Consider the following 68467-nt stretch of genomic DNA (forward strand, 5'->3'; position numbering starts at 1 on the left):
GGCAGCAACGCAATGCATTTAGGCATGTAGATGTGGCGTGATGATGTTCAAACTGAGAATCAGAATGGAGAAGAAAGGTGATTTAACTGACATTGAACGTGGCATGATTGTTGGTGTCCCTGGTGCTGGTCTGAGTAATTCAGAAACTGCTAATCTGCTGGGATTTTCCCACACAGCCATCTCTAGGGTTTACAGAAAATGGTCCAAAAAGAAGAAAGTATCAAGTGAGTTTCAGTTCTCTGGCTGAAATTACCTTGTTAATGCCAGAGGTCAGACGAAAACGGTTAGACACATCACCCTGTTAGCACCTTCTGTCACCTAAGAACAGGAAACAGAGATTACAGTCCACTCAATAGAAGAATGAAAACATAGCCTGGTCTGACAAGTCTTAATTTCTGCTGCAACATTCAGACTGTAGAGTCGAAATGAAAGCATGGATCCACCCTACCTTATATCAACAGTTCAGGATCCTGATGGTGTAATAATCATTGTTTTAGTACCAACTGAGCATTGTTTGACTGCCACAGCCTACCTGGGTAATGTTGCTGACCATGTCCATCCCTTTATGACCACAGTGCATCCATCTGGGCCGCTTTCAGCAGCATAACACACAGTTTTGCATTATCAACAAGTCTGCAGCTATCATGTCAGTACGGACCAAAATCTCTCATGAATGACCTTACTGCAGCAACCTTCCTGAATCTCTGTAAAGAATAATTAAAATAGTTCTGAAGGTCAAAGAGGGTTTAATTTGGTACAAGCAAGATGTAACTGGTAAAGAAATTGGCGAATGTAAGTGGTAATTTATAAATCATAAATCAAACAGCTGGAATCTATCACTTCAGTTAAACTCAGCTCTTTGTTGCAGACCCAAGTTACTCTTTTTGTTAGCCAACTGCATACTTCACATTATGTCACAGTTATTAAAAACATCTTATATCGACATTGGCACTACAGCAAGGAGTTGTTGCATCACACCTATTTTCATACTCAATATTCATTTTGATCCCAACTACACACCAGTAAAGTTCGGTGACTGCGTCTTGTACAAATGTGTCCAGCATTTGTACATTACAAAAAACATAATTGCATAAATTATCACACCCAGAACACTCTGATTATCATAATTTGCTGAGGCAACGGGTGGAAGTGCTGAGTGTTAGTTTTGCAAAGTGTATTCAGAGAGCTTGAGCATGACAGAATTACAAAAATATGTGGACATGGAGGAGCCTGCTCACAGAAAAGGAAGAGAAGAGTGTGGTGTGATGTAGCAAGAGAGGGTAACAGAATATAGGAAGTGCCAGGAGGATTGCCAGGGTTTATACATTGGGGAAACCAAATGACCTCTGGCGAAGTGGATGGCACAACACAGAAGAGCTAACTCGTCAGGGCAAAGACCTCGGAGTCTATTCAGACCTGCAGGCCAGTGGACACTCTTTCAATGATGAGGAGGAACGCTGGTTTGAGCGGGGAGTCGAGGAGGCCATTTACCTGAAAAGGAAAAGACCATCTCTGAATCGAGGAAGGGGCCTAAGGGTACATCTTTCGCCATCTTACAATGCTGTGATTTCAGCCATTCCCCAACTCTCTGTGAATGGTACTCATGGCCATTGATCAATGATCAATGATCATGACAATTTGTATATTAATGATCAAGACATTGACCTCACAGCCCACTGTTCACCGGTATGAAAATGTATTGTTTATAAGGTTGGGCAAACCTGCAGTCAGCTGACACTGAAGAAGTCAGTTGGATAAGTGAAGAAACATTTCTCCCACTGAAAACGTTTCGTCCAGATTAACAGAATCAACCTTTTGGGAACATAAAGTGTAGAAAAGCGCAGAGGGATGTTGCAACATTCACAAGAAAGTCTCTCCCTGTTGATTTACAAGGAAATTTGAGTTTGTGGACAAAGACACAGGATGTCCAGCGCCTCCCAGAACTACGTTTGTTACTATAGTAGTACACTTTGTTGGAGAAGTTTGGAATTTGCTGGATAAGGGTAACTCCTGCAGAGTCCATTGTCAATCTCACAATTTTGACCAGGTTGTCAAACGTACTTGTGATTTTGGTTGTGATGAATTGTTTACTTACTTAAAAACTGAAATTAAACATATGAATTACGGTTCTGGTTGAGTTACTGCCGTTGAGAGTTTGGTTATGGCGTCAAAACCCACTGATGAGAAAAAGAATGTCTCTGTGTGATTTCATGTTGGCAGTTGGGCCCAGTGGCCTAATGGCCAAGGCATCAGCCTCCGGAGCTGGAGATTGTGGGTTCAAGTCCCACCTGGGTCTTCTTACCTTTAAATTGTGGGTTTCAATCATGAATAGAGTGCCAACACCTAATTTGCATCTTTTATTAGCATCTTTACACTTCAGTCTGATAAATAATGAGTACATTACAATTATTATTAAATTATCAAAAATCATGTCTGTGGACGTTCTCACTTATCCAGGTCATCATAGTCTAAGGTGCTTCCAAGCTCCTTAGACTGCAAAATCATGTAACGCAATCCCTCCAGCATGCCTTTAGTTTTTCATTTGTTCAGCTAATGCAAACATTAGATTTTTGGGAAACGTGCCTCAGGATTCCTGTATTAATTGTGGCTGACATCGAAATGTCAGACTTGCATGTGTGTTTATATTTAATGTAAATATTGTTGCTAATGTTTCAAAAAGGCTCAGTACAGACAGGACACACAGTATGGTGGTTGGAATGAAACGAACCCCATCTGTCCTTCTCTAACTGTTTTTACAGGCAAAGCAAAACATAAGAGCAGCGAGATGGCTGATGTCCATAACTTAATCAACATCTCAGGCCAAGCGAGCTGGCCTGTTCTTTCAGGCTCTCTCATCTGATTTATGTCATTCTGCTTTTGAATGAATGTACTGGTTTCTTGTTCCTGTATACGGTATATGCTTAACTGTTTGATAATGATGAGCTAAGCCTCAGTTCACACCTGAAAGTACCTCAGCTTCTTTTTCTACAAATCCAGACTTTTGTTTTATGAGAATAAACATATTTTAAGAACATTAACAGACACAAGGATCTTATTTTGGGACCTCGGGGAGTTTGTGTTGTGTTATGTGGGAAAGTATGAAAGTTTACAGGCTTTTTTTTTATATCTCGTGTACACAGCTCACTAGATTTGGTATTTCCAAAGGCGTCAGCAGCTGAGGAAAAAAAAGATTTTAGTCTTTGTTTTCTCAGTAGTGTGTAAAATTTGCAAACATAAACAGGAGACGGTCTTGAATTTTGATTATCTTGTCTAACTGTCTTTCTGTTAGTCTCTTTCTACAACACATCACTGTGAGTCAGCATCTCAGCGGCCTCAGTGTCTGAAGTTTGTCTGTCATGTTAGTGACATGTGTCATCACAAACAGCTGATGAAAATGGGTATCAATTAGGAGTAATTTTTTTATTCTTCAATTAAATCTCTATTTGCCACTTGTGTGTAATGTCTCCCCCTAATGGTGGCCAGGACAGAATGATTGAAACTTCATGATCTAAAAATCATGCAAACTGGTGTAATTTTTAATGCTGTACGAAAGTGAAATTAAACCTGCGATATCTGTTTTATACATTCAAGACATCAGACATGATTGTCAGTCAAAATACCCTTTAAAGCATGGCCTACAAAAGAAATAAATAAAAATAAACAAAATCTGTGAAGGTCAATTATAAACATTATACATTATGGCAACACACCACTGATGGATTGTTCTTCGTGGCCCCCAAAGGCCTGTTTGAGCGCTGTAGTTATGCTTCATAGAGCAGAACTGCTATTATAGTTTACAACCTAATAAAAGAGCAATTACACTGAAAATGGAAACTTCAAAATATTGAAATATCCCCCGAGGATTAGGGCTCATTTCTCAGATGGGCAGGAGAAACACAAGAGGCAAGAGACACAGAGGACAAGACAGACAGACAGACAGACAGACAGACAGACAGACAGACAGACAGACAGGCAGACAGACAGACAGACAGACAGACAGACAGACAGATAGATAGACAGATAGATAGATAGATAGATAGATAGATAGATAGATAGATAGATAGATAGATAGATAGATAGATAGATAGATAGATAGATAGATAGATAGATAGAGCACTTCCAAAGAAATGATGGTAGTATAATTTTAATGGAGAAGGACAGAATATCTACCAACTGTCTAGAAAAAAAAATTATATAAAACTTTTAATTGGATTCTTATGGCATTCAGTGAAATTAGTATTTGATCCTTAGCTGCTTACTCACAAGTTGATGTTGACCATGAGAACTTTGGAAAACTAGTAGGATCTTGTTAATGATTTGAAGGCAGTTGGGTCACAGCCATCAAGAAAACGATTGGTAACACACTAAGGCACATGTACAGGCCTGTTTTAAGTTTGCCAGTAAACATCTAAATTATTCAGAGAAGGCGAAATGCTGAGTATGACCCAAAGAACAGCATCCACACAGTCAAGCACAGTGGTAGAACATTATGCTTTGACCTGTTTTTATGGGTAAATAAAAACATGCATGGGGCCATGTACCGTAAAGTCCTAAACTTCCATGGGTCTTCCAGCCTGACAATAACCCAAAACATGCCAGCAAGGCAACAAAAGAGAGGCTAAATAAGAAACACATTAATGTAGGGGCCTACCTAGACCTCAATCCTACTGAAAATCTGTGGAGGAAGCTGAAGCTTTGAGTTGCCAAGCAGGAGTCAAGAAACCTAAAGGATTTATCGAGTCTCTGTAAAGACGAGTGGTCCAAAATCCCTCCTGAGATGTGAGAAACCTGGTGACCAACTTAAGGACACTGCTGTGCTTACCAACAAAGGTCTTTCCACCAAGTACTAAGCTGTGCTTTGCTATGGAGTCAAAATACTTATTTGAAAATCAATTTATAACTTTTGTGTAATGTATTTTTTGGGAGAGATGGTTAATTTCTTTGGAGTGAGCACAATTACCAATAGACAGATAGATGTTAATATCTGTAATCAAATCTACCTTTTGAGAACATTGCCCTTCATCCGATTAAAAAGAAAAAATCACAGTGACTCATGAGCATCCAAGAACAGGGAGTTATGCCAAACACCTGCTCCCAGTCCCTTTGAGAATGTTGTTGTTATACATGATAAAATCAATTGAAAAGAAAAACCGTCTGTCATGTGAGAGCCCATTAAAGCTTGCACCTGGGTCACTCCAAATAAAATCAACCCAATCTGAAACAAGTTGCCACCTGAGCTCCTCAGAATCAGCAGATTTTTCCTTTTTTGTGAGTAGTTTTTTTCCTTTTTTGGAGTAGTTTCAGTACATCTAATGATGCCACACAAAATTTGAAAATGTGGTGCATTTTAGTTTACTTTGTTTTTTGAATATTTTTGAGCCCTCATCATGTCTTAAGCTGAGGAGTTAGCCACACGACATTGTCATGTCTGCATAATCCCATGTGTTATATTACCATGTGGGACAGTTGTCTGCTCAAAACAAGGTAAACGGAAATAAATCGCTTTCCTACTCTGTCTGAATACTCAAAGCGCTTCACACAACTAATTCATTTACCCAATTCTTCAAAGCTCTTAAGTGCTCTATCTACCATTCATACACATTGACACTCCAATGCATGCACCGGAGAGCAACATGGGGTTAGTATCCAATATAGTAGGATATTTGGCATACATGCTGGAGCAGACTGGGATCAAACCACCAACCTTCTGGTTAGGGGCTGACCTGCTCTACCACCGAGCTACAGTCACCCCAGCACAAATATCTCTTTGTACCTCATTTTAATACCTTATTAAAATACCTAACTATTCCATCTCTGTCAAAATAACTTTCTTATAAAGTCATATTTTTAACACTGTGTTGCTTATGACAGCTCATAAAATAGTCCTGGTGTAAACCAACATCCAAAATGTAACTTGTGATATTGTATCTTGTACCTCCAAAGCATGAAGTTTTACCTCAGCAGGAGCTGCATGGAGGTAAATGTTGCTCACAGACATGTGCACTGTGTGAAGTGTGCATTATGTATTTGTCCCAAATGGCTTGAAAAAAATATTAAAATTTTTTGTACATGCAACTCCTACATCATTGCTATGGCTTTTCCACTTTTTCTCCAGAATGATCCTATATCGTTTAACCAAAAACTCACTTTTCTGTGTCCTAATTAACAAGGCAACCCTAACCCACCTGCTTGTTATTGTAATTGTGTCTATTAAGATACTTTAGACACTATGAAGTTTAGATCAGGGGTGTCATACATAAGGCGTGGAGGACAGCTTTAGAAAATCTGAAAGAAGTCAAAGATTTTAACTGATTTTAACTTTTTTTTCCGACTGATATGCTCCCAAGGTCATTCACACCACACCAAAGTAATCTATCTACTATAGAAATTTCTGTTTCTTACCAGTTGATCCACAGTTAAAACATTAAGTAAAAAACACCCCCATGTCCTCCCAAAAATAGCAAAAACACTGGACTTCTGTTAATTAACCAAAAAAACTTTCAGTTTTATACTTACAGGGTGGTGTTTGCAATGATCTACCAAAACATTTCTGTAATTTTAAACATTTATTTCTCACAGTTTAAGCTGAAAGAGTTGTGCTGACATATTTTTCTGTAGTGTAGAATAATGGCAAACTGTAGGGCACTGAAACCAGCTTAACATCCCTTAATTAGATGATCTTTTCTTTCTCTGGTTCACGTTTTACTATGTTGCAATCAGATACGCAAAGGCCATATATGAACAAAAGCCATAACTTCCTGGTCCAAAAGGTGCAGCCTTAAAACAACGTTCTTTCTAATAACCAGCAGGGGGCGCCTCCTCCGCTGCAAAAACAAGTTGGAGTCTGCAGAAGTATAGGAGTCTCAGTCTCCTCCAAAGTACCCAGCTCGAGGCTAAAAGTACTAAAAGTATAAATAAACTCACGCAGCGAGTATCATGACCGTGGACTTGTCTTGTTACACATATTTCACATTCATTTTGAATCAGAGATGCAAACACAGAATATATGAGGCTATATGTGAAGTTTATTATCTTTCAAATGAGGAAGATTCAGCTTGTAAATGATTTAACAAGTTCGCGGGGTACAATTTCAAAGCGTTTTTTACTATCAGTTATTAGAGGCGTATCATTTCAGTATATCATTACTTTTGGTACTTTGGAAAAAAGCCTTTAACATTTCACAGTTGCATTGTTTGGATAAGAACCAGTCTCAGGTCATCTGTGAACACCTTAAGGCATTTTTTAACTCTCTCCCGGCTTGGTGTTCTGGTGCAAGCATGACATCAGTGACTCAGGAGCTGCTGATGACCTGCTTTATCCAGTTGGTGAGCCTGGTGATGCGAATGTAGACACCGTAGTAGTCTGGACGCCCGCAGCCTTTACCCCAGCTCACCACCCCAGCCAGGAACCAGCGACCTGAAGGCTCCTGACACACCAAGGGACCGCCCGAGTCTCCCTAACGGACACAGGTAACGTTAATGAGGCACAAATAAGACTGGGTCTTCACAGCACAGAGGCACCATAATAAATGACAGTACTTATAATTACTATAGTGACTCACTATGATGTCATCATCATCATCAGGGGTTCTTAGATACGTGGCTTTTAAAACTCATTTTATAACATGGATGTGTTTTTAAAAACTGGGCTAAAAAAGAGGGAATAACATTATAGATTTTAGATTTAGACTGAAGATTTAAAATCTTCATTTATGAGTTTTAATCAGTTTCTCCTTTTTGTGGCTTTGAGGACATCTTGACAGAGAGCAGGACTACACGATTCTAAGTGATACATAGCATTTTACTTTTATTGCATCATGTCAACTTTAAAACACTGCAGAAACTTATTGAATTTAGATTTTTTGTAATATTTGTTATATTAAAGAGAGAATCCATACAAAATCAGTTTAATTTAAATCTCTGCTTTGATTTTACCTACAGTTTCTTGGCAGTTCTACATACACACATGTGCGGTGTCTCCACCCAACAAACCAAAGCCTGGTCCTCTTTTGGCTTGTTTTGTTCGCTCTTCTTTTTTCAAATGCAGTTAAAGATATTTTAGATGGGAAAGGTGAGACTGACAAAACAGTAAAACTGCAGGCTGTAAAGAAAACAATGTGTAGAGCTGAGGGGATGAAGTGCTAAGTGTTGTGTTGGACATTCTGAGTTCCACTTGCTTTTCATTTTTAGTCATTTAAACCATTTTTGCTGCCAAAGTTCAAAGCACATGCAGCTTGTATTTCTTTGTACCTGACATGCATCTTTCCCTCCATCGCGGTAACCGGCACAAAGCATTCTGGGAGTAACCAGGTGTCCGTAGGAACGGATGCAGGATTCCTCACTAACCAGGCGTACATCAACTTTCTGAAGCACATTACTGGCTGTGCCTGGGAAAAGTAAGAGGACAAAGTGACAGAGGGCAAAAGAATATTCTCTCAGTCCTAATGCTGTTGAGTCTTTGTGCACTGCTTAAGGCCCCAGTAACACCAGCTTAGAGACCCTTTAGCAATTGTCTGGAAATGGCCAGTGATGAGGGAAAAACGAGTTTTCCCTGACTGCGAGTGCTTTTGGGAGGTTGTTGCAAAAAGGTATACATTTCTGCACTGACAACCTTCTTTTGATTGTTTTGGTTGTCATCGCCCATAGTACGCCTGGAAGATGAGAGTCAAAGCTGTGTCTTCTGAAACATGTTGGTTTCAACTGTAAGACACAACTTTCACTGTGAAGGCAAACATTCTCCGTTTTCACTTCCCATTGCCCTATTTCAACTTTCACTCTTGACTTGTTTGCAGACAAATCAGCATACTTTCATGCAAACTGCAGCAATCTGCTAGCGAGCAAAGCAATCACAGAGAAGATTTTGGTGCAGCACCATTTGCAACCGATATCACCCAACAACACTAACAACACTCTGCAACATCCAGTGTCCAGTAAACATTCCTAACGTGCCCTTTGTGGGCTGGTGTGAGGGAACCCATTATGTGCTTGCCCATAGAAAGCTCATATAGGGGTCCTAAAGGGGCAAAGGTGCTGTGGGTCCTGTGTGTGCACAGGTATTTCTACTCTGAGTATTTTAACCACTTTCCTAGAAGGCTCAAAGAAAAGAGAATTTAATTCAAGCACTTTTTCCTAGGACTAAGTGCTTTGTCTAACATTCCCCCCACACACTGTAGACCGAAGTGTCCAGAGAAATTGATCCATCAACCTTCCAGCTGGTATATTACCCATGCTATCTAATGAGGCACAGCCACCCGACTTTGGGCCTACATGGGTATGTCTAATAGCATATTATTTATATTAATGAAACACTATACAGGGTAATGAAACCACGGAACATGTTTTAGTACACTGCCAGAAATATGAGGAGGCTGAGAAGCTGAGAGAAGGTGATTGATTCAGAACCTCAGAAACGCTGTTCCATGCTGCATACAGCTGGTGGCTGTAATGTACCACGGGGCACAGTTAAGCAGCCCTCTGTGACCCCTTCTACTGGTGTGAAATGTGGGGTACATCTGGGCAGACCACACTTAGCGTGCTTTGTGTGGGCAGCTGCTGTTCCCCATAGTGTAGAAGCCAGATGCACCCATGTTTGCTGGAAAGCCTGGTTGACGTGTCGTCACTTACTAATAATGAACAACAAAAGTCTTCCCTTACGGTAACAAGAAAACACTTTATTCCAATTATGATCATGCAAATGCATTTTAATGTATTCAAATTTACCTTCGATTTTTCTCAAAGGTTGTATTGATTCTTATGAAGCGTTGCATGCCGGAATATGTTCTCCCACACCTTCTCTCTCTCTCGGCCTTCAGTTTATTAAGTTCATCGTGATAGCAGAAACCACTTCCACCCACACCACTCCATCTCCTCCTGCCTTTTTGATTTAAATGAGGGTTTTTTTTCCATGTGTGTTTGCTCAGATATCAAAATAGCACACCCACTTGCCTCCACATCACCATCTGCACAAAAACTCCCCATATCTCACACGCACTGACAAAAGGATGTTTTTAAAAACCACACAGTCGTTTGGTTGTGAAAATGATGCATCACACTGAATAATACATAAGTAGGTAATCATTCTGCAACAGGAGTCAAACTTGCTTAAAAGAAAAACTAAAAAGTGAGTGAGTGCTCTTCTTTTAGAGCAAACCTTCCATTTTTAAAGCAGTAAATGTAACATCACTCTAGGACTAGTAGTGTATATGAAACTGCTCAGTGGGATTTAAGTGTCTTTTAAGGTCTGTTGTTGTGTCTGTGCATAAAGCAGCCTGTAGCTCAATGTGATTTATGATCATGGAGAATGAAAAATGACTGTTTTGAGAGGCAGGTAGGATAGAGGTCCCCAACCTGAAAACGGCGATCCATTTAAAATGTCAGAAGATAAATTTTAAACCTGCAAGATGTTTGATCATAGAGGAAACTGATTAAACTTTGCTCTAATAAATATGGATGGCCACTTGAGGCTGGCTCTGAAAGCAAGTCAGTTGCCACGGTCTCCTATATTAAACTGCCCAACTTTACAGTAGAAATAAACATGGGAAAAAAACTGGTCTCTGTGGCTAATACTCATTTTTTAAAGGTTTAAAGTTTGGGTTTATTACTGGCACAGCTGCTCTGAACAGCAGATGGCTAGATCACAGACTGTTAAACCTTCTGTCAGCTCGTTCAAGTTACTGAAATGGACCTGTGTCTTTGCAGTTTTATTTCAATATTTTAATGTTATTTCCAGACAAAAAGTACTCTAGATGGCACGGTACACATGGACAGGTCTCTAGTCCATCATAAGGCCAAAACAGAGTGACAACCACACACTCTAAAATCTACAACAACCAATTCAAAATCACCAGTTAACCTAATACGCATGTTTTTGGACCGTGGGAGGAAACTGGAGTTTCTGAAAGAAGCCCGTGCAGGCAATGAGTGAACATAAAAAGCCCCAGCTCACCAGGGGAGTCTCACCAAGACCTGTCAGAGGTGCTTGCTTATAGAGGTTTGTCTGAGGGGGTTTTCTATACTATTGTAGAGTCTTTAAAGGTCAAACCAAAAACTTGGAAATCACTGCCATAGCAGGTTTACTGGTTATTAAAAGATACTGTAATTTGCTATTCCATACTCTATCTTCTCTGCACATCCTTCAAGCCCTGCCCTTCCCTGTTTTCCAAGCTCACCCCCCTCACGGAGTGCCCCCCAGCCAGTGACCCAGCAGAGCAGGCCTGGCTCCAGCTGGTGCGTTGGTGGGGGCAAGCAGGTGGGTCGAGCATGCCCAGCCAGCAGCGCAGCGGCGGGCCGGTCCAGCTTGAGCAGGGCCAGGTCGTAGTCGTGGGACTCATCGTCATAGTAATGATGAAGATGGATGCGTTGAACCCGCGCCACCTCCTCTGTAGGGCTGCTGCGGTTGAGCAGAAGTTTGCCAAGGTAGACTGTCCACACTGAGGGGGAGTAAAGACTGCAGCAGGAGCAGAACACAAAGAGGTCAAATGTGTTATAGGGCAAATAAGAAAGCGTTTTTTTCCTGAGCTATTTAAAAAGAAAACACCCACACAGTTAGGAGTATTAACTCATGCCAAGAAATATCTGTTTATACTTTTTCAGCTTTTTTATCTTCCTCATCCACAGACTCTGAAGGCTGCATAAGCTTTTAATCACCATGCAAGAAAATTAAGCAGAGAAGAATAGGTAATGCTCTAGAGGATGCTGCAGCTATAGTTTTGGGGATGGTCCAGATTGTGGGTTTGAAAAACACAAGTGTATACAAATACCTAAATACTCTGCCTCTGACTCAGACAGGCTGTCACAGTTAAACTCCGGTCAGCAAAGATGCAACCGAAGGGCAGAATGAGGAAGCAGCAGCCGAAATAAACTTGATTTATAAAAACATGACTAAAATGCTCCATCAAAGTCACAGCAGAGGATGATAATATTTTAATCTTTACGCAACAGAGAGCCTCTGGTTGTCTTCTTATTAACAGCACTTCCTAACATTTAAGTCATCACACCACTTCCTTCCTTCTTGTTTCCTGCCCTTACCGGTCGTCATAGAAACAGTGGGCAGCCGACACCACCCACTGACTGGCGATTAAAGCGCCACCACAGATGTGGTTACCCCGCACCTGCAGGCTGGCCTGCCATGGCCACTCCCCCTCTGAGGCGTCCGTTCCCCCAACGATGCGGCTGGAGAACTGCCTCAGGCCGCACTCTGGATACACACACACACAGGTATGTTTAAACACACTGATGTGCGCAGTGTGAGCTAATACATTTCAAATAAAATACTCGAGAGTTACTGAAACAAATTCTCTGACATAGAAGGACACAGAGGTCTCGAAATTTAAATGTGATACAATTAAAATAATGAGAATAAAGTTAGAAAGTTAGAAGGTGTTAGGTGATCGAGTCTTCTTACCACAATGTTTCTCATCGGAGGCGTCAGGGCAGTCAGTGACAAAGTCACACTCAGGATTTGGTTTCTTCAGACACGTTCCGTCGGCACACACATAGGTCATATCTGTACACTGCACGCCTGGGCATGGACACAAGTATAAATTTGTATTTAATGCAATTAAACAATAAAGTTTAGGAATCTCAGAGTTGGCTGATTTTCTAATAGAGCCTGTGTACAGTTTACATCGTGGCCTGTGTCTGCTTCCTTCATCAGTTCAGCTTGAAGCTAAAAGGAACCAATATGCACGTGGTGCCTGTTACTGTTGAGGTGTTCAGGACAAAGTCATTTGGGTCTTCCAAAAGGATGCAGGACAAGATAAAAACAGGCCACTACATCATTGAAAACAGATATTCCTGATATGTTTTTGGCTGTCCCTGTGGCAGCAGGCAGGCAGGGTTTGATTCTGCCATGGGCGCTTTGCTGCAGGCAACCCACGCCTTCCTATCCCCCACCTTCATGCATCTTTCTAACTGTCACCTTCTAATTAAAAAGTCAGACACCTCAGAGATGGATGTCAGAAAAGTATTTGAACGACTGAATGAATCAATGATTTAAAATGACGTCTGGGTAGTTACATCTTAAAGCACACTTTTTATAAGCTAAGCATTTTAAAAGGTGAATGGAGGCTTTGGTTAACATTTCATTATACAGCACACAGGAAATGTAGTGTTAGAGGCATCTGACTACATTGGTCCAAAAAGGGGGATTGTAGTGATTTTTCCAACTACCTTTTGCTGACGGCTGTGGAAGTATTCTATGTGTGAAAAAAAGGACACTTGCAGCCTGTTACCTTCAGTGCAGTTCATCTCATCGGTAGCTTCAGGGCAGTCTGGGTGTTGGTCACACACTTTGTAGTAGTCCACACACTGACTGTCCTCTGGACATTTGTATTGTGCCACACATACTGAGAGACACACATGTAAACACTACATTCAGAACCGTTCACTGAGAAAATATTGTAGAAAAACTCAGACGTGTAACATGAGTTAGGCCACTGTGCTTCTTATTTACAGATTAAATGTATTTTGAGTGTGTCGCAGTAGATAATGAATAGCTTGATTTAATGTATGTTGGATTATGTTTATCAGAAGAAAAGCAAAAGAGGAGTTTTATTAGAGAGTACATTTGAAAAAGTTATTAAATAAAGTGCTTTTGATGCTTTTGTATAACAGAAATATGCAGTAAATATGTCTGAATTTTGATGTGTTAACTTTACGTGGCTAACATATTTTACTTTCTGTAAATTAATATAGTATCAGCATTAGTCTCTGCCATGAAGAAGTATTTGTCGCTTCCAGATTTTTGGTATTATGTTCTTGCATGTTTGTCATAGTTAAATGTTAGATAACCTGAGTAAATTCAAAATGCAGTTTTTAAATGATGATGATTTTATTTATTAATGGAAAAAAGCCATCCAAACCTACCTGACCCTATGTGAAAAAGTAATTGCCCAATAAACCAAGCCTGAGTGGTTCAGTGGTTCACCTTCAGGATCTTCGTTTAGAGAGCAGAATCTATGGTTCCATCAGTTACAGCAAGTCATCGAGCAAAGCAGCCCAGACCATCACTCTACCACCAACCGCCATGTTTGACTGTTAGTATGATGATGTTTTCATGAAATGCTGTGCTAGTTTTACACCAGATGTAAACCTTGGCAAATGTCAGACGAGCCTTTGTGTTCTTTTTTTCTCCTTGATCTCTCCCATGGAGGCCATTTTTGCCCAGTTTCTTTCTCATTGTTGTTGAACTCTGACCTTAACTGAGGCAAATGAGTCCTGCAGTTCTTTAGATGTTGTTCTAGGTTCTCTTGTGGCCTCCTGGATGAGTCTTCAATGCACTTTTGGAGTAATTTTGGTAGGCCAGCCACTCCTCGAAAGGTTCACTGTTCCAAGGTTTCTCCTTTTGTGGATATGACTCTCACTGTAGTTTACTGTGAGTCCCAAAGCCTTAGAAATGGCATTCTAACCCTTTCCAGACTGATAGATGTCACTGAATTTTTATCTCACCTTTTTTTAGATGTCTTAGGGCCAGGAAGGTTTATGCTTTTTCCCTTAATAAATGAAACCATCATTTAAAACCTGCATTATGCATTTACATACTTTGGTTATCTTTGTCTAATATTAAAATTCTCTTGATGATCTGAAATATTTAGGTCTTAAAAAATGTGCAAAAACAAAAAAATCAGGATGGGGATGAAGATTTTTTCACAGCACTGAATCAATAGTGAACACTTGACCTTAGTCAAACCACTGATAGCATTGTAGCTTGACAGGCTGCCAACACTCACAGGTTTTAAAATTAGAAATTCTTTCTGCCTTCCAAGTGCTTTCATGGGATTTTTAAAGAGTAGGCCCATCAGATCAGATCAACATCACCCCTGGATTTAAAGCCAGCCAGCTTTCATTAGCAGCACTCTGATAAGCCTTACATATCTGATGTTTTTCTGGAACAGTTCTACTCTCATCCATGTCAAATAAATCTGGCAGTTTTGGCTCTCCAGTGTCACAAGTGGCCTCACCAAGAGGGTGGTGGCTGATAGACAATAAATTCAACATTATTTTAAGTAGAATGGGCACATTTATGTGTCACATTCAGTATTTGAGCACTTACTCTACCCTCTCAATGTGAAGGGAGAATTATTTATGTTTGGAGTTCTGTATATACCACAGTTTCTCTCATCGAGGCCATTGGGACAGTCCTTGATTCCATCACAGATGGGCACGCAGAGACCATTCACAGTGCACAGGAACTGTCCTGGGCAAGCTATAAAACACACAAATACACACAGAGCTCAAAATTATGCTGAGAAAAGGTCACAAAATGACATCCCAATATTTTCATCAGCATTTCATAGCTGTCAGTTCCAGCATCCACAACTCACGATCTGACAGGTTGAAGACGCTGTATTGCAGCTGAAGGCCCGGCCCTGTGAGTGACACCTCAGATGTCATGAAGATAGTGGTTGTGGTAGAGAGCAGGAAGAGACGTTCGCTGTAGGGCTGCAGAGCCCTGGTGCCACACAGTCTGAGAAAGGAGAGGGAGGGTGAAATTGAAGGGAAGTGTCCCTGATGGCATCACCTCTCCACTTGTACAAGAAACTATTGATTTGTTTCTTCCTGATTAAATAAAGAGAGTAAGGGATTTGTGAGTTTAAAAAACATTTTAAAAAATGTAAATTGCCTGTACTGGAATTAAAATGCTCTCAAACATAAAGGGGATTTGGTTGGCTTGTGTGGTACAACACTGCCCCCTGTTGTTCAGTAGGAAACAAAATCTTCTCAGGGTCTAAATACATTTTACTGAGGCTAAGAAGAAGCAGAAGTCAGCACCTGTGCATTACACAGAAAGACAAAATCCTTTACACAGGACTATTTGCTAAAAAGGGAACTATTTGAACGCACGACCCGTTATATCAGTTATGATGAGGATTTGTGTTATGTTGGGCTATCTCAAATGTTCTTTTTGTGTGTGTAAACATGTACAATAAGTTCCAGAATAGGCACTAACGTTGCTTCACTGGGCAGAAAAAGATCTTTGTGGCACAGCTTACCTGCGATTCTGCATGATCCACTGTCCCTGGGTACAGGCCTGGTTGTAGCTGGCTCGGCTTAGCTCATAGCCCTCAAATGTCAAACACAAGCCCATCCCTGCACTGGGCATCTGAAATCACACACAGGACAGTAAATGTATCCATCAAGTCATTTTCTTGACAGGTTCTTTATTATAATACGAGTTACCTTTAGTGATTCAAAGTTTGACGTGGATCATTTGATGATAAATAAAATAATCAATCAACGTGTGGATCAATAAAAGATGCACGGCTGAAGGAGAGGCTTACAGTAAAGCTCCAGGTACAGTTGGTGTCAGGAGGGTAGTAGCTGGGAAAGAAGGGTGTCTTTAGTGTCCCTTGGACCCCTGATACTGCCTCCAGCTGTATAGTGGAATTACAGTCTAAGAATGATGAAGACACAAAGCAAGAAAGATTGTTCAGTCCACAATATAATCATTTAATGTCAATATATACAGAAAAGAAGGGGGGAAATCATGAATATAGCAGGATCCACACAAGATTGATTTCTACCATGTCTTTCAGAACACAACTTGATTGATTCTTGGTTTTGTAAGACCAAGATCGATTGCCATAAAAATACATGAGGATATTGATATCTGCTGCCCAGAGACTAAATCCCACTCACTCTGGTCATTCCTGTAGCTCTTGCACAACTAACCGGTCAATAATTTCATTTATAGTGTGACATAGCTAAACATCTACTGGACAGAATACCAAAAAGTATTCCAGATGATGTAACATAATCACTTGGGTGATGACCTTAAATTTTCTAGTGCCACCAAAAAGTTGACATCGGTGGTTTCAGTTGACATTTGCATCCTTCAGGCTTAGTTTTAATGATTTTTTATTTTTATTTTACTTTAATTTATTAAACTGACATTAGCTGCATGTTAGGATGTTGACTTTTAGTCAAATTATTGTATGATACATTTTTTACCAGAGAGAAGTGCAAAACATTCAGGTAGGCTTACCCTGGTGTTCCCAAGCCTGCACAGACAAAGAAAAGGATTCCTTGTAATTGTATAGACCCTGTTTCCAAACCACTGTCATCCACTCTCCTGATGACAGGACACGGACCACGTGCTCATGTCTGCTGCAGCCATACACACTGGTAGGAAGGAAGGAAAGTTGCACAGAGCCCATAAATGATAGTGATAATAACGTGTTAGTATGAGTTTGTATTTTGGACATCTATAACAGGAACTATAGAGGCCTAGATATGTGTAGATCATCCTATTTTAAAGTTCAGGCCAAATATTGATTTCATTTTGTGGTTTTTAAAAATTCCTGGCACTTTACATTAATGCCTCACAGTGCTGTGTATCAGTCTAAATATACTTATATTGTTAGGAGAGACTCACGATGTGATGAGATGATTATCAGCAGGGGTGAGCGAGTTGTACGCCAGCAGTCTGTCACTGCACTCTGGAAGCAGCCACTCCATATGGAGCTCAAGCTGGGAGCCTGGGGTGGTCTGGAGGTGCCACAGACAGGAGGAACGCTGTGTGTTAGGGCCACGGAGCAGAACGGGGCTGCTGGACACCACCTTCTGATAGCGGTAGCAGTCTTGGGGCAAAAAAGCCAAGAATTAAAGTCAGAACTGAATCTGTACTTTTGTGCACAGATGATGGGATTTGTAAATGTTAAACTTTAATGGCTTTTGTTTCTATGGTTTAACTTAAGCTGATAGGGATTGATGACATTACGCTAAATATAAAGTTTTACTTTGACTTTAGATATGGAGCTATTACGTTAAAAGGAATTGTCTAAAAAGTAATAATTAAAAGATCAATAAACTAAACTAGAACAATGTGCCATTTAAAAGTATAACACAAGAGAAAATCAGTTTATAGAGTGTTTGGTGTCTGTGCTAATAAAGCTGCTAACATTAGCATTCGAGCTAACTAGCATAAAACCTACAAAATGTTTTGCACTATTTATTTTCCAAACCCAACAATATATAAATAGCTTACTAATGTTAAATGAATTTAACTTAGACATTCACTGAGCACCCAGATGCTATTAGCACTAGTTAACAGTTTACATTAACATTTACATTCCATTAACATTACTAGAGATTTTGACAGAAAATATCTTATATCTTAGCCATCTGAATCAGAACATTTACTTTTGTAAGTCAATTATTTTGTTAGCAAATTTAAATAATTCAGTTGTTAGTTAGTATCCAAGTTCCATTGTTTTTATCTTGCTATTATTATGCCCCTTTCAAAACATTTTAAAGTCATTTCAAATTTAAACATATAAACTACCTGTACTATGATGTAGTTAAACTCTAAGCATGACCAATGAGTGCCCCTCTAATCAGGTCAAGAAAAGGGTATTAAATGTTGCCAATTAAATAATGATGCAACCTAATAGAGGTGGAGTTCAAATGTCAAAATAAGGCTTTAAAATGTTTTGCCTTTCACTCCAAAATCATATTTTTTCAGTGAATTAGGTATACAGTATAATAAATTAAATTATACTGAGAAGCATGCTCAACATAAGATCCTGTTTACCTTTGTTCCCATGAGTTACTTTATTTCTTGTCAAATGTACAGTGGACTGTGCCACTTGTAATTAAAGTTCCGGTACACGAATTAATTAATACAAAACAAGAAATTATAAACAAACTGAAATAAAATCTGATACCAAATGAGGCTTTCAAAAGTTTTACAACTTTGGGGTCAGTTTCTGTAGGGAGCAGAACAAAAAGAAACAGAAATTAAATTAAATGTACATTAAATTTAAATTTAAATCTTCCTTTAGCTGTTTTTCTGCCTGTGTTCTTCCTCTCACCACTGACAGATAGTGTAGGGAGATGGAAAAGGTATCCATCAAAGCTGGCTGTCTCTTCCACCTTTGACCTGCTGTACCCCTTCAGGCCCTCCACCAGGCTCCTGCTGACCTTCTCCAGCGTGACTCCCTCAGCATGGCTGCTGGGTATATTCAGCAGTATCCAGAAGTGAGCCACAACACTTCCTTCCCTGCAGAGACAAAAAGACAACCAAGACTCGATGAAAGACCAGTCAAAAGTTTGGACACACCTTCTCATTTCATGTTTTTTCTTTATTTTTATGTCTATTCATTTGTACATTCTCATTGAAAGCATCAAAATGATAAATGAGCATATGAAATTATGTAGGAAACAAAAAACGTGTGAAATAACTCAAAACACTATTTATATTTTAGATTCTTCAAAATAGCCACCCTTTGCGATGATTACTGCTTTGTACACTCTTGGCATTCTCTCGATGAACTTCAAGAGGTCGTCACCTGAAATAGTTTTCCAACAGTCTTAAACAATCTCATCCCAAACCATCCTGATTGGGTTTAGTTTATGTGACTGAGGCGACCAGGCCATCTGGTGCAACACTTCATCACTCTACTTCTTGGTCAAATAGCCCTTACACAGCCTGGAGGTGTGTTTGGGGTCATTGTCCTGTTGAAAACGAAATTATGGTCAAAATAAAAGTAAACTGGATGGGATGTAATGTCGCTGCAGGCTGCTGTAGTCGTCATGCTGGCTCAGTGTGCCTTCAATTTTGAATAAATCCCCAACAGTGTCAGATGAAGAAGGCAAGAAATTCCACAAATGAACCCTGACAAGGCACACCTGTGACATGAAAACCATTTCAGGTGACTACATCATGAAGTTCATTGAGAGAAGGCCAAGGGTTTGCAGCGCTGTCAACAAAGCAAAGAGTAGCTACTTTCAGGAATCTGAAATATAAAACATATTTAGATATATTTACCAACTTTTTTGCTACATAATTCCATATATCTTGCTTCATATATATGATGTCTTCAGCATGTATCTACAAAGGTAGAAAGCAGTAAAAATAAAGAAAAACCATTAAATGAGAAGGTGTGTCCAAACTTTTGACTTCTAGTGTTTTACTGTCTTTACTGATTGAAAGTATTTGGTGCCTATGGCTTCATGTTGTCATAAATGTGCTTGTTTGTGCAGGTATGTAGTGAAATACCAAAAATGACAGTTTCTTAGATAGTCACAGTGTTTCACTTGTTTGGGCCCAAAAGCAACTTCCCGGCTAAAATCCGCAAATTTACAGTATAAATAAAAAGAAAAAAGAAAATAAAAATAAAACAACAACATCTGAACAAGGTGAATTCTGAACTCTACAATCAGTCTATCGTCTGTAGTTTATCATTTTAAGGTTGCCATGTCGAGCTTTTTGTATACAGTCTATAGAAACACGCATGACCTGCAATACAGTTGGTACTTTTACCTCATGATCTCGGGTTGATTATAATATACCTAAAACTGTTGGTAAGATAAAGTTGATCATGTTCAGTTTTTGTCAGTTCAGAAAGCGGTAGATTCTGAACTTGTTGAAACCCATCAGTATTGTAGCAGTTAGCATAAAACACCAACCACTATAAAGAAACAACTGGTGGCTGCTCCCTTATTCAAAACAGAGTAAAAGCTTACAGTATGTTAAAGCCACAAAGATATTTTTCAGAGGTTAGTTTTAAGAAAAAATGTGCAGAACAGTGTAGATTTTAAATTTTACTCAAAGCTTATCAGTAGAAAATATCCTCTTGTTGACAAAAATTTGAACTGAACTTGGAGTCTTGATGGCACAATATTCACTACTTATCAACCTAGTTCAAGGCTCAATTTGTATTTTAGAATCACTGCTGGCACCTAGTCTACCACTAAACTACACTACTGCCCCATTCCTGTTGTTAGGACTCTGACTTATGACTATGTGAAGAAAAAATGTAATGTACATACCCAAAGGCAAACACAGTGGTGCAGTTGAAGTATCGAGAAAGACTCGAACCTTTCATAATATTCTCTACCTGAAAGAAAGCAAAACACTATCAGCTGTTCACATTAAATCATTCAGGTGCAGGATGGTAGTATTCCTGTCAGTACACATGCACTATATGTACTATATACTGCCAAACATAGCCTCCTGAATGCTAATTTATAATATATTATTTTTGCTGTGCTATGTGGTTCTTTATGGCGTAGTCACCAGTTAATCTGACTACAGTCTGCTCTTCTTCTGTTCTGGTCTATGGCTTACTAGTGTAATGTGCTTTAATGATAACAACTGTTTGTGGTAATATCTCAGAATTATTTCATCTACAGTACCTAAACAAACTTGCTAAGCGTTATTTGTTTCAGCCCCTTTTTTGTTATTGTTTACTTGTTAAGATTAAATTGTGAAAATTACTGGAAAAACAGAAAGCCTTTGAAACTGACAGGATCACCTATGAAGTGACCTAAATTTTTAGGACATCTGCGTCAGAGGAATTCGTGGTCCCTGCTCACCATCCTCTCGACGCACTTGGCTTCTTTCTTGAAAACGGGACTGTTGTGAGAGGACAGATCAGTAGAGAAGTTCCTGTTGAGGATGGATAAGTAGGCAGTGTACTGCTGCTGGACACGAGCCTCTAACACCCAAACCTTGTACTCTGTTACAGAAATGTGGACCAACACAGAAATTAAAGACATCAAAGAGTAACTATGATGCTATCACAATACATAATAATAGTATCATAACAGTGATCCAATGTTCTTCATCTGTCATATGATAATGATCCATGGGACAGCCCTTGTCAACCTAATTCAAACCTTACATTTACATTTTAGAATCACAGCTGGTACCCTGCTCAAACACTAAATTACAACACCACAGAGAGGACAATAACAACTCTTATAATTTTACACACTAACTCTAAGTTCCATCCATCCATTCGCTTCTGCTTATCCTTTTCAGGGTCACAGGGCTATCATATCCCAGCTCTCATTGGGCGAGAGGTGGGGTACACCCTGGACAGGTCCCCCTATGTTGCAGGGCTAACACACAGAGACAGATAACTCCCATTCACACCTATGGGCAATTTAGATCAATCTATTAACCCAGAGGGAACCCACGCAATCATGGGGAGAATATGCAAACTCAACACAGGCCTGAATTGAACTCAGTCAGGACCTTCTTGCTGTGTGGCAACAGTGCTAACCACCGTGCTGCCTAACTCTAAGTTAGTTTGAAATTTCATGATTAGATGTCACTAAATTACAGCTTGTGGTCAACTGAATTCTGTTTCCTTACTCCTCCTGATACAAATGCATGACCCTGGCTTCTGTAGTCACTGTAGGACCAACATGTTTTAGTCAGCCGAGAGAGAACTAAAATATTACATTTAGATAGTACTCCATAACAGCTGCATTGTCAATGGCGTATGTCAGTAAAATATTATTTGGTATTTTATGTTCGGCAATTGGAAGAGTTGGCCTTGGTTCAGGATGTGATTGCGTGTTGCCAATTTGATCTGGCTGCAAAGCATTTAAATGTTTCTCCAGTTCCATCATATCCTGAAGTACATATCCTTTGCCAAAACAGCAATTCTACAGGGATCCAAACGTATGGTGTTCTGGTTTGGGTCTTTAAATTATATCCCGTTAAGCAGTACTATTACGCCACCAGCTTCTCATGCACATGATGACTACTATCCTCAAATAATCCTCATGACTTGACAATTATTTGAAACTGAGCATGTTGCAAAAGATCATAGGTAAACATGCAAACCACATATTGTAGATGCTGTATACATGTGGCCACTCACACAGCATTGTCATTGTCAGTAGCACAAATTGAGATTAAAGTATTAACAAAATGAGAGACTATGTTTTGCTCACCCAGGAAATACCAAGCCAAAATTGCTGCTGCAACTATAATGATGACAATGAGGATGATGAGGAAGGCAAGGACACACTTGCACTTGCAGGACTGAGACTTCCTAGTGGGCGGAGCCACAGCTTGTGTAGCAGCTCCCACCTGAAAACAAAAGCTTAACATGATCTACAAAGAATCTGACAGAGACAGTCCCAACGCTGTGGCATCCTTTGTTTTAGAGAAAAATTAAAATGTAGTGAATAATTTGGTTAACATCTAACCTGGTTTTTCAGTAAGTTATGTTTGGGAAGTAGGTATCAATTTTATTATATTTATTTATTATATTTATATATTGTATTTATTAGATATCTGCAAATCCCAATCAAACACACCTAATTGTTACAAAGCATATTGACACAGTTTATGGAAACATGTATGTAGAAGTGCCTGAACCTGCATCAGTCATGGCATTCAAAGCAAAGAAGGAGCCTTCATTTTGAAAGGTCTTGTGCATTCTCTAAAACATGCATTTACTCTAAAAAAAAATTGTTAGATACGCAAAAATCCCTGCAAAGGACATAGATCAGAGTGCATTGCTGTAGTTTTTGTATTTCAGTATTACTGACCCCATTGCTTAGAGAAGCATGTGTGATCCCCTGGTCACAGGATACGGACTTCTTTGACCCGTGGCCAAGCGCCATTGCATCACACCACATTTCTTGGTCCTTGAGAAATCATCTTGACATCCATGAGGGTTCGCTGAGTTCTGAATTTCCAACCAAAAGTCTTTTACCAGCCATCTTTGGTAATCACAGAGCCGCACATGTTGCTCTGACAGACAAAGAGCAGTCCCATTTCTGTTTGTAAGTCCAAAGGTTCAAAAAAAGACAGTCAATATTTCCCAAAGCTCGTTTGGCTTCAGCATGTCACTCAGAGTTAGCTGACTTACCTCTATGCACCAACAAAGCAAGAACTGATGGTACACAACCTGATATCACAAATCATCACCAAGCAACAGCAGTGCACCCAGGCAACTACCTGCACAGCTAGGACTGCAGGGAATAAGGCTGAGTTATTCAATTCTCCAGAGTTAGTTTTCCATGCAAACAAGAGTCTACTACACACAGAGGTAGAGTTTCTCACTCCACACTGATTTAAATTTTGCCTCTGCAAATCAATTCATTATCAGGAGCACATTTTTTTTTGAAAATGTTCATGTAAAATCTTTTCTTCGGTTTACATTAAACTTTTAAAATAAAAGGCCCACAAGTTATTTACACTTGTCATTTATTTTACTGTGAAGTTCATCACAGTAAACAACATATTTTACGACTGACATGATGGTCTACAACATACAGGGAAACCAAGATCAGAACAATAATGGAAAATATTAGACTATTTGTCATTGACATACTTCCATTCGATTACAGACGTATACGTATATTTATTTTTTTAAAAAGTAAAATTCTTTTTATAAAACAAATGCAAGCTCTTATATAGGTCAGTTATGCTATTACTGATCTGTTACATCTAGACATTTCATCTTCAAATATCCTGGTTATGGTTAATATGTGATTATAATGATACCCTATAAATGACATTAGTTCACACACTCAGCTATCTGGAGCTTACATTCCTTTACCAACATTTGTTTCAGTACAATAAGCTACATGCCATTTAGATGATCTCACTAAAACCACAATACAAATGCAAACACTTTTATTATTATAACCACATTATTATTAATTTGAGTTTAGTTTCTAATTAGATAATGCATTTCGTTTTTAACAGTAACAGTTATAGTGCAAAGTTCGGATATATGAAAATTTTTTTTGTATAAATATAAAAGATAAAGGAAAATGCATTTATGAATATCACCACCAGCGCTGCTGAACAGTGTGAAGTGGATAAAGTTTTATGTGATGTTACATTTTCCTGAGAACTTATTGGGTGTGATACATGTGCTACATGCTATTTTGTCCTGCTAGTTGAGCCTGCTGTCTGTTCTCAGCCCTCCTCCTGTTTCACTGGCATATATCCATCACCAGAGGGCTCCACCGACCTTCCTGTTGACATCAGAGCAAACCCCTGTGTCATGTGACCTGGCTGGAGGTGCAAAGCTGGACTCAGACGTGGCCCAGGCAAGTTCAAAGGCAGTTGTGGAAAAGAGAGCAGGGAGCATGGTAAAGCACTGGAAGGATGAGGTGGAAACAGGAAGCGTGTAGATTCAGTGGACTTATCAACATCCTCCATGTCCTCATCCTGACTCAGCTGCTCCTCTCCCCCACTGCTAACACCTGAATCCAAGCTGGGAAGCTCCGGGCTGTCAGCCTGCTGTTTCTCCACTCGCTCATAATCAGAACAAACCGGAATAAACTTGCCAAACACACCTCTGCTGCTTCCAAACAGCCTCTGAAAATCTGCCTTTTGTTCATTCCCTCCCTCCTTCTCTTCCTCACCCTCAGGTTCCTCATCATGACTATCAGTCATATTGATGCTATCTGCCTCCATGCTCTCTTCACTGACCTCTTCACAACTGCACATGCCTGAATCTAGACTCTGGAGCCTAAATCGATCATTGTCGAGCCTCTCAGTTTTCTCGTAGTCTGAAATCACCTGCACTGGCTCACTGTTACTGCTGCCTTTGAGCAGCAACATTAACATCTTTTCTTTCTCTCTCGCTTCATCGCTTTCCTGTTCTGCGCTTTTTCCTTCAACCTGAGCACCAACAGGGCCATAAGGCGTGTCAGCCGCACAGGGCTTCAGATTCCCAGCAGTGAGTGAGGAAATAGGAGGAGGGCTACAAAGCTCAGAGTAACTTGGGTTAGTGAAGCTGGAGCTGGTGGAGTCATAGCTGCCTTTGTTCAACACCATCTTCTCATCTGGCTTGTAGGCCACAGCAGCATCCACAGGCGAGGTTAATTCTACAGTGATCATTTCCACTGGTTTCAAGAAGGAGTGAAAGTATTCACTGGGGAACCCACTCTGGAGGAGAGAAAGTCACAGAACAGAAGAGATTAGAAAGATTTGAAATATATAAGATATTCAACCTGCACTTTAATGGAATTAAATAGGTAAGCATCAGGTGTTTGGGGTGCTTCACTCATACTTTACTGAATTTGAATTGCTTGGGTCATAAAGGTCATAAGTCTGTGACTGGATCAGTGAGTCACTTTGTCTGTCTGGTTACACCTCCCACAGAGTTCACATCTATCTGCAATGCTCTGTCTTTTTATGGTACATGTTGTGTTGGTCTGCTTTTTAGGCTACATTAGCTTATTTTGTTTTGCTTTTAGACTCCTTAAACTCTCTGTAGCTACTTTACAGAGTTTTTTTAAATGAATATTTTTAGACATGAAAAATAGACCTTGATGCAGTCTACCTCTGTGGCTTTACAGCGAGCCTTGTTCCCAGCAGGCAACAGGTTAACAGAGAAAATGTTGTGAAGTGACTGTTGTTGTTAAATGGTGCTGCATGAATAAAACTGTACTGAACTGAAATCAAATCATTGTATAATAGACTTTCCCATTAACTTATCCAGCATCTGATTTTAACACTGTGATGAAGTACTCTACTCTTAACCCAGTGGTCTCCAACCCTCGGGGATTGGACCAGTACCGGTCCGGTGAGAGTTGATGCTCGGGTGTGAAATTTATGGTTTTCGGGGTTTTTATCATTAACTCGGTTTCCCCGAGTCTTTTCCTGTTTTGTAGTTGTGTCTTATTTTGAAAGAAATATTTACACATTACCATAGTGACCAGAGAGCATTAAGGGGAGGATGTTTATCTCAATGTTGTTGGCGCATTTCAGGAGGACGCCGCTAATAAAGTTACACAATTACACAGTGAATTTGCGTTTATTATTATATTTCCAAAATACCACAAGGTCATATCATTTAATTTTTTTGTGTTTATCCTTGACATCTTAATGGCCGGTCCCTGAAAATATTGTCTGACATTAATCCGGTCGGTGGCGCAAAAAAAGTTGGGGACTGCTGCCCTAACCTAAAGAAGAGTCACTATTGGACTAAAACTATTGGCTAAAACACACCTTTGAATAATTCAAATTACTGCAAACAAATTCACCACAGTATTTCATAAATGTTATGTTTACTGCCCTGAAGTGGCCACAGTATTATCTAATGCATGTAATAATAACATGTTATAACAGATGAAATATCTGCGGTTAGTACGCTTACCTGGATTTCTCGCAGGAAGGATTTTCCTGGGTCTGGTATGGGTGGACCTTTGATTTTCTTTATTATGTAAACCCTAAAAAATTAAATATAAACCAGAGTTGTCAGAAAATAACTTAAGTAAATCAAAATAGAAGAAATTCTAATAATATTATTTGCTATAGAAACTTGTGTCTGTGTGCACGTACCGGGTGGTTTTGTGAGTGCTTAAGAGCAGGCCTGCCAGCAACACCACCACACCGACTATCGTTACAGGAACAACAAACGTATTACCTGAAAAATACGTGACAGAATAGGTCACAGTGGCTCAGAAACATGAGAAAACTGGGTCATACAGCCAAGTCCATGAGACACAGACAAGTTTGCTTCTGCAGGCCGATACAGTGAATTTGAATAGAAATCAAGATGTGATTTATTATTCAAGAGACTAAGGATGAATTTTGCATGAAGTGTATGGAATACAAAAATACAGACATTTTCACTTATGTCCTTGATTTAATTATTATTACTAATCCTTGAGTGCAAATCCTTTGTATGTGACTGTCTGAAGTCAGAAACCTTCAAAATGCAATTTCTTCCCTTTACTGCAGCCTCCTTCAGTTTCTGTTTGCTTCTGGGTCTTTCTTCTGTTTGTCTTCACTAAGTGAAAGGTACGCCACGTTGGGCTGGGGTCAAGTGACTGATTTGGCCTTTTATGAACATCTCTGTTCCTTTTGTTGCATGTTTTAGGTCATTACAGGGCCATCCTGTGAGTTTGTAATATTTGACTGAATCAGAAAAGTAAGTATTGTTGTTGCTGTAACTCGGGGGTTGGCAACCCTGGGCACGCGTGCCAGCTATGGCACGCGAAGGGTTAACTGATGGCACAACCATAGCTGGACTGGCCATCGGGCATACCGGGCATTTGCCTGGTGGGCTGATGGTGATTTTTCGTTTTTATGGGCCGATAATTTATTTTTATTTTTTGTAATGATATAAACGGTGAAAGGTGGTGGATTGGCCAGATGCTGGGAGATGTGTAAAAAAAGCTCAGTTGTTTGGTGGTGGCTATGGCGGAGCTTCCACAGAGGCCAGTAGGTGGATGAGGGAAAGGGGAGGCAGGAGGAGGAGAGACCGGAGGCGGCCGCCGGTCCGAGTGTCAGGTTAACTGAACTTCAGGTAAGAAGTTATGACCTGCAGTCTATCTGGGTCAGATATAAACCAAGTTTAGTTGTAGTTTATATTCGTTGTGCTGACTTTTTACCATGAGTTACAATAACTCGTACTGCGTACTAGCTAGCATGACGGAGTTTCTATACTGCTGGGTGGGTGCTATGATGTTACTGATAGTGAACATTATTTTATTAGTTAGTAGAGTTGCAACCGTCCTGTAAAAAAACGAAATCGTCCCGCATTCAGCAAAAATATTACACGTTTCGTATTGAGCTGAAAATGGACACAGTTTGTCCCGTACTTCAGCTAGAATGAAAAAGACACAAAGCTGGAGTTATTCTGCGTCTTTGTTGCACAGCTGCCTCTTCTTCTCTCATTCTCTCCCCCTTCCTCTCCTGTTTGTACTTTAATCATGAAACTGATCAATGATCAGCTGATCGGCTTTTCTCTCTTGTTTGTTTATCGCCCACTTTGCGCCAGAAAGATGAAACCAGCAGATGTCGCGCTAAACAACAGCAGCACGTTAAAGCTTGATCAGCTGTTGTTAGAATTTATTTAATATTAATTTCTAGTATCAGCTGATGTTTGCTGGAGCCACAGCTGTAAAGCTGCTGGTCCTGATGTTGGTTTGGATATGTGGTGAGAGGGAAACATGAAGATGAAACCAGGAGATGTCCTTACTGAATCATCAGAGCTGAACAGGTGATGGAGAAACAGGTTTACCTTTTAGGTGACATGAATGAGTTGAAGGGAAGTTATGAACTGTTTCTGAGAGACAAATAACACCAGGATCCTTTTTTTACGTAGCTGTGCAGGGGCGGGTCTAGCAAAGTTTTCCAGGGGGCAGGTAGGGCATTAGCAGGGAAAGGGGGGCACAAAGAAATACTTTTCTTTCTTATTCTCATTTAAAATATCTAGCTTTTATTAAATAATTATCTGAATCTTACAACCAAAGTTTTTATCTGACGTAAAATGTATAGAAATCATACATATACCAACAAGACAGCGTACATCGCTGTCACAACAGCGCTTGTTTTCATTCAAAGGCTTTATGGTTTTTCCTATAATACCTGGTGGGCCGGTCTCTAGTCAAAATGCCCAGGACGATTTTTTGTCCCAGTCCAGCCCTGGGCACGACATGCAGTGATTAATCTGAGAAGGTGCATTAAAAAAATAAATGGCCGGTCCAGCGATGCACATCACAGATTAGCTCGCATAGACACATTAGTTGTGCCACTTCTTAATGATGGTATCTTAGCTAACAACCCCAACTACCAGATTCAACTTGTAATTGGCTAAAAATAACTTAGCCTACCGGTGAGAGGGACTTTGCTAGCTGGCAGTTTTTTCAAGTGATGCTGAAATTTCCACATTCCAACACTTCAAATGCTTCAGGAGCTGTCCGCTCAGTGCAGCATTAGCACCACGGAAATACACGGATACTTGAGACAGAATTCACTATGCGTTTTCGGGACTTTCAGGCGTATGGACCAATGTTTTCTTTTCTGATCAAACCAGAAAGCTTTAATGAGCAGCTGGATTTGTCTTGCATTAACTGGCTGGACACAGAGGACATCGAAATGCAGCTGATTGAACTGAAAAGCTCGACTCTGTGGGGGTCAAAGTTTGCAGAACTACAGACACAGCTGGAATCCACAGCTGTGTGTGTTCATGGAGCTTGCATTTTCACCTGCTTGACATCACTACCTGACAAGTTTAACTGTCTTCAGAACATTGCAGAGGCCTATAGCTGCCAACATCTACGAACAAATATAATTCTATAATGTTTTTCTATATAGTGTGTAACTGTTAATATACAGGGTGGGCCATTTATATGGATACACCGTAATAAAATGGGAATGGTTGGTGATATTAAAGTCCTGTTTGTGGCACATTAGTATATGTGAGTGGGCAAACTCCTCAAGATGGGTGGTGACCATGGTGGCCATTTAGAAGTCGGCCATCTTGGATACAACTTTTGTTTTTTCAATAGGAAGAGGGCCATGTGACACATCAAACTTATTGGTAATGTCACAAGAAAAACAATGGTGTGCTTGGTTTCAACGTAACTTTATTCTTTCATGAGTTATTTACAAGTTTCTCTTTGTTCACAGCCATTGACATGTCGAAGAGGTTAACACGTGAGGAGCGGATTGAAATTGTGTTGATATCTGGTGAACGCAGTAACCGGGTCATTGCAGCAGATTTCAATGCAAGACTCCCTACGAGACCACCCATCTCCCATGGTACAGTTAGTAAACTGCTTGCTAAGTTTTGTGAAACTGGTTCAGTGTTGGATTTGCCAAAATGTGGATGCAAGAAAACTGTCACTAATGAAGAAACATCAGTGGCTGTCCTAGCTTCATTCAGCAAGAGCCCACAGCGTAGTACTTGCCGCATGTCACTGGAGAGTGGCCTTAGTCGAACATCCCTTCGGCGGATATTAGCTACTCACAAATGGCACTCTTACAAACTCCAGCTACTGCAGGATCTCAACGAGGATGACCCAGATCGGCGCACAGAATTTGCAGAATGGGCAAAACAAAAATTGGAACAGGACCCTCAGTTCACGCAAAAGATTTTGTTCAGTGATGAGGCAAACTTTTATGTGAATGGTGAAGTTAACAAACAAAACCACCGCTATTGGTCTGACACTAACCCACATTGGATGGATCCCTCCAAACTGTTGGAACAACAAAAGTGATGGTTTGGTGTGGTATATGGGGTACAACGATAGTGGGTCCATTCTTCATCAATGGAAACCTCAAGGCCACTGGATATTTGAAACTGCTACATGATGATGTGTTTCCCTCTTTATGCACTGAAGCTGGCACGTTCCCTGAGTTTTCCAGCAAGATGGTGCACCACCACATTATGGGTGCCAAGTCCGAGCATTCCTAGATGAACAGTTTCCTAGAAAGTGGATTGGTTGTCGTGGGCCAGTTGAATGGCCCCCAAGGTCTCTCTATCTGACCCCCTTAGACTTTTATCTTTGGGGTCATCTGAAGGCAATTGTATATGGTGTGAAGATACGAGATGTGCAGCACCTGAAACTACAGATACTGGATGCCTGTGCTGGCATTTCTCCTGCAGTGTTGCTATCAGTGTGTGAAGAGTGGGAGAAGAGGGTTGCATTGACAATCCAACACAATGGGCAGCACATTGAACACATTTGTGGTCAGAAACTTGTAAAAAACTCATGAAAGAATAAAGTTACGTTGAAACCAAGCACACCATTGTTTTTCTTGTGACATTACCAATAAGTTTGATGTGTCACATGGCCCTCTTCCTATTGAAAAAACAAAAGTTGTATCCAAGATGGCCGACTTCTACATGGCCACCATGGTCACCACCCATCTTGGGGAGTTTGCCCACTCACATATACTAATGTGCCACAAACAGGACTTTAATATCACCAACCATTCCCATTTTATTATGGTGTATCCACATAAATGGCCCACCCTGTAGAGTGTTATTAAATTTATTGCTAATGCAATTATATGGCACATTTACTTCTGAGGAAATTTTAGATGGCACTCATCATCAGAAAGGTTGCCGACCCCCGCTGTAGCTGCTCTGTAAGCATTCATCAGTAAAAACCAGCTAACCATTTCTATCAGCAGCCATACATGCCAGTGCCATGAAGATGCCAAGTTGTTGATGTGACAACCCTCTAAGTTATGATAAGTCTCTTTTGGGTTTTAGCCCATTCAAGGCTTTGCACTGGCACCTCATATGGACTGCATATTTTATGTTCCCATGAGCAGCTACCAAATGGAAACTAAACACTTTGATCAATTCAAGGAAACAGGCCAGATGTGGACATTGATACTTTTGAATCTGCGAATTAATATAGTTGTAACTGGTTGATATTTTACTGGTAGTATGTGTTATTGTTGTCTGCCATTTTTCTTCTTCTTTGGTGGCTAACTAGTCTCACTCTGTTTGTTGTAGACAGACCACTCCTAGATCAGTCCTATTGACTTTGAATGGAGAGCCAGCCCTCTCTCTCACCTCTCCCTTAGTGGCTGAGTACGAGTTACCACTCATTCACTTTTCCCTTGTATGGTGAAGGTTGTGAGTTATATTACAGCATTGGACATTTTTCACAATGACTTTTTCCCCTCTATGCTGTGTATTACACACCAACACACTTTAAACAATTCCCTGTATACATAATTATTCCATGCTGCAGTAATCATGCTCAGCATGAATGAAATGGAAAGGTTTTGACATTGGTATGTTATGTTAAACAAAACATTTTGAGATAAATGTACCTGATGGTGGTTTTATTTTCCCTACTTGTGACTCCCATGATGCAGTGGGGCTCCAGTCACTCCAGGCTCCCTCGGGTTGAAATTCAACAGAGCGCACACGAACACGTGCCTCGTACCTCTCACCTTGTATCAGCAAATCTGGCTCCAGCTCTGCCTTGCACCCCAGCTTGCACTGAATGCCAAGTTTTCTGTGCACAGCGGGATCCTGACACACAGAAACCAGTATGGGGTTGAGAACGAATCTTGCTTGGATTCACACAGCCACAGGGTTGTCATTTAAACGTGCACTTTCACAATCTCAACTTTACACTTAAACTTGTTCACATTGTGTCACAAAATCTAAACTTACACTCCATGACTGATCCTGCTTCTTCCACTCGACTTCACTTCTGTATGAAGTGATCCTTTCATGTTTGGGGACTTGGGACAACCACGAAACAGAGGTGAAGTTGACTTTTGGCTGAGCAGGAGGATTCACCTTGACTGCAAGATCACACACACAGTTGTTTTAGGTCACCATGAGTAGCTCGCATTGTAAATCACAAAGAGCAAATATATTATACTGTAGAGTACACTCACTATGACATGATGGCTTGAAGGAAGTAATTACACTCTGCTTCATTTGGTTGCAGCTCAGATTAAGGGACAACACATGGGAAGACAGAAACTGGAAAAAAAATGTTTGAAAAATATTCACTGTTAGAAAACATTCAGTAAGAACAATGTAGAAGTTTCTGTTTGGCAAACTTCAAATTTGCTTTAAAGTCAAAATTGGATTCACGAATAATCAATCAGACAATACAGTTGGTATAAACAGAGAAGAAATGAAGCTTCTTTTAGACAGAGGATGCATCAAGGAGAAGGTAAAATAAAAATATTAGCCAATTCATTTTTTTAACTATTTTGAAGGATGCAATGACTGCCCTGGGGCTTTCCGTAGAATATTAGCACTGACCCATAATTCCACTGAAATATAGGACACATGACTGTATCTCAGGGTGTTGAAAACAACTAGATTTTTTCACACACTCACAGTGTATGTTCCTTTAAAGATCAGGGAGCACTTCTTTAGGGCTGGTCTGGAGACATCAACAGGCTTTAGGTCACAGGAAGCGCTGTAAGGACTGAGAAGAACGGTATTAATCTCTTTTTGGTGCACATGATGACAGGTGTGATTTATGTATTCTGAGTATTATGTGTTGAGGATTTCTCTTTGTGATTGAGGTCCTTACAGGCGGCGAGAATTATATTGAGCATGTATCGTGCATGCAGCGTTATCAGACACGTATTTGCTGTTCCACAAACATGTGATGTTTCTATTGTAGTCAGTGTAGCAAGTGAGATCTGTGAGAACTATAACAGGAGAGAGATGGGATGAAAATGAGTAAACATGTCAAACAACAGATCTTAAAATCAGTTAAATATGAATCAAGATGAATAAAGACTAACTCTCTGGCAGGCTGGAACACTCATCACTTCTGCAGAGCAGCAGCAGAGGCAGCAGAATAAACAGGGAAAGGGTTTTCTTATTTCTCTCCATTAAGTCGACAGTTTTCTTTCTTAGAGGCTGCTGGGATGGTGACTCGTGACTGTGACTGCAAGACTTGAAGGACTGTAGTTGCTTTAGGTATTGACTGACTGCTTTCTGATTCTTCTCATCCTGCAAAGGTAAACACAAAATAAAATGTTACCATGTTAGCAACATGATTAGAGACGACACAGTTTTATTTCTCCAAACAGTCACACATCAACCCACATAGAAAAAAAACAGTTGGCTGCAGATAAACAGAATAAACAGAGGACGGAACAACAGACATACAAGTGTTTCAGATCCTGCCTCAGTTTGTAAAACTAAAAACAGTGATGATGTAATCCAGACTCCTACTGTGTATACTAAGGAGCACTTAAACTTACTGTGTTTTAATTTACTTTCATCCATTTTCTTCTACTTATCCAATTTAGCATCGCAGCAGTGAAAGCTAGAGTCTATCACAGCTTGCACAGGTCGAGGGGTAAGGTGCACCCTGGACAAGTCACCGATCTATCAGAGGGCCAATAATTAAACTTTACTATATAACACAAAGTGCTGTTCAGCAGCTGTTATTTTGGTTTGGAGACATCTACATAAAATGAAACTGAATTGAAATCATAATTTAAATGAAGTGTTTCAAAACGTAATGTTTCCATTGGTGTTGAATTTGTGGTCTTTTCTTTCAGACATGAATCTCTACCACAGCCTCGCAAACTGTTGGCTGCTTGGTTTGTGTTCACCTTCATTTGATCTGCTCCACCATGGCAAATCAAATAAAACTGATACATAAATAACGACAACCTGATCTCCTGGATGTTTTGTTACACAAAAGCAATTTGCACTTAATCTTAAACTGAACAAAATTCAGTAAAACATTTTTAATATTGTGCAGTTAGAACTTCAAACAATTCTCTTATAAAAAGAATAATACCTGTACATTAAAGCACACACGCTGTACATTAAAAGACTTCAGTCAGTGACACTTACCTGCTGGCTGAGCTGCAACTGATCTGCTTCCAACTGCTGACTTAATTTCACCTGATATCCTGTCAAAGAGCATCACATGAGGGTGTTACTTTGTTTACGTATCAAATGTAACCAACTAAACTGACAAGACAAAAAAGGGGGGTGAATTCTGTGAGGTCACTGCCAGAACTACTGCCACAAATCTAGATCATCTCTCGATCACAAGCCACAGTGCTCTTCTGACGAACATTTGAATTTCTGAGAGTTTCACTTGAAACCTTGTAACCTTTTTGTTTCATCTAATCCGATTCTTCAACTTATAAACGGTTGTATATAATAGTACCTGCAGTGCACCTGTCTGTATAACTCTGAGCTGATAACTTCAAGCATGCAGTATCAGGTGGAAACTAACTGTTCTGGGTTTTTGCTTGAGTTTTTTCATCTTCCTTGACTTTAGTACAGCCTGTCAATTCCCCCACCCTGTTGTATTTTTCACCACACACACACACACACACACACACACACACACACACACACACACACACACACACACACACACACACACTGCACTATTTATAAGTATTAGCAGTAGCTCCCTTTGCATGTGGCCCACACTGACATTTAAACTCTGTGTTTGTGTGGATTTGTGCTTTTTGTGGTTTTGCAGCCAAGAGCAAGCTGACCCACAAACACCCACATCCTCAACTAATGTGTTCACATTATGCATTAACTGACTTTAAGCATTTTATTTTTGTAAGAACACGTTTCAAACAAACTTTTCTTTTCATAGTGCTCAGTACAAACATATTGAGTTTAAACAGCATAGTACTGAAGTTGGTTTAGATTCTCATTCACATAATAAATATCACGTCACATTAGATATTCCAGCTTTGCCCCAAACATAGAGCCAGACTCATAAAGAAGATCTTCAGATCACATCTTCTATAGAACAAAAACTGTGGATCTTTCTGAGAACTCAAATGTTCCACTAATCTGACAGGTTCACTTCCTGCTAAAAGCTTTTCAAGTTGATATAAAAGGTGTGAAGGGGGAAATTATGCTGATTGATCCTCTTAAAATGAGCTTTCAGAGCTTTCAAAGCTTTCAGTTGTGTGCTGCAACTCACAAAAATGTTTCAAAGCAGGCAGCTGTTTATGGTTTCTGGTACAGGTGGTCCAAATGCATGAAGGAAATAGCACTTCCTTCCTGATCTACTGTTATAAATATCAGTTTAAATGCAAACTGGGAGGCTCTGCAGTGAGCACTCATGGGTGCTCAAGGTGACAATGTGGCATTCAGTACTTTAACAAGATAAAAGCTCTGAAACTGTACAGAATAAAAAAAAACAAGAGATAAAAAATAGAAGTGACCCAATCAAGCCAAGATACATTTCATGAAGGAAGAAACTTATTGTTGTACATTATGTTGTGAGTCTGCTTATATTTGCTTTGTTATCTTGTCTGTGCACATGCAAATGTTCTGACCACATAAACCTACCTGACAGCATTAATGCACTGCTGCTCCTCAGTGTTGGTATAGAAGCTGAACTTTTACTCTGCCAAATCTACCCAATGCCTGAAACACGTCACATAGTGTATGATGTGAAGCAGCTCTCTCTTTATTCCTCTACTGAAATCCTCTGCATTTAAACCTTTCAGACAGATTCCAGTTTTTTCATAGAACTTAAACACAAAAAGTTCATCATGGGGTTTCACGAGGTTCTGTGCTAACACTCATCTTTATTTATGCTTCAACAATATCACTAAAGTATTGCATGCATTTTCATTGTTGTGATGTCAGAACTCAGCTATATTTATCTTTGAGGCCAGACAAAATGTTCATTTAGTCCAATTTAAGAGTGTCTTAAAGTCATAATTGTCTAAATGATTCAGACAATACTGAACTTCTTGAATCGACACTATGTAAAGACAATAGGTCTATATGAATCTAGATTCATATAGCTCTAAATTTAGTATAACCTCTGCCTCAAGTACTCTAATTGTGATAACCCCCGGACAATCTTATTTATTTTTAATTCCAACATATCCTCAGAGCAAGTCTTTGGCACTGCCTTCTTTCAGCTAGATGTCCCATGATGCACTTTACGTTCCTTCCACTCTCCTTTCTTTCTCCTCCCATGCATTTCTGTGATCCTATTGCAGATCATTGTGTGGCTTCTCTTTCCTGTAGTCTGGCTTCTTCCTCACTCTCTACCTGTTTGTAAGTGTCTCCAGCTCCAGAAACTTGTTTCTGATTACTGTCGCACCAACCTTCCCACTGTTTGTTGTTTGTGGTTTCTGACTGCTTGTCTTTTCATTCTTTAGTCTACATCAGCTGATCGATGCAGATGAGTTGGCCAGGTAAGTGTGTGACCTGTAAAGTGCCTGCAGATTACTAATAACATGGTGCATTAAATATAAATGCAAGAAAACCACAGCTGAAGCAAATTTCATTAGCCCAGTGGTGTCATGATGATAGACCATGACATTTTTAAAAAAAAAATGTATCTTTGTGTTCTAACTCGTTCTTGTGAAGCATATGTTCTCTTTATATCATCTTTTGACTTTTGGACTTCCCCTAACGCATTACAAGAAAAAAGTGAGAAAGATGACACTCTCTTATCGCTTTCTTTTTGCCTCACTGAGTCAGAAGCAAGATAACCACAAATACACACTAAAGGCTCAAACCACATCCTAACCCTCTTCTCTTCACAGAAAACAATTTTCTTTCCACTGATAAAAAAAAACAAAACGTCATTCACTACCCAGAAAGTCTGCTTTCCATTCCTTCCTTTCTTATTAGGTGTTTTTTCTTTACATGAGTGGTTGATAGGCATCTGAGGCCACAGCTTCAAACAGGTGGTAAAGGATCTAGAGAGAGTTAGTGAATCAGTAAGTGCAGATGATTAGTAAGGAGGAAATGGCTGATCATATTGTTAAAGACAATCCTGGACAATGAGAGGATGTCTGAGGTAATTTTCAAGTATGACAGTGTTGTCTAAAGCTGTAGCAACTACAGAAGGATAAAGCTGAGGAGCCATACCATGAAGTTATGGGAAAGAGCTTATCAGTGAGGAGCAGTGTGGCCTCCTGCTGAAAAACTGCACTACAGATGTCAGACAGAGGACTGCAAGTCAGTAGAAGCAAAACAGAATACATGCATGTGAATGAGAGAGAGACATATGCAAGGAGTGGAGATAGTGAAGGTGGATGAGTTTAAATATTTGGGATCAGGCAGGGTGGAGACAAGTGTCAGGAAGGATTTGTGACAGACGTATAGCTAGAGTGAAAGGCTTGGTAGTGAGAGCTATGTATGGTTTATGTGTGTATGTATGTTTGGAGATGGTAGCACTAACAGGTAGCAGAGGTGAAGATCTTAAGGTTTCACTGTGAGTGACCAGAATAATGAGACTAGACATGAGAACATCAGAGGGACAGCTCAGGTTGAACAGTTTGAAAACAAAGTTAGAGAGGTAAGGCTGAGATGGTTTGGACATGTGCAGAGGAGGGATATTTGAGAGTGGATGTTAAAGATGGAGCTGCCAGGCAGAAAAACAAGAAGACAGGAAGAAAAGATTCCTAACATCCAGACAGTCTGGATGCTTGGGGCAGGGTGAAATAGAGGCCAATGATCCACTGTAATGATTTCTAAACCAAGCAGCTGAAAGAAGGAGAAGGCGACTCTAGGAGAAACCAAGATGGACTTGTACCAGAAGGATGACGAGACAAATGTATGCAGAAGGGAAGATAGAGCTCATGAGCTCAGGGCCACTGTGAAGATGCCACTGCTGATAGATAAAGCAAGGACAAATACTGAAGTGTACAGGTTTATACTCTCAGCTCAGAATCAGCCAAATGCTGCAGAATTGGCTGGCCAGCACTTCATAATGCAAATAGATAATGGATGCAAAAGCATAACAACCCAAGAGTTTCTCAAATAAAAACAGGATATTCTCCAAGGACTGCATACAGCATGCTTTTAAGTTACTGAAGACAAAACTGAAGGCAAAGAGACCCACAAACAGTAAAGGCCTAGCAGAGCATCTCAGTGGAGGACACACAGCATTGGGTGATGTATGGAAATGTATTTAATACCAGATAATAAACAAATACAAAACTTTTGCTTTGAATTTTGAAATAAAGCTGAAAGTCTGCACTCCAATCACATATTGATTGTGTGATTTAAAATCCTTTCTGGTGATGTGCAGAGGTGAAATTACAATCAATACTTTTGATAATAATGAGCTGTAATTCATTATTATCAAGTTGTCTTAACAACTTCCTAAAACACCAACAGTGAAGGAGAGAGGATATTTTTCCCATATTGGTTCTTTTATTGCCTCCCTGTTAAATCTAGAATATAATTTAAAATTATTCTCCTCACATACAAAGTCATTAATAATCAGGCCCCAGCTTATCTTAAAGAAATCTGTTTCATCCCAATAGAGCAGTTTGCTCTTAGACTGCCTGCCTATTAAACTAAAATATAATAAAATAAAAATAAGTGATATTAATAACCTACCAGTCCGGGTGTGTTCAGTGTTCTGTCATTTCCATGTCTGTAAGATAATTCAGGCTTTACCTTTGCCCTATATAACACTTCTTTATATCTTTCATATCTAGTGTGACGTTTGAAAGAGAGTTCAAAGAAAAGAAAAGAAGAAGCTACGCACTGTGGGTTTTTTTTACTGACGGCAGTAACTTAGTGATATGGTTGGTCACATGTTTTGACATTTCATATCTGAGAATGAAACAGCCACTATGAGTATGCAAGTTTTTCAATTCCCTTTGTACTCTTTATCAAGTTACTTAACATGTCAGCCACCAACGGCAGGTACAACAGCACCTTGTAGACTTGTTAAAGTGAAACTCTTTATTTGTTAAAAATGTTTCATGGTTACTATGACTGTGAAATAAGTGAAGTGAAAGTATTATGATTTCAAAACTAGTGCTTAAACACTTAAAACAGCCACACAAACCTTAATTTCATGTCTTTGTTTTTTCTGGACTTTTCAAACTTAAATAATAAGTTCTGTTTTATTAAGGCTATTTTTAAAGAGTCCTTGGGAAATATGTCTTCTTGCTGGGAGAAGCTTGAGATCTCTTACCTCTGTATAGTACAGGGTTTATTACTAATTTCTACTAAAAATTACTATTGGATTAGATACTTATTTGCAACAGTGTCAGTACCAACACACCTGCTGACACACAACTTTACACAGCAGTGCTACAGACAGGCAGACATCGCCTCCCCTCACTAATAGCTGAAGTACAGGATGTTTACACTGAACAACACTTTGGGAGGAGTGATGCAACAACTACTTTTACAAGTGTTAACCTGGCTGGCACATACGTTACTGTCAGTTGCGTTATTATTAGCAACTAGCAGGGGCGATCGTGGCTCGAGAGTTGGCAGTTCGTCTCGTCATCAGAAGGTTGCCGGTTCGAGCCCCGGCTCCGACAGTCTACTATAGTGAATTCGATACAGTCACCAGCTGCTAGGGACGAATGTGTAATCCCCACAGGGCTGGACTGGTAATCTGTCATACCATCATTTTCCTAGTGGGGTGACGGGTCAATTGAAGGGCCCTACAAGTTCTAATTCTTGTTAACAGAACTGAATGTTGCAGTTGCTTTTCACACTGCTGATGACGGCTGTGTGCTGTTTTCTTTGTACCAGTTGCCAGAATAAAGAGGGAGCCCAGAGTACGGGCAAGTCCAGCGTCACAGTGCCGTCCTTTCTACATGGGCATATCACACCACATGCACCATAGACTCACAGAACAGCAACAGCTACACTTGCTTCTGCGTTTGTTGCTGTGAATGAGGGATAATGAAAGAACCTGGCATCTTGGTGCAAGAAGGGATGAGATGAGGTTGGGTGGGTTCCTCCGGAAAATTCAGTTTCCAGTAGCACAGCACCGACAGAAGTTGCATGTTACAGAGTTGGAACACCAAATAAAAGGGAATGAGAGTAACGGTATGAGCATAAATATACCATATATACACATATATAAATACAGAATATATAATAGGGATAAATAGGAATACCAGTGGATTGCACATTTGAGTGAGTCTATTGTAAATTGATTATTGCACAGTCGAATATAAAAAAATATTACAAATATTGCACAGTAAAAAAAAAGCACTACAGCTCAGTTGTTCCCGCCCTCCTTTGTCCCCCTGTTTCCCCTCCCTCTCCCCTCCAACAAGGAGTTAAAGAGTTTGATGGTGTGTGAGACAAAGGAGTTTCTTGACTTTGGGAGAAGCACCCTGTCACTGAATAGGCTCCTCTGGTTATTTATGGCCATGTGCAGAGGATGCCCAGCAGTTTCTTTAATGTCCTCTGTGTCAGACGTGACGTCCTTCAGCCTGACGTACTGTGGTCTATCAGTGAGGTAGTTGGAGATCCAAGCAACCAGGCAGGGGTCCACCTGCATCCTGTTCAGTTTCTCCTGGAGCAGAGAAGGCCAGATTGTAGTAAAGGCACTGGAAAAGTTAAGAAACAGGATCCTGACTGTGCCTTTTCCCTTGTCCAGATGTGGGTGGGCTCTGTGTAGGAGGTACAGGATGCCATCCTCCACTCTGACATCCGCCTTGTAGGCGAACTGTAGTGGATCCTGGGAATGTTGTACCTGTGGTTGGAGGAGGTTGAGGAAGAGCCGCTCAAGAGTCTTCATAAGATGTGACGTCAGTGCCACCGGTCGGAAGTCATTCAGCTCTCATTGGGCCGGTTCTTTTTGGAGACCGGGATGATGCAGGAGGTCTTCCAGAGGGCAGGTACTCTGGAAGACCTGCTGAGGCTGAGGCTGAAGATTTGTTGTAGCGGCTCCCCGAGTTCAGCAGCACAAGCCTTCAGCATCCTAGACTGGATTTAGCGGATATAAGACGACTGGATGGATCGACATAATAGATCGTATGTCAGGTGGTGAAAAAACTGCTAGGAAGTTTCCCGGGATGGCCATCGGCATTCGGTCTCTTGGAAGTGCTGCCGTGACGTTCAGTGTGTTTCTTGGATTGCCGGAGGAAAACACCAAATGCAGAGCTAAGTATTTCTTCGTCTAATGCGTTGACAGACGAAAGGGTTATTGTAAACGACTGGAAAGGTGAGTAAAATTATGTTACTCCTGAGTGATAAGCTGTGTTAAGGTATTCGCCAAGAACGGACCCTGTTTGCACGTAAACGAGAATGAACAGCTTGAAATGGGGGAACATATATAAAAAAGAACCGGAAGGAGCATGTTCGGAGGCGTGGTCCCACTCCTGAAATTCCGATACTTTATCTCCAATTTACAGCGCTGTGTAGGAATTTTGACTTTAAAAACAGAGGGCTTAAATACACAGAGGGAGCAATCAGTGAATGAGAGACAGAAGGGAACCACAGCTGGGGCAAATCAGGGCTAACAAGACAGGGAAAGCAAAACCTCATACCATAACCTGAGACACAGACTTCAAAGTACAACAGGAAACATAACACAGAGATGCAGACTTGACAAGGGGATACAGCAGACAGGGGAGACAGAGAAACAAAGGAACACAGACAGAAAGCAGAACACTAAAAAAAAAACCCAAAATACTAGAAATAATAAATAAAGGCAAAATAAAAGTACAATAATAATCAAAACCCAAAACTCTGGGTCGACGACCCAGGTTTCCTAACAAAAATAGTTTATGCTGTTAAGTGCCAGGAGGATTGCCATGATTTATACATCAGGTAAAAAAAAAAAAAGGGGGCAGCGAGTCGTTCTTGAAACTGGACCGACCTCTCTCAGCCATATGATATATGATTACATGCTCATCCAACCGAGCTAAACCTGCACCCGACTGCGTTAAATCACCAAAATTGGAGAATGCATGGAGAGGGGATTGCCTAACATATTAAACGGGAAATGATGTGTATTTTATTTATTTCATCAAAGTAACTGTATTCTGATTACGACCTATTTAAACAGTACCTGTAACAGAATACAGTGGGGGTGTCCAAATTCATGGGCTGCATCCTCCTTAGGCCGCATTTGTAGGCAGATTACGTCACAGCGACATGACAAAGGCTGTCCAAAGTCGCAGACTCTTCCGAATGCAGCCGACAAATGTGTCCTCCTTTTCCCCAGATTTGAAGGATGGGTCGGGTGTATCCTTCGTGGCCCACCATATCCCAGAATTCATAGCACGGCCCAGCCAATTCCAGTTTCCAACAATGGCGGCAGCTACTTAGTTTTAATATAGAGCTGGGCGATAGAACGATAACGATATGTATTGCGAAATAACTTTTTCTCGATAGAAAAGTTAAACTATTGCGATAGGCCGCATCTCTCTTGTCCTCTTAAAAAAAAAAAGAACAGCGAATCCAAATTAAGTAGCGCAGAGCCGAACCAATCACAATCAAGTCTGACAAAAAACAGAGTAGCACGCACTGTAAATTGTGCCGAAAGCAAGTCTGGAAATACAATAAACCGGTGCATGCTCAATCTCTGACTGAAAGCGCTAATTCGTCATTCGGCTTTTGTCAGACTAAAGTAACTGTTAAAACAGTTTGAAAAGCTAAACTATACAACAAGGAGAGATTGAGAATTTCCTTTTAGATCTCAGTTTATTTGATATTGACAAAAGTTAGTCAATTTTGTCTGTTCTTCTGTAAAATAAACTAAGATTTACTTTTAGAATTAATATTTTGTTTCTAAGTGGAATTGACAATTTAGTAGTCTGTTTTGTTTGTTCTATTTTGAAACTTAAACGCTTTAGCGGCTGCCTTTTGTGTAGTTTGCAATATTTGCCTTTATTTATCTGAAAAAGTCTCATGTTCCTTAAGTATCTACCCTGTTGAACTTATTATGGGAAATAAATATTTAAATCAAAACAAGCTGCTGATTATTTCACATTTTACTTGTGAGCAACAGCACATTTAAATCTTACAAATATAGTTATTTGACTTATATCGTGATATATATCGTTATCGCCTGAAATGAAAAAAACATATTGTGATATGAAAAAATCTTATATCGCCCAGCTCTATTTTAATATTACTCTTATTACTCTTTCTGGGTCACAAAAGAAACTTTTAACATATTTTCAGGCGAGAATGTAGCTGTGTGAACTTCAAATATGTGCTCGGTTTATAAAGACTTTCACATATTTGCAAAAGTGCTCTGACGTTTTCGGGAATTTGTCTGTTAACCACCAGCTCGATAGCTAGCCGGGGCAAGAATAGCGAACTCCCGGCACATTGTTTTCAAACCCCTCAAGGTCTTTCGCTACTCAGGTTAAACATGATATATAAGTCAATTGGATAACTTAAAAATGTTATTGTTTGGCTTTTTTCAGTGTTTTATTTGTTCATGATTAATCGGTTTGGCTGACATTAAAGTGATAGTTTTTACACAGTTGAATCAACGTCAAACAGAAAACTGATTAAACAGAAATGTGAGATGGTTTGAGAATTTAGGCCAATGTCCTGTTATGTTTTACATAGCAAGAAACAAATGGTTGAGTTTATTAAACTCCACCGAGACAGCTGGTAATGCAAAACTGAAGGCTAGACCATCCAGTTTCACAACAGCCCACTTCCGGTCTACCCGCCCTTCGGAGAATCCGGCCCACGTAGACCGCGAAGGCCGGGTCCTCAAGAGGATGCAGCCTATGAATTTGGACACCCCCAGTTACTCATATTTTGTATTTTAAATGCGTAACACCGGTATTTGTATTCCGTTACTCCCCAACACTGTCTGTCTGCATGGTTTCGGCTCCCACATATAACGAGCCATTAATAATTGAGATTATCTCATGGGCCAGATATAATTGTATAAAACACACCTGGTTTTGACCCCGTTTCTACCCAATAAGCCATTACACAGGCCCACTGTATGTTTCACATATGTCTCAGTTTATCTATGTGCCATTACCTAGAGGGTCAGAGAGTATCTCCTCTTCCTTGAAACTTGTTTCACTCTGTCTTCATTGCTGCGCTCTGGACACTTGTTGCTCACCCCATCGTGTGAATGTTCTCAGTTAGGTGCTTTTGACTAGAATTCATAGGATAGACACACAGGATTAATACATTATTGACTGTATAAACAGTAGAGGGCATAACACATATGTCCTCAAAATCTTTCATAAATTGCCTCCCTCACTGCTAAAAGCTCTAACTTTCAGGAATGAAGAATTATATTCTGGTGCAGTTCTGGACCCATGAACAGTGATGGCTAGCTTTCCTCGCTGTCTCTTGTGCAGCGCTGCACTGATCCCTTCATCAGAGCTATCACAATGCAAACAAAAAGAGTTATTCAAAGTCATGAGTTTTTTGATGTGTTTTCAATATTTCCTTTAACTAAGAGAGAGTCAGGTCACATTTTATCTTGAATGACTGAATTGGTCACAGCCTCTATGACTTCAAATGCACGGTTTGCTTCACTCAGAGTCCTACAGGCCTGTTTTCCTACTCTGACCACAGATCTTGAAATCTTACTGTCACTTCTTGAATCCTGTTTGCTGCTGTAGGAAACACATCTTGCAGCGCTGTCAGCCGACTTGACGATGTTCTGTCCACCCTTTCCTGTAGAGCTCCACTACTTCTCTGGAGATGTATCTTTCAGCTAAACACATTTTTTGTCAACTTCACTCTTGACAGTGCTACTACCTATTGTTGGATCCACAGTTTAACATTTTCCTAAAATAATGCATTGAAGCATCCTGTACTTTATCATTAGTAAAATTTTCCATGGATTCTGTGAATAGTTTGATTAATCATCGGGGTGCAGTGACAATTCCACCTGCAGATTTTGGCTTCAACACACCTCTTTCAGTTGGTGTCAATGGAAAATCCACAATCTTTCAGATTTTTCCATTGTACTACCCCCCCTCCCCGTGCGCTCCCGTGTATCTTCATCAAAGTTAAGGCATCTCCGTTTTGGTGATGTTGCCCACGACATTAATCACCTCAGAAATGCCGAGAACATTTCACTTAGACTCAAAGGCACTTTGAGTTGTGTATAACTTAGAAATAACTTATTTTATTTACTCTTTGGCGCAACAAACACACAAACACGAGCGTAAGAGTTCAGTGCGGCTGCACTCTGCAGGCTGTCCGTGCGCTAAAGCACTCTGGTTAACGAACTATCCATTCACACTGCCATTGACACATCTGGTAATATAGAAGCCGACAGGTGCTTAGGCTTTTTATGTTCTCGTTAACAGTTCGCTAGTTGGAGCATTTTGACACGACAGGTTCCTGTACACAATTTAAACCGCAACACTCAGAGGTTATAACGCTGTATTTACCTTCATCCGGTGGCTTGAAAGTAGTGACGGTGAAAATCGCGAGGCTTCAAAATGACACGTCAGAAACCAGCTGATGATGTCACCGTATTTACGTCCTCTTTTGGGAATAAAATATTTAATCTCACTTGCTCATTGTTCAACAATCATGTTATTAAAAAATAACTTCACAGAGGAAAAGACAAACTTTATGTAGGCTACATTAGATCCTTTGACAGTGGTCACTATTCAACATCAAAAACAGGGGCGGTGTGACGTCTGACTTCTTGCAAACCCGAATTTTAAAGTCAAGTATGTTTGTTGAAAGGGTTCGTATACATTTCACATTTTCTTCTCCAAGAAAAAATGAAATCTTTCACCACTTCTTCTCAAACAGACGTCAGAGCGACGGAACCACGTACCGACATGACTGCCGCAAAAAACAGCGGCAGCAGTGACGCTGGTCAATCTTCTGATTCCTAAGATTCATCCACGGTTCATCCACGTTTAAAAACTGGCTTGATGACGCATCATATGTGCCAGTGTCAGCGTGGAGCCCTGTCCCTTTGCCCCCACATCCCTGGACAAACGACAGGGACGAGGAAGAGGCGGGTCTCCCGACATCGATGCATCAGAGTGGGATTGGCCACCCTTTCAAAACCCAGAGAAAACACAGGAACAACTTTGTGTTAAAAATGCTGACTATGTATATTTATTTTAAAAAAGTAAAATTCTTTAAAAAAACAAAAAACAAATGCAATCTCTTATATAGATCAGTAATGTTAAGAAGTAAACTTTATGTTAGCTGCCGTTCAAATGTAAGTTAGAAATGTTAATATTTATTTGACACGGGACAGATGATGGCGACAGACACAGCTCTGTTATTATTCTGCTGTTGTCCTCGGGGCTGTCACAATATCAAATTTTTCACAAGACATATCTATACCAGTCTATATCTAGACATTTCATCTTCAAATATCCTGGTTATGGTTAATATGTGATTATCATGATACCCTCTAAATGACATCAGTTCACACACTATACAGATAACACAACTATCTCAGCTATCTGGAGCTTACATTCCTTTACCAACATTTGTTTCAGTACAATAAGCTACATGCCATTTAGATGATCTCACTAAAAACACAATATAAACGCAAACAGTTTTATTCATATAACCACATTATTATTAATTTCGGTTTACTTTTTCATTAGATAATGCATTTCTTTTTTAATAGTAGAAACTTTGATAACTATGAAAATACAAGAAAATACATTTAACGTTGCTGAACAACGTGAAGTGGATAAAGATTTATGTGATGTTACATTTTCCTGAGAACTGACTGTGATGACTCCTCCAAAATATGCTATTTTGTCCTGCTAGTTGAGCCTGCTGTCTGTTCTCAGCCCTCCTCCTGTTTCACTGGCATATATCCATCACCAGAGGGCTCCACCGACCTGCCTGTTGACAACAGAGCAAACCCCTGTGTCATGTGACCTGGCTGGAGCTGCAAAGCTGGACTCAGACGTGGCCCAGGCAAGTTCAGAGGCAGTTGTGGAAAAGAGAGCAGGGAGCATGGTAAAGCACTGGAAAGATGAGGTGGAAACAGGAAGCGTGTAGATTCAGTGGACTTATCAACATCCTTCATGCCCTCATCCTGACTCAGCTGCTCCTCTCCACTACTGCTAACACCTGAATCCAAGCTGGGAAGCTCCGGGCTGTCAGCCTGCTGTTTCTCCACTCGCTCATAATCAGAACAAACCGGAATAAACTTGCCAAACACACCTCTGCTGCTTCCAAACAGCCTCTGAAAATCTGCCTTTTGTTCATTCCCTCCCTCCTTCTCTTCCTCACCCTCAGGTTCCTCATCATGGCTATCAGTCATATTGATGCTATCTGCCTCCATGCTCTCTTCACTGACCTCTTCACTCTGGAGCCTAAATCGATCATTGTTGAGCCTCTCAGTTTTCTCGTAGTCTGAAATCACCTGCACTGGCTCACTGTTACTGCTGCCTTTGAGAAGCAACATTAACATCTCCTTTTCTTTCTCTCTCGCTTCATCGCTTTCCTGTTCTGTGCTTTTTCCTTCACCCTGAGCACCAACAGGGCCATAAGGCGTGTCAGCCGCACAGGGCTTCAGATTCCCAGCAGTGAGTGAGGAAATAGGAGGAGGGCTACAAAGCTCAGAGTAACTTGGGTTAGTGAAGCTGGAGCTGGTGGAGTCATAGCTGCCTTTGTTCAACACCATCTCCTCATCTGGCTTGTAGGCCACAGCAGCATCCACAGGCGAGATTAATTCTACAGTGATCATTTCCACTGGTTTCACGAATGAGTGAAAGTATTCACTGGGGAACCCACTCTGGAGGAGAGAAAGTCACAGAACAGAAGAGATTAGAAAGATTTGAAATATATAAAATATTCAATCTGCACTTTAATGGAGTCAATTAAATAGGTAAGCATCAGGTGTTTGGGGTGCTTCACTCATACTTTACTGAATTTGAATTGCTTGGGTCATAAAGGTCATAAGTCTGTGGCTGGATCAGTGAGTCACTTTGTCTGTCTGGTTACACCTCCCACAGAGTTCACCTCTATCTGCAATGCTCTGTCTTTTTATGGTACATGTTGTGTTGGTCTGCTTTTTAAGTTGCACTGAGCTTATTTTTTGCTTTTAGACTCCTTAAACTCTCTGTAGCTACTTTACAGAGTTTTTTTAAATGAATATTTTTAGACATGAAAAATAGACCTTGATGCAGTCTACCTCTGTGGCTTTACAGCGAGCCTTGTTCCCAGCAGGCAACAGGTTAACAGAGAAAATGTTGTGAAGTGACTGTTGTTGTTAAATGGTGCTGCATGAATAAAACTATACTGAACTGAAATTAAATCATTGTATAATAGACTCCAGCATCTGATCCTAACACTGTGATGAAGCTCTCTACTCTTAACCCTAACCTAAAGAAAAGTCACTATTGGACTAAAACACAGCTTTGAATATATGGTAATAATTTAATTTACTCCAAACAAATTCACCACAGTATTTCATAAATGTTATGTTTACTGCCCTGAAGTGGCCACAGTATTATCTAATGCATGGAATAATAACATGTTATAACAGAGGAAATATCTGCGGTTCATACGCTTACCTGGATTTCTCGCAGGAAGGATTTTCCTGGGTCTGGTATGGGTGGACCTTTGATTTTCTTTACTATGTAAACCCTAAAAAATTAAATATAAACCAGAGTTGCCAGAAAATAGCTTCAGTAAATCAAAATAGAAGAAATTCTAACAATATTATTTGCTATAGAAACTTGTGTCTGTGCTCACGTACCGGGTGGTCTTGTGAGTGCTTAAGAGCAGGCCTGCCAGCAACACCACCACACCGACTATCGTTACAGGAACAACAAACGTATTACCTGAAAAATACGGGACAGAATAGGTCACAGTGGCTCAGAAACATGAGAAAACATTATTATTATTATTATTATAGAAACATGAGAAAACTGGGTCATACAGCCAAGTCTAGGAGACACAGACAAGTTTGCTTCTGCAGGCCGATAAAGTGAATTTGAATAGAAATCAAGATGCAGGGTTCGTACACCTTTTTCAGGGTCAAATTCAAGCACTTTTTAAGCACTTTCAAGGTCCATTTTCAACTTTTTCCAGCGCATTTAACCCCCCCCCCCCCCCCCCCCTTCAATTCACATCACCTCAGTAAGACCATGTGAAAATTAAAACAAATCATCCTAGGTGAACTTAAACACCTTTGTTCCCCTTTTGTTATAACATAGAAAAACGGACCACAGAAAAATACTGCAAAAGGAAAAGGTTGTCTTAGATACATATAGTAAACTCAAAAAACATATTTCACTTAAAAAATTAAGATGTGTAAATGTGAACAAATCAACTTGTTAGAGATATTCATCTTCTGTTGAAAAAATGAAAAAAGAAATTATTAAGTCTTCTCATCAGATATTGATGCTTCTTTCCCGTATGACACAAAAAATAGGAGACAGATGTTTGTTTGTTTTTTAAGTTAATTCCCAATAAAACTAACTGTAAGATGTTTAACTACATTACTGTCTGTATTATTGCTGAAGTCCTAAATGATCACCTTTAAAGTGTTTGTGCTAATAACATCATGTACAGTAAGACAGGCATGAAGAACAGCACTGACTGGGAGAGGCTTTGAACAGATAACATACTCAGTTCAGTTTAATATATACGACTTAAAGAATGCACAAGCATTTACCTAAAATCTACTTATTTAATCTATCACCAGTGATATTATTAGGTACAATTATAATGTATTGTTCATCTCCCTTAAATGAACAGGCAGTCTTAATGTGTGAAATATCCATATACAAAAAGACACATATTTGTCTACTGCCTCAGTGGCTGATGCTGCCCCACAGGCCTCAGTGTGAGCTTGAAGCCATTTATAATGTTTAAGTAGTTTAATGGTGTCGGTGCTCACGATAAACACATTTTGAATGAAAGCCGGGGAACTTGGTAGCACAAAAACAAGTGACTATTCTTTGTGACCATATGGATCGGTCCCTCATATTACCATTATTTCACCCAGCACAGGGATAAACCCTGCAGGTATGACAACAGCAGGTGTATCACTCCTAACGTTTTCCACCTGGAGACAGCATTTACACTGAAATCTGCCTTTGGTGGCTTTTTGCAGCAACTGTGACATTCACTAGTAGAACTGACACACAAAACAAAACAACGACTACACTACACACTAACTACACAAGACAACACACTAACTTAAGACTCCAAACACGGGAAACGTCACAAGTCTCTCACCTGTGAAAACTCACTTTCTCCCTTTCTTTAGCTTGCTCACTCCTAAAACTTCCCCCTCTGCCTAAACAACCAAATCTCACGTTTCCATATATATTTTTGATTGTTTGACACAAATAGGGAAGGGTGTTTTTTTCCCCCTTTTTTGCTCACAAGCGGAGAGTGTTTGCTAGCGCTGTCATTAGAAAACGCCGTTTTTACCGTCTCTTCCCGTAGTAAACGCCTCTGTTTTATTTAGGAAAAAAACAGCGCGTATACTTTTGATCATAACTCTGGTTTTACGTGGCCTATCAACACAGTTTAAAAACTGGTATATAGTTTGAAGTCGGTACTTTTGACAAAAGTTGAAATGGAGCCTCTGGGTCTGTAAAGCCTTAAGTTGGCTAGCTATGTATCGGGCTAATGTTTAAAGCTTTCACTTGAGTAAAGTAACTCATATTACTGCTACTGCTAAGTAATGTTAGCTAAGTTCACAGCATGCTCCATAAATCTCCATGCCATAACTAACTGCTATAATAGCTGCCGTATTGCATCACACTCAGTGCATTTCAATCATTTATCCCGCGTTTTTGAGCTAGCGAAATAATAATCATAATTTTAAAAAATAGCATGTGTAACGTACATGTACTGGAAAATTATTTACTAGCACTCACCTATCATGCGACTGGAGAACGCAAACTCCGCCATTGTCGTTTTCTGTCAAACACTCATTAAAACAGCAACCTACAGGTATGTTAGCGCACTCATTCCCGACTGTCCGGGGGAGGGGCGGGGTCACACATTAAAACAGACAGCGGCGCAAGGCAGTCCAGGCGGAGAAATTTTGCTTTTACATTTTGCGACTCATTTTATTTCTCTATCTGATAAGAAAACTATTCAGTCAGATAGTTATTTGTGGTGAATGAAATACAGTTACACTTTCAAGCACTTTCAAGCACCACATTTGAAATTCAAGCACTTTTCAAACCTTGAAAAGACTATTTTAAAATTCAAGCATTTTCAAGGCTTTCAAGCACCCGTACGAACCCTGAATATGTGACTGTGATTCATTATTCAAGAGACTAAAGATAAATTTTGCATGAAGTGCATGGAATACAAAAATACAGACATTTTCACTTATGCCCTCGATTTAATTATTATTACTAATCCTTGAGTGCAAATCCTTTGTATGTGACTGTCTGAAGTCAGAAACCTTCAAAATGGCATTTCTTCCCTTTACTGCAGCCTCCTTCAGTTGCTGTTTGCTTCTGGGTCTTTCTTCTGTTTGTCTTCACTAAGTGAAAGGTATGCCACGTTGGGCTGGGGTCATGTGACTGATTTGGTCTTTTATGAACATCTCTGTTCCTTTTGCTGCATGTTTTGGGTCATTACAGGCCCATCCTGTGAGTTTGTAATATTTGACTGAATCAGAAAAGAAAGTATTGTTGTTGCTGTAGCTGCTCTGTAAGCATTCATCAGTAAAGACCAGCTAAACATTTCCATCAGCAGCCATGCATGCCAGTGCCATGAAGATGCCAAGTTGTTGATGTGACAACCCTCTAATTGTTGTAGGACCTCTATGTTAAGTCTCTTTTGGGTTTTAGCCCATTCAAGGCTTTGCACTGGCACCTCATATGGACTACACATTTTATGTTCCCATGAGCAGCTACCAAATGGAAACTGAACTCTTTGATCAACTCAAGGAAACAGGCCAGATGTGGACATTGATACTTTGAATCTGAGAATTAATGTAGTTGTAACTGGCTGATATTTTATTGGTAGTATGTGTTATTGTTGTCTGCCATTTTTCTTCTTCTTTGGTGGCTAACTAGTCTCACTCTGTTTGTTGTAGACAGACCACTCTTACCTCATAACAACCGGCTACTATTTCTTTGTTTATGAAATATTCCACTTTTTCTGGTGACAAAGTCCTATTGAATTTGAATGGAGAGCCAGCCCTCTCTCTCACCTCTCCCTTAGTGGCGTAGTGGCAGTTACCACTCATTCACCTCTCCCTTGTATGTTTAAGGTTGCGAGTTAAATTACAGTGTAAACGTACACGACACACACAGTGAATGTGCTCACTATTATTGCTTTTTATTGACTGTTGTGTGCTCAAGGAAAACAGTCTGTTCCAGTTCAGCTCTCCTTCCTCCCCGCTCAACCCTGCCTTCACTATATAGAGCACGGGTGGGCAACTACAGGCCTCGACTGCCGGTGTCCAGCAGGTTTTAGATCTCACCCTGTGTCAACACACCTGAATCAAATAATTCGTTCATTCCCAGGCCTCTGGAGAACTTCAAGACATGTTGAGGAGGTAATTTAGCCATTTGAATCAGCTGTGTCTAAAACCTGCAGGACACCAGCACTTAAGGCCTGGAGTAGCCTACCCCTGATATAGAGAAACAAAAAGAGACACCGTCATCAGTCAATCGCCACCATCTGTGGCTCACCTGCATCCCGGTACCGCCCCTTGAGCTCACTGCACCACGTCTACCCTGCAGCTGAGCCAGGGACCACACTCCTGCCACATACAGCATTGGACATTTTTCACAATGACTTTTCCCCCTCTATGCTGTGTATTACACACCAACACACTTTAAACTTTAAACATTTTCCCGTATACATAATTATTCCATACTGCAGTAATCATGCTCAGCATGAATGAAATGGAAAGGTTTTGACATTGGTATGTTATGTTAAACAAAACATGTTGAGATAAATGTACCTGATGGTGGTTTTATTGTCCCTACAGGTGACTCCCATGATGCAGTGGGGCTCCAGTCACTCCAGGCTCCCTCAGGTTGAGGTTTAACAGACCGCACACGAACTCGTGCCTCGTACCTCTCGCCTTGTATCAGCAAATCTGGCTCCAGCTCTGCCTTGCACTCCTGCTTGCATTGAATGCCATGTTTTCTGTGCACAGCCGGATCCTGACACACAGAAACCAGCGTGGGGTTGAGAACGAATCTTGTTTCACACGTGAACTTTCACGATCTCAACTTTACATTTAAACTTGTTCACATTGTGTCATAAAATCTAAACTTACACTCCATGACTGATCCTGCTTCTTCCACTGCACTTCACTTCTGTATGAACTGATGATTACATGTTTGGGGACTTGGGACAACCAGGAAACAGACGTGAAGTTGACTTTTGGCTCTGCAGGAGGATTCACCTTTACTGCAAGATCACACACACAGTTGTTTTAATTCACCATGAATAGCTCACACTGTAAATCACAAAGAGCCAGTATATTATACTGTAGATTACACTCACTATGACAGGATGGCATGAAGGAAGTGATTACTCTCTTCATTTGGTTGCAGCTCAGATTAAGGGACAACACATGGAAAGACTGAAACTGGAAAAAAAGAATTTGGAAAAATACTTACTGTTAGAAAACATTCAGTAAGAACAATACAGAAGTTTCTGTTTGTCAAACTTCCAATTTCATGTAAAGTAAAACAATTCAGAGTCAATTCACATCAGAGTCACAAATATCCAATCAGACAATAGACTTGGTAAAAACAAAGAGCAGCATAAAGAGAGAAGAGATGAAGCTTCTTTTAGACAGAGGATGACCTGAGTGCATCAAGCAGAAGATCAAGTAAAAATAGTTAATGAGATTAGTGGGTACATTTGAAAGGAATGTTATACATTTTTTGAGCTTTCTTGCTGAGAATGACATTACTGATACCGCTCCATGTCTGTACAGAAGCCATAAAAACTTCACCTTAGTTTCAAATACACAACAGGGAAAAGTAAAAAACAATAAAAAGTAATAAATAAATACTGACATCCGCCAGTGTTACCCCCCAACCTCTTAGCAGCTGCACTTATAGTATGAATTTAAACATGCAAGCTGATTTCCTTCTCATCATATTCACAGGATTTTCAGAAAACATGATCTCTGACATTGACCGGATAAAAAAACTATTTGGAAGGAGTCAATGACTGCCCCGAGGCTTTCCGTAGAATATTAGATCTGACTTCTAATTAAACTACAAACTGAGATATAGGATGTATGATTTTATCTTGGGGGCTCAACAATAATTTGATTTATTCACACACTCACAGTGTTTTCCATTTCAAAGATCAGGGAGCACTTCTTTAGCGCTGGTTTAGAGATGTCAACAGATTTTAGGTCACAGGAAGCGTTGTAAGGACTGAGAAGAAGAATATTAATTTGATTTTGCTGTAGATGATGTTACTGATGACATCTGTGATTTATGTATTGTGAGTATTCTGTGTTGAGGTTTTCTTTTTGTGACCGAGGTCCTTACCTGTCGAGGCGTTTATTTTGAGCATGTATCGTGCATGCAGTGTCATCAGACACGTTTCTGCTGTTCCACAAACATGTGATGTTTCTATTGTAGTCAGTGTAGCAAGTGAGATCTGTGAGAATTAAAACAGGAGAAATGAAATGAAAATGAGTAAATATGTCAAACAACAGATCTTAAAATCAGTTAAATATGAATCAAGATGAATAAAGACTAACTCTCTGGCAGGCTGGAACACTCATCACTTCTGCAGAGCAGCAGCAGAGGCAGCAGAATAAACAGGGAAAGGGTTTTCTTATTTCTCTCCATTAAGTCGACAGTTTTCTTTCTTAGAGGCCGCTGGGATGGTGACTCGTGACTGTGACTGCAAGACTTGAAGGACTGTAGTTGCTTTAGGTATTGACTGACTGCTTTCTGATTCTTCTCATCCTGCAAAGGTAAACACATAAAATAAAATGTTACCATGTTAGCAACATGATTAGAGACGACACAGTTTTATTTCTCCAAACAGTCACACATCAATCCACATAGAAAAAAAACAGTTGGCTTCAGATAAACACAGAATAAACAGAGGACGGAACAACAGACATACAAGTGTTTCAGATCCTGCCTCAGTTTGTAAAACTAAAAACAGTGATGATGTAATCCAGACTCCTACTGTGTATACTAAGGAGCACTTAAACTTACTGTGTTTTAATTTACTTTCATCCATTTTCTTCTACTTATCCTATCTAGCATCGCAGCGGTGAAAGCTAGAGTCTATCTCAGCTTGCACAGGTCGAGGGGTAAGGTGCACCCTGGACAAGTCACCGATCTATCAGAGGGCCAATAATTAAACTTTACTATACAACACAAAGTGCTGTCCAGCAACTGTTATTGTCGTTTGCAGACATCTACATAAAATGAAACTGAATTGAAATCATAATTTAAATGAAGTGTTGCAAAAATTAATGTTTCCATTGGTGTTGAATTTGTGGTCTTTTCTTTCAGACATGAATCTCTACCACAGCCTCGCAAACTGTTGGCTGCTTGGTTTGTGTTCACCTTCATTTGATCTGCTCCACCATGGCAAATAAAACTGATACATAAATAACAACAACCTGATCTCCTGGATGTTTTGTTACACAAAAGCAATTTTCACTCAATCTTAAACTGAAGAAAATTCAGTAAAACATTTTTAATATTGTAATTGTAATAATACAATTCTCTTATAAAAAGAATAATACCTGTACATTAAAGCACACACGCTGTCCATTGAAAGACTTCAGTCAGTGACACTTACCTGCTGGCTGAGCTGCAACTGATCTGCTTCCAACTGCTGACTTAATTTCACCTGATATCCTGTCAAAGAGCATCACATGAGGGTGTTACTTTCTTTTCATATCAAATGTAACCAACTAAAGTGACAAAACAAAAACAGGGTGAAAAGTCTTTTGATCACAACCCACAGTGCTCTTCTGACGAACATTTGAACGTCTGATTGTTTCACTTGAAGTATTTTAACCCTTTCGTTTCATCTGATCCGATATAGTAGTATTAGCAGTAGCTCCCTTTGCATGTGGCCCACACTGACATTTAAACTCTGTGTTTGTGTGGATTTGTGCTTTTTGTGGTTTTGCAGCCAAGTGCAAGCTGACCCACAAACACCCACATCCTCAACTAATATGTTCATATTATGCATTAACTGACTTTAAGCATTTTATATTTGCAAGAACACGTTTCAAACAAACTTTTCTTTTCATAGTGATCAATACAAACATATTAAGTTTAAACAGCATAGTACTGAAGTTTGTTTAGATTCTCATTCACATAATAAATATCACGTCACATTAGATATTCCAGCTTTGCCCCAAACATAGAGCCAGACTCATAAAGAAGATCTTCAGATCACATCTTCTATAGAACAAAAACTGTGGATCTTTCTGAGAACTCAAATGTTCCATTAATCTGACAGGTTCACTTCCTGCTAAAAGCTTTTCAAGTTGATATAAAAGGTGTGAAGGGGGAAATTATGCTGATTGATCCTCTTAAAATGAGCTTTCACAGCTTTCAAAGCTTTCAGTTGTGTGCTGCAACTCACAAAAATGTTTCAAAGCAGGCAGCTGTTTATGGTTTCTGTAACAGGTGGTCCAAATGCATGAAAGCAGTATCAATTCCTTCCTGATCTACTGTTATAACTGGGACACTCTGCAGTGAGCGCTCATGGGTGTTTAAGGTGACAACGTGGCATTCAGTACTTTAACAAGATAAAAGCTCTGAAACTGTACAGAATAAAAAAAGACAAGAGATAAAAAATGGAAGAAACCCAATCAAGCCAAGATACATGTGATGTGAAGCGAGTCTCAACATGAAGGAAGAAACTTCTTGTGGTACATTATGTTGTGAGTCTGCTTATACTTGCTTTGTTATCTGGTCTATGCACATGCAAATGTTCTGACCACATAAACCTACCTGATCTGCTCCTCAGTGTTGGTATAGAAGCTGAACTTTTACTCTGCCAAATCTACCCAATGGTTGAAACATGTCACATAGTGTATGATGTGAAGCAGCTCTTTGTTTATTCCTGTACTGAAATCCTCTGCATTTAAACCTTTCAGACAGATTCCAGTTTTTTCATAGAACTTAAACACAAAAAGTTCATCATGGGGTTTCACGAGGTTCTGTGCTGACACTCATCTTTATTCATGCTTAACTTCAACAATATCACTAAAGTACTGCATGCATTTTCATTGCTATGAGTTAGAGCCCAGCTATATTTATCTATGAGGCCAGACAAAACTAATCATTTAGTCCAATTTGAGCATGTCTTAAAGACATAAATGTCTAAATGATTCAGATAATACAGAACTTCTTGTATTGACACTATTTATATAAAATACATTAAAATAAATCAATCTAGATTTACATTTAGTATAACCTCTCTCTCAAGTACTCTCACTGTAATAACCTCCAGACAATCTTTTTCTTGTTTTTAAAATCCCAACATATCCTCAGAGCAAGTCTTTGGCACTGCCTTCTTTCAACTGTGCAAAATTTCATGATCTAATAGATCTCCCATGATGCACTGCACGCTCCTTCCGCTCTCCTTTCTTTCTCCTCCCATGCATTTCTGTGATCCTATTGCAGATCATTGTGTGGCTTCTCTTTCCTGTAGTCTGGCTTCTTCCTCACTCTCTACCTGTTTGTAAGTGTCTCCAGCTCCAGAAACATGTTTCTGATTACTGTCGCACCAACCTTCACACTGTTTGTTGTTTCTCACTGCTTGTCTTACCAGTCTTTAGTCTACAGGCGATTAATGCTGTCATGTTTCTGTGTCCTTCTGACCCAGCATTTTGTGTTTCTTGTGTTTTTATGACCTGTCGTGTTCTGGTTTATTATTTTTAGTGGTATCCTGAGTTTATTCTATGTTATCCTTTGTACATTTAGGCTCCCCTCATGTCTTTGCCCCGTGTCTCCCTCTCTGTGCCTTGTTTTCCTCTTCTTGTGGTTTATCCATGTTTCCACAGTCCGCCATGTCTCTCTCTCTCGTCTCCTCTCTCTCGCTCGTGCTCCTTCGTGTTCCCTCGCTCCCTCTTGTCTGCCTCTTCTCCACTCCTGTGTCTTGTTCCCCACTTTCCTGTTTTATTGCGTGATCTTATGTTTCCATGCATATCTTGTTTTGCTTCTCCTGTGGCATTATGTTAATTTGTATCAGCTGTGTTCCCCGTGTGTTTTCACTTCCTTGTTATCCCTCTGTGTATTTAGGTCAGCGTCTCCCTCAGTCCTTTGTCATACTCTGTGTCATACCCTCATTCATGCACCCATATCAGCTCCTCGGGTGGGGACAGCAGCTGCCCAGTCACTGCCGAGACCTGTGCCAATCCCCAAGGTGAGGCCCGCCAGCACACAGCCAACCTCCGCACCTTTTACCTTCTCCTCAGGTGGGAGCAGCTGGTATCCAGCAGGTGCCTGCGTGTTCTGGCTGGTCAGAGCATGGATTAACTAGCAAGAACCAACGCAACCACGACCATCACTTCAGCCACTAACTCAGGCTTTAGTTCAGTTACCTGCTCAGTTTGCAGCTCAGCCATTAGCTCAGCCTGCAGCTCAGTCATTAGCTCAATCATTAGCTCAGCCATCGGCTCTGCCAGAGGTCTACGTGTCCTGTGTCAGTGTCTGCTGGGAGTTCAGGAGAACCGCTCCAGTCATTCCGCGTTTCCGCTGGGGACTCCAAGGAATCTGTGCAGCCATCTGTCTCTGCTGGGGGGTCCGAGGTGCCCGTCCAGTAGTCTACTGTCTTTGCTGGAGGGTCCAAGGGGCCCATTCAGCCGTCTGTCTCCGCTGGAGGGTCTGAGGGGCCAGGCGCGGCCTGTTCGTCCTGCTCGTTTTTGTCCACATCCGGCACGGCCTGCTCATCCAGGTCCACCACCACACCATTGCCGGCCACTTTCCATGCCGTCAGTTTAGGGTCTTTGCCATCACGGACGGCCTCCAGACCTACTCAGTCACTGCTGACATCTTCCACGCCGCCGGCCTCTGGATCTGCTCAGTCACCGCCGCCATCTTCCACGCGGCCAGCCCCGTGAACTGCACTGTTTTGGACCCCTGTGCTGTCACCCTCCAGGTGGCCCCCCTAAGCTGTTTTATGAACTGTTTCCTGGGCTTCAGTGCCTTTGGACTTTTTGCTTTGAACTATTTCGTGAGCTCCGGTGTTTCTGGTGGCCTTTTTGTTTTGGATTTCATTAGCCCAGCAGTGTCTGAGTAAGTCATGCTAATAGACCATTACTTTTATTTTAATGGATCTTTATGTTCTAACTCTTTCTCATCGTTTTGAAAGAGGTGTGAAGCATATGTTCTCTTTATTTATGTCAAGTTTTCTGACTTTTGGACTTCCCCTTACTCAGTACAAGAAAAAGTGAGAAAGGTGACACTCTCTTATTACTTTCTTTTTGCCTCAGAAGCAAGAAAACCACAAATACACACTAAAAGCTCAAACCACATCCAAACCCTCTTCTCTTCAGAGAAATCAAAATTTTTTCCACTAATACAAAAAAAAAAAAGAGTCATTCACTACCCAGAAAGTCTGTTTTCCCTTCCTTCCTTTCTTATTCTGTTTTTTCTTTACATGAGTGGTTGAGGGGCATCTGGGGTCACAGCTTCAAACAGGTGGTAAAGGATCTATTATCAGCCATACTAGCATTCAATACAAAAACTAATTCTGGGATGCATTACAAAAATTACTGATAATATTACATAATAATCACTTTGAGTACTCGGCAGAAACTGCATTAGGTAGCTATTCACTGAAACGCTTCAAATGACGAAAGACGCTGATGCAAGTGAAGGAGGCCATCATTAAGATGTCAAAGCAAAATGAACCAATCAGAGAGAGATAGCAAAAGCTGCAGGAGTGCCCAAATCAAGTAGTAGATATATAAGTAGTTATAGTAGTAGTGATCGATTCTTTAAAAAAAGAAAAAAGGAATGCAGAAAAACTAAACTAAAGTGCAACATTTAAAGAGGTACCACTGTCAAAGACTAAATTCAATAGATGCCTTCATGAATGTAAATACAGAGTTCATGTGGGGTAGTCACCTTCCTTAACTCAAATGTTAAGGGAGGTGGTAGGGAAGCAGACTCAGCAGACATTTCAGGTTTCCAGAGGTGAGCAATTTATTTACAGTGAACGCCATCCTACATGAAACTTAACAAAACCTCCCCCCAAAGTAACTTAATTAATACAACTCAAAAATACATGGATTTGGTAGCACAGCTCACCTCATCTCTCATCTGAGTCTGGCAGAGACTGACTATATATAGGGCCATCAGTCTCCCTTCAATTAGCCCGGCCAGCACCACTCACTTGGGCTGAGTGATCTAAAACTCTATAGTTGACTAAAAAGGACGAAAACCTCCTCTCACTTCTAATTAACACATTTACACAACTAAATGGCTCTATTAACAAAAAATATTCAACAAATCCCTTTAGACCTGGTAACAAACAAAAGGAAGCATTTCTATGGAAAAAGAAACCCCTCCTCTTGGTTCAACCTGCTGATGTCATGTGTGACATCATCAGCACTTTAAAACGAGGACATGCTAGGCGGGTCTTTCCCCACACCTGACCTACGTGAAGACCGAAACGAAAGAACAAAGTAAGTATGAACAAACGACTTAATCTGTAACATAATAAAATGTAAAGAAACATGTAACTGACTATTTGCCTTAATTTGCAGAATGTTTGATTTGCCGGCAACAGAATGCTTACACAAACAGACCCAGGATAGTTAGTGCAGCAATGTTACTTTGACAAATAGCAAATCATAGCAAATAAATACAGAGACAGAATAATGTGCATAATGTGCAAAAAAAAAAGGTCAACACATCTGGGACAAATGGAGAGCATTACAACTGCTCATCCACTTTGTCACAGCTTACAACAAGATGCAAACTGCTGGTTACACTCAGGAATAAGAAGGCCAGATCAGAATTTGCCATAAAACAACAAATGCGGCCTTGACTTTGAGCACACTTTGGATAAAGACCCATCAGGTCACCGCTGTGTTCAAGTTAGAGTCATTTCTGACCAGCGCACAAGGTGAAGTAGCTCATTAAGATGAGAGAGAGAGAGAGGAGGACGGATGAAGGAGAGTTAGTGAATCAGTAAGTGCAGATGATTAGTAAGGAGGAAATGGCTGACCATATTGTTAAACACAATATGAGAGGATGTCTGAGGTAATTTTCAAGTATGACAGTGTTGTCTAAAGCTGTAGCAACTACAGAAGGATAAAGCTGATGATCCATATCATGACGTTATGGGAAAGAGCTTATCAGTGAGGAGCAGTGTGGCCTCCTGCTGAAAAACTGCACTACAGATGTCAGACAGAGGACTGCAAGTCAGTAGAAGAATAAGAACAGAATAAATGCATGTGAATGAGAGAGAGAGACAGGTGCAAGGAGTGGAGATAGTGAAGGTGGATGAGACAAAGTTAGAGAGGTAAGGCTGAGATGGTTTGGACATGTGCAGAGGAGGGATATTTGAGAGTGGATGTTAAAGATGGAGCTGCCAGGCAGAAAAACAAGAAGACAGGAAGAAAAGATTCCTAACATCCAGACAGTCTGGATGCTTGGGGCAGGGTGAAATAGAGGCCAATGATCCACTGTAATGATTTCTTAAACAAGCAGCTGAAAGATGGAGAAGACGACTCTAGGAGAAACCAAGATGGACTTGTACCAGAAGGATGACGAGACAAATGTATGCAGAAGGGAAGATAGAGCTCATGAGCTCAGGGCCACTGTGAAGATGCCACTGCTGATAGATAAAGCAAGGAAAAATACTGAAGTATACAGGTTTATACTCTCAGCTCAGAATCAGCCAAATGCTGCAGAATTGGCTGGCCAGCACTTCATAATGCAAATAGATAATGGATGCAAAAGCATAACAACCCAAGAGTTTCTCAAATAAAAACAGGATATTCTCCAAGGACTGCATACAGCATGCTTTTAAGTTACTGAAGACAAAACTGAAGGCAAAGAGACCCACAAACAGTAAAGGCCTAGCAGAGCATCTCAGTGGAGGACACACAGCATTGGGTGATGTATGGAAATGTATTTAATACCAGATAATAAACAGATACAAAACTTTTGCTTTGAATTTTGAAATAAAGCTGAAAGTCTGCACTCCAAGCACATATTGATTGTGTGATTTAAAATCCTCTATGGTGATGTGCAGAGGTGAAATTACAATCAATACTTTTGATAATAATGAGCTGTAATCCATTATTATCAAGTTGTCTTAACAACTTCCTAAAACACCAACAGTGAAGGAGAGAGGATATTTTTCCCATATTGGTTCTTTTATTGCCTCCCTGTTAAATCTAGAATATAATTTAAAATTATTCTCCTCACATACAAAGTCATTAATAATCAGGCCCCAGCTTATCTTAAAGAAATCTGTTTCATCCCAATAGAGCAGTTTGCTCTTAGACTGCCTGCCTATTAAACTAAAATATAATAAAATAAAAATTAAATATCAGTAAGAACATAGCAGTCCGGGTGTGTTCAGTGTTCTTTCATTTCCATGTCTGTAAGGTAATTCAGGCTTTACCATTGCCCTATATAACACTTCTTTGTGTCTATCATATCTAGTGTGACGTTTGAAAGCGAGTTCAAAGAAAAGAACAGAAGCAACACAATGTGGATGTTTTTACTGATGGTAGAAACTGGGTGTAGCAGGAATGAGGCATAATGCGACCATGATTCTGCATACTGGAACATTTTATTTTATTTCACTCGATGACTACACTCACACTTACACGGCTGCTGCTCCCCAGCTGCCAGCCACACATATCCACAACAACAACGACATGACAGGACCCAGTTCAGTCTTTTAACCCGGCGAGGCATGATTGCAGATGCCCTGCAGGTGCTTTTGCCTACCCTGCAGCGGCACCGCCGACCACGCCCCGCCACACTTGGCGAAATGATTGGTCACATATTTTGACATGTCATATTAGGAACTGTAAAACACCACAATAGCCACTATGAGTATGTAAGTTTTTCAATTCCCTTTGTACTCTTTATCAAGTTACTTAACATGTCAGCCACCAACGGCAGGTACAACAGCACCTTGTAGACTTGTAAAAGTGAATCAAACTTTATTTGTTAAATTTTTTTCACTATGACTGTGAAATAAGTGAAGTGAAAGTATTATGATTTCAAAACTAGTGCTTAAACACTTAAAACAGCCACACAAACCTTAATTTCATGTCTTTGTTTTTTCTGGACTTTTCAAACTTAAATAATAAGTTCTGTTTTATTAAGGCTATTTTTAAAGAGTCCTTGGGAAATATGTCTTCTTGCTGGGAGAAGCTTGAGATCTCTTACCTCTGTATAGTACAGGGTTTATTACTAATTTCTACTAAAAATTACTATTGGATTAGATACTTACTTGCAACCTGGCTGGCACATACGTTATTGTCAGTTGCTTAATTATTAGCAATTACCCGGTGTGGTCACCAGGAAACTTTAGAGGGTTGTGTAAGGAAGTGCATCCGGGATTATATCTTTGCCAAATCAAGCACAAGAATCCATCCACTGAGGAAACCCTGTGGAAATAAGGGCAGCAGCGTAAAATATCATTATGTGGGCCCTACAAGCACTGATAGCAATTCACTCGTACATTTTCATTACTTATATTGTATTGTCCAACCAAATCCCTTAACGCAACTATTGTGCACTCATGCACCTTGTAGAACAAAGTGTATTGTATAAGAAATGGTGAAAATGTGGAGCAAAAAATCATTAGCTGTCAAGGCTGCTGCTGCTGAACCATCACCAGTAGTACCAGCAACAGCTAATAACAAGGCTTTGCAGTCACAGGAGGCTGGTGTTGTTAGGACCAGCTGTGGAGAAGCGCAGGAAGAGGGACTGAAGTCCTCAGGAGAGAGTGAAGAAGAGAAACAGGAAGGTGACATTAACGTGGTGAGAAAATAGATGGAGGGACATAAGCAAGGATTCAAGTAAAATGAATGGCTACTTTGACCATGAGCCACTCCTAAAAACGGAATTGTACCAGAAACAACTGGTTGGGCCACCCTTAGCATCAACAACTGCAATCAAGTGTTTGCAGTAACTGGCAATTAGTCTTTTACAGCGCTGGGGAGGAATTTTGGCTCATTCATTTTGCAGAATTGGACGGTTGTCATGACACAGCATCTCAATCCAGTTCAGGTCAGGACTTTGACAAGGCTGCTCCTAAGTCTTCATTTTGTTTTCCTTAATCCATTCAGAGGTGGACTATTGGTGTGGTTTAGATCATTGTCCTGCTGCAGAACCCAAGTGCGCTTCAGCTTGAGGTCATGAACAGATGGCCGGACATTCTCCTTCAGGATGTATTGATAGACAGCAGAAGTCACAGCTCCATTTACCACAGCAAGTCATCCAGGTCCTCAGGCAGCAAAACAGCCCCAGACCACCACACTACCATCATCTTACTGTTTGTATGATGTTCCTTTTCTAAAATGCTGCGTTACTTTTATGCCAGATGTAATGGGGCACACACCTCGCAAAAGTCCGTGTCAGTGCACAGAGTATTTTCCCAAAAGTCTCAGGGATCATTAGGATGTTTCCTGCATTTTTTTAAATTTAGTGTTTTCATAAAAGCCTTGTTTTAAAACTTTTTGTCCTCAATAACAGAAAAAAAATTAAAACAGGTAACACTTTATCCAGCTCCTAAATCTATAAATTCTGCACTCAGCTTTGCAGTCTCCAGTATCATTGATGTGCATTCAGATGCTGCTCATTTTACGGTTTTGCTCGTTTCTTCACTTTTTCCCAACAAGCTACCTTTTAACTCCATCTTTCTGCATACCTGGCTTACCACTACACCTGCTGTCTTCAGAATGTCTGCCCGCAATGTTGCGGGCCACAATGTAGTTCTGTCCATCCTTGATCACCCATAGTGCTAAGCAAACCAACTAGAGCTTGTACGGGAAGAGCAACGTTATCCAGAGTCCAACCATCACCTGCTCTGATCGGAGGAAGCTCCAGTATATTCCGTAGCTCTTTTAATGCTAATTGTCTGGGTTGCCCATAACGCTCATCAAGGGCTTTGATGGCTTGAGTGTATGAGTGAGAAACATAGGAAAAGGCAAGAGCTAATCGTTTAGCTTGGTCTACTTTCAGATGATCGAGAAGGACATGATATTTAAAGTGCTCTGTCTCATGAGGGTCAAGAAGGTTGGTAAGGGCCATTCATAACATCCTATACTGCATTTCATCTTCTCTGGTAAGGTCTGGGAAAGAAGGACCCTTAAGCTTGTATACATGTGTCCTACTGGTAACAGGGTGACTAGAACTAATGAATAATGAGTGTGGAAGGTTTCTGTTCATGCAAACCATCAGATGTGGCTGGGTGCTGCTTTATAGGAGGGCCTTTGTTCAGGAATGCAAATGAGGGGTCGAGCGGGGTCTTCATCTAATGGAACAGCAGGTTGAACACAGGAAATCTTGTGGGGACCCTGCAGTGGTGTGGTCGGGAAGTTAAAGGTAGTCTCATCTTGTGTAGGAAAAACTGGTCTAGGCAAAGCACCTGAAGGAACTGCAGCATCTAATATTGATGAATTCAGTTACGGAGGGCTGGCAGCAGTAACTGTACCAGAATGATGGCTAACCTGTGGGGCCTGAGAGAGTGATTGACAGGCTGCTGGATCAATCACTGCTCATGTTGCTGATGCGTTTGAGGAATGGCTTGTAGACTGCATACAGAGGATTTAATTCCATCAGATGAGACTGTGCAAATTGAAGATCTGGAGGACCTGCAAGAATGGGGAGGAGAAAAATGAATCATGAACTGCCTAATCTCCCTCATCATCATCAGGAGTTCCCTCATCACCTCATCTTGATTGGTAGGTAATGGAATAGGGCGTGTCTCTGGCTGGATTTCTACCTCTTGGGGAGGGTCCTGCAGCCCATGTTTGTCTGTGTCAATATGCTGACATTTTCTTTGACTCTCTGTCTCACATCTAGTACTTCTAGCTCCAGGATACTGAATCTCATACTGTTATAGGTAGGCAGGGGGGCGACTGTCACGACCAGAATGTCTCAAACCTTCAGTTAATGGCTGCTGTGAATCCATGACAATAACACTACTCCGGCTCGAAGGACCATGTTTGTAGGAAGGCTCAAAGAAGGTTGGAGCTTGTTACCATCATGGGCTCATCCAGTCAGGATGAAAATGAAGAGTCATCAATCACAGGTTTCTCCTATTTTTTAAAAACCCATATTAAAGGAAAGACACACATGGACTGCTAACTCTCAGCTGCTGCCCCATGTGGGAGTGAAGAAAGAGTGAGCTGTAGGTGAGTAGCAGTCCTTATATAATGGGTGACAGGTGAGTGCAATTAAGGGCAAGCACCACACCCAATCAAAGGTGAGGAAAAGAAACAAGGTGCATCTGGTGAAGTGAGTGTGCTCAAAAGTGAGTCTTTACAACAGGTGTATTGATAGATTAATGGATGCATGGATTGATTGATGGATGATAGTAGTGATATAATGGGACTGTTTTCGCCCCCCCAACCTCCCTTTACCCCAGTCACCCCCTCAGGCGTGTTCTTAATCGTTAGTGCATGTACGTGTCCACAAGCATCACTGACAGCCGGTGGTAAGGGGGGATGTCAATATCAGGCACAGATAGTGGTAGGAAAAGTAAAGTTCTCTACCTGCTGATTCAAATATGTGATTCATGGTCAAACCCTTTTTAAAGCTGCATATATTGCATTATATAGTGATTATTCACACAGCTCTGTTGGTGCCCGTCTGGTTGCTTGAAGAAAATATTTAATCTAATTTTGATCGTTGTTTAACAATCAAGTTGTTATTAAAAAAACAACTAGATAGAGGAAAAGACAAACTTTATATACATTAGAACTTTTCACAGTGGTCACTGTTCAACATCGAAAAAAAAGGGCGGTGTGAATGTGACGTCTGAGTAACAGCGCTTTATTACGGCCAATAAAATGCAAAAACCCTCTATCCTGCGCACTCATATCCTTCTTGAAAGTCCAAATTTTAAACCCGAGTATGTTTTTGAAAGGGTTCGTATACATTTCATTAGTCGCGCGACAACATTTTTTTCTCCAAGAAAAAATTAAATCTTTCATCACTTCTTCTCAAACAGACGTCAGAGCGACGGAACCACGTACCGACATGACCGCCGAAAACAACAGCGGCAGCAGTGACGCTGGTCAGTCTTCTGATTCCTAAGATTCATCCACGTTTAAAAACTGGCTTGATGACGCATCATATGCGCCAGTGTCAGCGTGGAGCCCTGTCCCCTCACCCCCACAACCCTGGACAAACGACAGGGACGAGGAAGAGGCGGGTCTCCCGACATCGATGCATCAGAGTGGGATTGGCCACCCTTTCAAAACCCAGAGAAAACACAGGAACAACTTTGTGTTAAAGATGCTATGTATATTTATTTTAAAAACAAAAACAAATGCAATCTCTTATATAGATCAGTAATGTTAAGAAGTAAACTTTATGTTAGCTGCCGTTCAAATGTAAGTTAGAAATGTTAATAATTATTTGACACGGGACATATGATGGCGACAGACACAGCTCTGTTATTATTCTGCTGTTGTCCTCGGGGCTGTCACAATATCAAATTTTTCACAAGACATATCTATACCAGTCTATATCTAGACATTTCATCTTCAAATATCCTGGTTATGGTTAATATGTGATTATCATGATACCCTCTAAATGACATCAGTTCACACACTATACAGATAACACAACTATCTCAGCTATCTGGAGCTTACATTCCTTTACCAACATTTGTTTCAGTACAATAAGCTACATGCCATTTAGATGATCT

At 40.3% G+C, this 68467-nt stretch overlaps 2 protein-coding genes, 1 long non-coding RNA gene and 1 other non-coding gene across 5 annotated transcripts; 1 reads left to right on the forward strand and 3 right to left on the reverse strand.

Annotated features, from left to right (window-relative positions):
- Positions 1-2223: 2223 nt before the first annotated feature.
- Positions 2224-2296, forward strand: trnar-ccg (transfer RNA arginine (anticodon CCG)). Its single transcript has one exon. It is a non-coding gene; the product is annotated as a tRNA-Arg (tRNA).
- Positions 2297-7291: 4995 nt separating this feature from the next.
- Positions 7292-23366, reverse strand: LOC134628458 (transmembrane protease serine 6). The gene is made up of 18 exons (XM_063475135.1): positions 23292-23366; positions 22689-22827; positions 21318-21460; positions 20772-20839; positions 18812-18999; positions 18665-18706; positions 17374-17578; positions 16984-17120; positions 16280-16392; positions 15992-16101; positions 15323-15465; positions 15106-15204; positions 13232-13345; positions 12403-12519; positions 12027-12195; positions 11168-11445; positions 8250-8386; positions 7292-7456 (listed from the first exon to the last, which is right to left on the reverse strand). The coding sequence occupies exons 1-18, from the start codon at positions 23364-23366 to the stop codon at positions 7292-7294; spliced, it is 2442 nt and encodes an 813-aa protein (XP_063331205.1).
- A 585-nt stretch (positions 23367-23951) lies between these two features.
- On the reverse strand, positions 23952-46622 carry LOC134628956 (interleukin-2 receptor subunit beta-like). 2 transcript variants are annotated; one of them, XM_063475805.1, is made up of 12 exons: positions 46060-46622; positions 44685-44804; positions 34808-34866; positions 33739-33949; positions 33522-33642; positions 33323-33413; positions 32869-32956; positions 32639-32772; positions 32290-32494; positions 27049-27133; positions 26864-26936; positions 23952-25650 (listed from the first exon to the last, which is right to left on the reverse strand). In XM_063475805.1, the coding sequence occupies exons 4-12, from the start codon at positions 33827-33829 to the stop codon at positions 24673-24675; spliced, it is 1866 nt and encodes a 621-aa protein (XP_063331875.1). In that variant the 5' UTR covers positions 33830-33949; positions 34808-34866; positions 44685-44804; positions 46060-46622; the 3' UTR covers positions 23952-24672. The 2 variants fall into 2 exon arrangements, with proteins under 2 accessions (XP_063331875.1, XP_063331876.1); XM_063475806.1 differs by lacking the exons at positions 33522-33642; positions 34808-34866; positions 44685-44804; positions 46060-46622 and having other exon boundaries at positions 33739-33834.
- Positions 46623-55111: 8489 nt separating this feature from the next.
- Positions 55112-56457, reverse strand: LOC134628800 (uncharacterized). The gene is made up of 3 exons (XR_010094022.1): positions 56390-56457; positions 55326-55536; positions 55112-55222 (listed from the first exon to the last, which is right to left on the reverse strand). It is a non-coding gene; the product is annotated as an uncharacterized LOC134628800 (long non-coding RNA).
- Between the last annotated feature and the right edge of the window lie 12010 nt (positions 56458-68467).

This window comes from Pelmatolapia mariae, linkage group LG6, assembly GCF_036321145.2.
Source record: "Pelmatolapia mariae isolate MD_Pm_ZW linkage group LG6, Pm_UMD_F_2, whole genome shotgun sequence".
Classification (NCBI taxonomy): Eukaryota; Metazoa; Chordata; class Actinopteri; order Cichliformes; family Cichlidae; genus Pelmatolapia; species Pelmatolapia mariae.

Excerpts from the sequence above, each read along its gene's own strand:
- LOC134628458 (XM_063475135.1), bottom strand. The coding sequence starts at position 23,366 with ATGGCGCTTGGCCACGGGTCAAAGAAGTCCGTATCCTGTGACCAGGGG. Across the intron at positions 22,828-23,291 it reads ATGCTTCTCTAAGCAATGGG|GTGGGAGCTGCTACACAAGC; the intron begins GTCAGTAATACT and ends TTTTGTTTTCAG. Across the intron at positions 18,707-18,811 it reads CCCTACACTATCTGTCAGTG|AAACTGACCCCAAAGTTGTA; the intron begins GTGAGAGGAAGA and ends TGCTCCCTACAG.
- LOC134628956 (XM_063475805.1), bottom strand. The coding sequence starts at position 33,829 with ATGGAGAGAAATAAGAAAACCCTTTCCCTGTTTATTCTGCTGCCTCTG. Across the intron at positions 33,414-33,521 it reads CAATATAATTCTCGCCGCCT|TCCTTACAGCGCTTCCTGTG; the intron begins GTAAGGACCTCA and ends CGTTCTTCTCAG. Across the intron at positions 32,957-33,322 it reads TCTTTAAAGGAACATACACT|TTTCTGTCTTCCCATGTGTT; the intron begins GTGAGTGTGTGA and ends TTTTTTTTCCAG.